The sequence below is a fragment of the Cajanus cajan genome, chromosome 8, assembly GCF_000230855.2.
Source record: "Cajanus cajan strain Asha chromosome 8, NIPB_CcT2T_4, whole genome shotgun sequence".
NCBI classification, from domain to species: Eukaryota; Viridiplantae; Streptophyta; class Magnoliopsida; order Fabales; family Fabaceae; genus Cajanus; species Cajanus cajan.
The window spans coordinates 12599265-12671353 of record NC_138524.1 but is presented as its reverse complement, the minus strand read 5'-3'; the positions used below and the strand labels follow the sequence as shown (position 1 = coordinate 12671353).

Here is a 72089-nt window from a genome sequence, read left to right as displayed (position 1 = left end):
ATTTGCTTGAGCAGCATCCAGTGTCCTGGAAGCATAGTATATCACCCTAGGTGATCTGTCAACCCTCTGTGCTAGGACAGCCCCCAGTGCATAATTTGAAGCATCACACATCAGCTCAAAGGGAACTGTCCAGTCTGGTGCCTGAATGATAGGCGTGGTGGTCAAGGCTCTCTTGAGGCAATCAAACGCCTCCTTGCACCTGTCATCAAAATCAAATTCAATATCCTTCTGAAGTAAGCTGGACAGTAGAAGGGCTTTCTTGCTGAAGTCCTTAATGAAGCGCCTGTAGAAACCTGCATGGCCAAGAAAAGATCGAACCTCTCGCACGCAAGAGGGGTAAGGCAACTGTGAAATAACAGAGACTTTTGCAGGATCTACTTCTATGCCCTTACTAGAAATAATATGCCCTAAAACTATACCCTGTTCAACCATGAAATGACATTTCTCAAAATAAAGAACAAGGTTAGTCTCAATGCATCTATTCAGAACTCTATCCAAACTATCCAAACATGCATCAAAGGAGGATCCATAAACAGTAAAATCATCCATAAACACCTCTATGCAATTTTCAAGAAAGTCAGAAAAGATATTAAGCATGCACCGCTGGAATGTGCCAGGGGCATTGCATAGGCCAAAAGGCATCCTCCTATAGGCAAAACTACCAAAAGGGCAGGTGAATGTGGTTTTTTCCTGATCTTCAGGAGCAATATGAATCTGAAAATAACCAGAGAACCCATCAAGAAAGCAGTAATGAGATTTACCTGCCAGACGCTCAAGCATCTGATCAATGAAGGGTAGAGGAAAATGATCCTTCCTTATTGCTTGGTTGAGCCTCCGGTAGTCAATACAGACCCTCCAACTGTTTTGGACTCTGGTGGGTATGAGCTCATCCTTTTCATTCTTAACAACAGTGAGGCCTGTCTTCTTGAGGACCACCTGGACCGGACTCACCCACTGACTGTCTGAAATGGGATAGATGATCCCAGCTTGTAGAAGCTTGGTCACCTCTTTCTTCACAACTTCCAAAATGACAGGGTTGAGTCGCCTCTAGGGCTGTCTGACTGGTTTAGCTCCATCCTCTAAGAGTATCCTATGCATGCATATGGATGGGCTAATGCCAGGAATGTCTGCCAAGGTCCAACCAATTGCCTTCTTGTGCTTTCGAAGCACATGCAGCAACCTCTCTTCTTGATCAGCATCAAGGGATGTGGATATGATCACAAGGAATCTCTCATCATCCTCCAAGTAAGCATACTTGAGGTTTTCTGGAAGAGGCTTCAACTCTGGTATGGGTGTTGGCTGAACATCAGAAGGAACCAAAGAAGGGAGAACGGGTTCCGCAGCCTGTACCTCAACCTGCAAGTCAGATTCTTTTGTACTTCCTGCAACATGGTTAGTGCATTCTGACTGTATAAAATCAAGAGCAAGAGGTACAGCACCCAAAGTGTCAAATTCAAATTCAGATGGCTCATAATCAGTTTCACATTCAGATAGATATTCAGATTCAGACTCAGACTCAATGCATGGAAGATAGCTATACAAATCAGATGAAAATGGACGCTTCCTAGCATGAGAAGAATCTAAACCATGAATATGCTCATCAACTATATCATCAATCAATTCAGCACGAAAAACTGAATGAGCTTCAGAAGGAAATTTCATGGCATCCAAGATATTAAAATGAACAGCAATATCACCAAATTCCATAGACAAGGTGCCAGCATAAACATCAATCTTGGTCCGGGTTGTTTTCAAAAATGGTCTGCCTAGAATGATTGGGACAGAACCATGGGAGAATCCGTCCTCCATATCAAGCACATAAAAATCGGCAGAAAAAATTAGTTCACCAACCTGAACCAAGACATCCTCTATAAAACCTGTGGGGTGGGCAACACTCCTATTGGCCAACTGAATGACCACACTCGTAGGTTGCAAAGTGCTAAGAGACAAAGAATTAAAAATAGACAGAGGCATGACATTAATTGAAGCTCCTAAATCAAGCATGGCATTTTCAAATTTATTGTTACCAATAATGCAAGGTACACAAAATGTACCTGGGTCCTTACACTTTTCAGGAATATGTGGAACAGATTTACCTATGAGTGCTGAGACATTTCTGCCCATGCTGATTCGCTCATTGCCCTTCAGCTTCCTCTTGTGGGTGCACAACTCTTTCAGGAACTTAGCATATATGGGAATTTGCTTGATGGCATCCAGCAGAGGTATGTTCACCTCCACCTTCCTAAAAGTCTCCAAGATCTCCTTATCCACCTCTTCCATCTTTTTGCTTGAAATTGATTTTGGTGGAAATGGAAGAGGGATAGGAGGCTGATGTAGATCATCACTGTGTGCACTGGAAGAAGGTCCACCTGCATGAAAATTTTTGCTACTACCTGTAGGGCCTTCTTTCTCAAGTGTAGGCTCAGGTGAAGGTGTAGGTATAGCTAGGGGTGCTGGGACGTCAATTTGTTTGCCAGACCTCAAGGTGATGGCACTCACATTCTTCGAATTTTGCACAGTTTGTGAAGGTAGCTTGTCTGAATTTTGGGACTGTGCCTGATTTAGCTGAGTAGCCATCTGACCCATTTGATTTGTCAAACTCTGTATGGAAGCTCTAGTCTCTTGTTGGAACTGCATGTTTTGAAGAGTCATCTGCCTCACCAACTCCTCCAATGAAGGTTCAGAAGTAGAAGGTTGAGGAGCTGGTTGGGCTGCAGGAGCTTCGTGTTGTCTCTGTTGCTGCTGTTGGATATGAGGAGGTACATATCTGCTAGGACTAGCATTGTTTTGGAAGGGAGGGGATGGTTGTTGGAACTGTTGTTGCTGCTGCTGGTTAGACCATTTGAGATTAGGATGATTTCTCCAACCTGGATTGTACCTATTGCTGGAGAGGTCATAACTCTGCTGCTGTTGTTGCGCTGGTCTATTATTGTAGATATTTGCAGCATAGGCTTGTGGGGCATCAGGGCCTGTAGAAGAGTCTTGTAAGGAGGGACAAGCATCTGTTGGATGACTAATTGAAGTGCAGATGCCACATACTCTTGCTGGTGGTGGGGCTGATTTTTGATTTGCATCCAGTTGTGAAACCAAGGTGGTGAGAGCATCAATCTTACTCTCCAGCTTTTTGTGTTCAGTGGAATCTAGGGCTACCACATCATGCACACCCCTCACAACTATGGCATCACTCCTCATATTGAATTGTTGTGAGTTGGACGCCATTTTTTCAATCAGCCCTCTAGCAGAAGCAGGTGTCATATCTCCTAAAGATCCTCCACTAGCTGCATCAATCATGCTTCTATCCATCATGTTCAACCCCTCATAGAAATATTGCAATAATAACTGCTCAGAAATTTGATGGTGAGGGCAGCTAGCACACAGCCTCTTGAATCTTTCCCAGTATTCGTATAAGCCCTCCCCCATGAGTTGCCTAATTCCATATATGTCTTTCCAGATTGCAGTGGTCCTGGATGCAGGGAAGAAGTTTTCGAGGAATACTCTCTTCAAGTCATCCCAACTTGTTATTGAACCAGGAGCCAGATAGTACAACCAGTCCTTGGCAAGATCCTCCAATTCAGGTAGATGTGATCTTCAGGGACATTAGGTGGCCTCATGGTGGAACAAACTATGTGGAACTCCTTGAGATGCTTGTGTGGGTCCTCACCTGCACGACCATGAAACTTAGGCAACAAATGGATGAGTCCAGTTTTAAGCACAAAAGGAATATCTTCCTCAAGATATTGAATGCATAGACTCTCATATGTGAAATCAGGTGCAGCCATCTCCCTAAGTGTTCTCTCTCGAGGTCCATTATGTTCACCCATATTTTGTGGTTGACTTGAATCAAGTTCAGATGCAACACTTACACTAAGACTATCACTAACACTATCACTATGGCTATGACTAAAACTATCTAAAGATGGAATGATATGCTCTCTAATTAATCTATGGAATGTCCTATCAATCTCAGGATCAAATGGGTGCAAAAGATCAGGGTTGCTCCTAGTCATGCACTACATGAAACACATGCATGAATAGTAACCGTGAACAGTAAAAACAACCACAAAATTCATTAGAATTTTCATGCAAATTTGGAAACCATTAAAACTAATGCACCAACATCATCCTAAAAACATAAGACACTACCACAAAAAAGTTGAGAACAAAATTCAAAACCTAAGTATTTTAAAAAAATTAGAAAAGTTTGGAAAAATAGTGAAATAAAACTTCAAAAATAAAAAAGAAATAGTAAATGACGTTTTTTTGAAGAAGATCAGGGTTGCTCCTAGTCTACACAAAATGAAAAAAAAGTTTGCTTAATTCCGATAACCAGAGCCAAAGTTATGGCCCTTTGAAGTTTTGCTGAAAACAATTTTCAAAAATTTTGGTATCTCCAAATTTTGACCAAACTGGGTGCCCTAGCTATTTTTTACACAAAATATAGGTTGAAAGAAGTTACCACAAAAAAATTAGGCAAAAATAACAAGTTTAGCTATCAAAACCAAAAATCACAATTAATTGGAAAATTCTGGCACTATTCAGCACTATTCATGCGCCACATTTTTGCACCATATTTTGCTCTTCCACACCATTTTCCCACGTTTTTGGCACCTGAACAGAGAACTAGTAGACAGCCAAAACAGAGCAGGCCCAAACTGAAACAGAACACGCACCAAAAACGGACCAGAAAACGCACCAAAAACAGAGCAAAATGCACCAGAAAAAGCACCAGATTTTGAGCCACATGCACCACGAAATGCACCAGAATTGAAACTCAACACACATAACAATGATTCAGCACACCAAATGGAATCAATATAATTGGTCACAATGGCCTATCAAATGCAATAAAGATCAGCTAAACACATGACAGCAAACAAATGCATCAAAAACCAAATTTGAGTTACTGTTCCATTGGTTTACTGTTCATACAAAATTGAAACAAACATTGATACACTAACACTGATATACTGATACACTAAAACACACTACACCAAAAACACACATAACATAACAAAGACTCTAAAACACAAAACACACAACAGAACACAACAGAACACAACAAGACTAATAACACACAAACACACAACCTCTAACAGGAACCAATGGTCCCCGGCAATGGCACCAAATTTGATCGAAGCCGTATCCGGTCAAATAAATACAAGTAAATGTAGTACTAGGAAGTGACTCCTAGGTCGTCTCCCAAGGACCGTCTTTTACTGTTAAAGGCTTAAACACACAAAATGGGGGGTTTGGTTTAGAAATTCAGTTTGTAACACACTAAATGCAGATAACACAGTAAGTAAAATGGATTGGCTCCCTGTTCGGATTATAACTCTCTTATCCCTGGTTTCTCAAAATATTACTCTATTAACCACTTAATCCTTGTTCCATCCGAGTTAACCAACTAAGCGAAGATTAACTCAAGATTTCCCTACACAAATTAAGCAAACGTATACAACATCAACCTCCTCTTCACAGATTAAGCAACTGTGGCATTTATACAGAGGTTGACTGGAGAAGAACAAACAGAACAGAGATAAACACACATACCCAACCTCAAACAGAGATTACAATCCACAACAAGAAGCCAACCCAGTGGTTTTTAGCCTTCCATTAAATCAAAATGCAGCACAGAAACGAAAATGCAAGGAGAAGAACGAAAACGAAATTGCAAGGCAGAGAATGAGAATGAGAACGAAAGTAATCTGTATTCAAACGTAAATGGAGTCTCACATTACAACCAGTAAAACTTAAAGGAAGCAGAACAGGAAGCAAAACGTGAATAACAATGGAGTTTTTGAGCAGAGAAAGAAAAAAAACAAAATGTTTTTGCACCTCCAGAGACCAAAACGTAAAAACTGAAAGAAGAAGAAGCTAAAACGTCCAGAATAATGAAGGGGGCTACTGTTCACGTGGTCACATCAGACCCCTCCCCTAGTGGCTGCCAAGTCAGCCCTAGCTTAGACCTAAATGAACAAAACGAATTGGGCCCAATAAAATACAAGTCTGGCCCAAGAAACTACAATAAAATAAAATATAAAATGAAAATAAATGTTGAGGTGGAAAATGGTGCTGAGGTGTAAAATGACGTGGTAGCTCCACTTGAAGTCCTAAATTAATTCCAAGCCCAAATAATTATTAAACTGCCCTGAAAATGAAATTTGGAATAATTAGATGCAGAAAATTCAAATTAGCTAAAATATGAATTACCGGTCCAATTACAGCCCAAATAGAAAACAATGCAGAATATAAGCAATTAGGCACAAATCAAAGATTAAAATAAGTACAGAAAGGTAAGAAAGTAGGGGAAAATATTGACTCATCAGTAATGAATTGTTGTAAAGTCATTGGAAATGGGGTAGACGCTAAGTTTTGGTTGTACAAATGGGTGGGTCATGGAATTCTAGCACATAGGTTTAGTCGATTATATCAAATAACAGTTAATAAAAATGCTTTTATTGCTGAAATGTTTGTATGCGAAGGGGGTGTAGCTGAATGGAAGTGGAGCTGGAGAAGAAGATTATTGGTCTAGGAGCAGCAACTTCTAAATACTCTTGTTAATGTTATCAACTGTATGAAATTCATTGTTTCTGATGAAGATACATGGTCTTGAATTGCTGCACCAGAAGGGGTGTATATAGTTAGCTTGGCATATAAGATCTTAAGGAATGACAGAATATTTGTATCTAATGTCATATTTCGGTGGATATGGACCAACATTGCTCCAATAAAAGTTTCAGCTTTCGCTTGGAGGGTTATTTTGAACATAATTCCAACTAAATATAATTTGTTTAGAAGAAGTGTTTTGCAAGCATCACAGTTGGAATGTGGTTTGTGTAGGAATGTTGCAACTCGAAAATTTATGATCTTGCAACCTATGGATTAAACATCTGTTTGAAAATCTCATCAATTAAGGAATGCCCGGACACCAGACTAATCCTTAATTAATGATTTTTAAAAATAGGTTCATGGAGTTTCCACCAATGTTTTACTCAAAACATTGGGAAAAGAAAAGGTTTTTAAAGATCCAATAATGGTCTTAATAACCAGAATTGGGTTCGAGGGTCGATTACGTGTAGGGAAGGTATTAAGCACCCCTACAACGCCCTTAATCGATACCCTTATGATGAAGTTAGCATAGTAAGAATTAATAATTTAAATATTTAATTCCCTTTATGAATTGCTATTTACGTGCTTGAAATTTAAATTACACGGTTAATCCTAAAACGTCTACATGATTGCTCTTATTATAACAATATTTGAAATAAGAGAACAGAAAAAAGAAGAGAGAATTGACTGAAATACCTCTTAAACGAGCTCTATTGAATCTTCAAATATGGAGATCTTTAGGTGCTTTGTGACAACCTTTCACACTATAGTATGCCTCACAAATCTCAAGAAATATAATAGGAGAGAGAGAGAGAGAATTTTCGAGCTCAAAGGAGTCTTATACAAAATTTCCCCACCATGAGAACTATGCCTCAATCTGCTATTTATAGACATCAGAAGTTGCCACAATGGCCCGTTCCAGATTTGGAATGGCCCGTTCTGGATCTGTACGTTATGTGTTAATTTCTCATCTTAGAATGACCCGTTCTGAAACCAGAACGGTCCGTTCTACAATTAAGTTTTAACTCAACTGCCATGTTGGAACAACCCATTCCAAACTAGGGTTTTAGGCCTTTTTAGTGGATTGGAACGACCCGTTCCAGTTTTAGAACGGCCCGTTCCAGTTTTAGAACAAGTCATTCTAGCTTGAGAACAGCCTGTTCCAGTTTGGGAACGGGTCGTTCCATTTTGGGAACAACCCGTTTTGGGCTACTAAGTCACCCTTTGTTAGGGTTTATGCTTTTTGATGTCATATCCTATTGTTTCCATGCTTTGGGAGCTCCTTTCCTTGATAATAGACGTCCATTTCATTGCTTTTGTGGGTCCGAACAAAATTGGGTGTCTACAAGGAATAAGGGAGAAACTACTTCTCACTTATTCTTTGAGTGTGAGGTTTCTTTTCAGCTCTACATGACGTGCTTTAATTGGTTAGGATTAAATTTTGTTATGAATAATTGTTGTGTTCAAAACTTGGAACAATTTTATGGGCTTCGTTATTGTTATGCAAAGTACCATAATTGTTGGATTCTTATCTGGTTATATGTTATCTTGACAATCTAGTTAGCTAGAAACGATCTCATATTCAACTTTAAAATAATTCTTATTTTTGAAATTCTAAATCTGGTGCAATTATGTTCATGGAGATAGTTAAGGGCCAGATTCCCCCCTTTTAATTATGTTTCTTTCCTTGGTCCAATTCTCCTGGTGCTTGTCTATCTTAATATTGTACATTGGTTGTTAGCTTTCTGTCTCACTAGTTTGGTGTTACTCATTTGTGAGGATTGCTATTTATCATCCCATTTTATTAGTACTATAGTGTTTGAGATATGGGAAGCTTGTTGGGTATAGGATAATTAAGCCACCTATTTTGGAAGTTTTGGTTTTTGGTTGACGTAGAATGTGTTAAGTTAGACGAAGCGCATTCGCAATTCCCACCAATGTTTTGAATATGAAAAATATAATACATATTGTTATTACTAACATGTGTATTAGTGTTTCAGTCGGATAACGAAAAGTCCAAACAGTAGAATATGTTCAAGCATAATCTGGCTTGACAAAATATCAGACAATAGAAAGGTCAGCATCAAGACTAAGGTTGATTCAAGCAAAAATCAAGATGCAAAGTCTATCAGCAGAAGCCTGAGGCATCAGACGCAAAATTAGCCAAGACATCGACATGAAGTGACCATTAGAAAGAACCAATGTAAACAAGAAGACGAAGTTATCTGATGGAGGCCCATGGGCCAAGGGTCCAACTACTAGGGCTATGGCCAAGAGGATACATGAGGAATGGGCCAGTGCTAAAGAAAAACCCACAGTACTTTTTAGTTGGGCCACAACCCAAGTAGAGTAGGTTTTTGTTGTATTTTGGGCCTTGTATTTTGGGCCAAGTAGAATAGGTTTTTTGTTCTTGTAATTTTCAGCCATTCTAGGTTTAGGATAGTTAATCACATGTGCAAGACCATTTACATGTCATTTAGTATGCATTTAGGATACATTTGAGCCATGTGGACCGGCCTAGTGGGAGGCGCACATGGCATGCTTCAAATGCCATCCAAATACACACCAAATGACATGCTAATGACAAGCACATGGCCGGACTCCAAACTTTGAATTTGAAATTCAAATTTTGGCGCCTAAGGTCAATTTAAACCATGTCATTGTTTAAATTAACCCTAGGTTAAGTCTAGCTTGTCACACACACTATCTAGGTCTATATATTTGATTTTGGCTGGATCATGTAATACTTTTGGCATTTATGAGAAAAATTCTTCTTAGAATTCCTATTCTCTCCACCGAAAGTCACCTTAGGAGAAAACCTTTCTCCTAGTCTCCTTGAGCCTTTCTCTTTGTAGATTTAGGAATCCTTTTCTACTAGAGACTCTTGGTTCATTCTCGGCTAACATTGCTTTTTCAAGTTGCATCCATTCCTTGCATTCATCTCAAGGAACCGTGGAGGAGTTAGCATTCAAGTTCATGGAGTATTCCTCATGAAGGCTCCATCAAGTGGTATCTAGAGCATGGTTCATAAAGAAATAAGTTTCTAATCTTTTGGTGATTGTTTTCTTTTCTTTGATCCGTTCATTTTTGTTTGATTTGTCCTGATTGAAGTTTCTTCACTAGATCTAATTTCTTTCATTCAAATTTGATAGATCTAGTTTTGGTTTGCTTCTATGATTCATAATTTTCATGTTCTTATTGCTACCCTATGAATCATACTTCTAAATGTGCTTTAGGATTCAGCTTGTGTGCTTTTTAATATTTTGAGTCTTGTTTCATTTTTCGGTCATATGCAAGAGTCTTGAGTCTTTTTGAATTTTTGAATCTTTTTCAATATGTCCAGGGTCATGTTTAGTCATTTGAATGTCTAATCTTCTTAACTATGCTTGTTTGACCAAATTTTTATTTGATCTTGCATAAACAAATTGGAATTGATCGAATCCTACTTGTGTTTTGGTGCTTTTAATTTTGTACACAATTTGAGTTCATGAATTACTATTAGTTCATTAGTAATTCTCTTAGAATTAGGCTTCCATTGTGTCAACTTGTCTTTTTCTTTTCTTTTGAAAGTTCGTATTGAATTCTTGAAAAGTGTTTGATATTAGTTGCTAGAAATTTGATTTGAAATTTGAATTCAAAATTTGAAAAGAAACCGTGGCACATGGAGTGAATTGTGCACATGAGAAAAGCATGACCTATTTGCATGACATTTAAAAGCAATTTACATTACATTTGCTTTTCAAAATTCAAAATGAAAACCGGATTGGTGCCTAGGTTATTTGTGTGACCGAGATCTATACATTGAATTTCAAAGAAGAAAAGGCATCTCCTAAAACAATACAAAAGAGAACAAAAGAAATACAAGAAGAATATACAAAGATATAAAAAATATATATATACAACAAAAGTCAAAAGCCAAAAAGGAGATTAGATTTTTTTGGTTACATTCGGTCAAGTGTGGATTGGTGTTGAAGTTTTTGAATTCTTGATTCACTTGTATACTTGATTGATTCCTTTTTGATTTGTCATTCCAATTCTAGCACCATTCTTTGGATTATTCTTTCTTGTGCTAGCCAAATTTCTTCCTTGTCAATTTAACATCTCTACTCTATTCCTTGTCTCTTAATTGTCTTGGCTGTCTACTTGAGATTAAATTCTAAATGTTGTCCTAGGTATGAAATAACAAGTTTTTTTAGAAGCTAAATCTACAAGGGTCATCAAAAGAGAGCTAAGGAAGACTTGAAGAAGGGTGGAAACTTTGGTGAATTTTGGCTAAACACTTAAACACAACAAGATTTTCTTCCCAAACACTTTCGGATTGCTACTTCCACAACTAGAAGTTGTAGAGCAACTTGACCAAATCTGGTCCAGCAAGATAAATTTTAAAAGAAATTTTTTAAAAAAAAAATAGAAACGAATTTAGAGACGGAAACTTTCATTACAAACCTTTTTATTGCTAAATCCATCACTAAAGTCATTTCTAATTTGGTGGCTAAATTTTCTTGTCTTCTCAAGCCACTTTTAAATTCAAATTCTGCACTTATACTTGTTATTTGATTGTAATTGGAGAATTGGAGTGTCTTGGAAGTGTCTTAGGTACACAACCATCTCTCCATAGGACTTGTAGCTTGCGCTAGTACTTGGTAAAAGTGGTCCTTGAAGGTCTTTGGTACCTCTCAAGCTTTCACCTTAGGGATTCGTTTAGATAGCCTTTAAATTTGTCATTTAAATTGCAATTGATTTCATGAACGTCTAGATAGTTCACTAGCACAAAAGAACACAAAAATTTCTTTTCAATAAAATTATTTTTGGTAAAGATTAACTATAAGGGGGATTAGTAATTTTTACTTGAAGAAGCTTGGTTATTAAGTGGCTTTTAGTAGCTCACGTCCCTCCAAAGTTCAATTTGTATACTTGGTCCTCCAAGTACTTAATCTAAACCTTTCAAAATTTCTTTCCAAAAATCTTTTATAAGAGAAAAACTTTTGCCTATAATGGAAGAATTTTCTCCTCATCAAAGTGATAGTGATGCAAGTGATTACAAAGATCTTTCAAAAGTAGCACAAAGATCTCAAACTATGGAATTATATATGATGAGGGCAGGGATTAGAGAAGAAGAAAATATTACCATTGCTAGGTTTTTGAGTGGTCCTAATTTGGAAATAAGAGATAAAGTTGAGCTTTTACCATATAGAGATTTAAATGATTTAGTTCAACTTTGCATCAAGGTTGAACAACAAGTTTTGAGAAAAAGTTTCAAAAAGGAAAGCTCATTTTCATCTTCTTATTACAAGAAAGATCACAAGAGGGAGGGTAAAACCTTTGAAAAGAATAATTTTTGATTCCTCCAAAAACCTAGACAAGGGTAAAGAAAAAGAAAAAGAAAAGGGAAAATACACCTCACACACTAGCACTAAGTCTAGTGAAATAAAGTGTTTTAAATGTCTTGGGAGAGGCCACATTGCTTCTTAATGCCCTAATAAGAAGGTTATGATTTTAAGGGGCCAAGACATTTATAGTTGTCAAGATGAAACTACTACTTTTTCATCTTCAAGTGAGGATGAAGAGGAAACAAGTGAGGAAGAAAAATGTGAGGTCACTTACCCTTATAATGGGGAACTTCTTATGGTAAGAAGGCTCCTTAATAACCAACCTAGTGATACACATTCACAAAGAGAGAACATCTTTCATACAAGATGTAATATTTCAAACAAAGTTTGTTCTCTCATTGTGGATAGTGGCTCTTGGTGCAACTGTTGTAGCACTAGGATGGTTGAAAAGTTGGGATTAACTACCACACCCCATCCAAAACCTTATCAACTTCATTGGCTTAATGATGATGGGATTATGGTGGTTAATCAACAAGTAGAAGTAGAGTTTTCTATTGGGAACTATAAAGATAAGGTTAAATGTGATGTAGTTCCCATGGAAGCTTGTCATATTTTGTTGGGAAGGCCATGACAATTTGATAAACAAACACATCATGAAGGCTTTACTAACAAAATAACTTTCACTCATAAGGGTAAAAAGTTTGTACTTCATCCTCTTTCACCATCACAAGTGGTTGAGGACCAAGTACAAATGAAGGCAAAATGTGACCAAGAAAGAGAAGAAAAAAAAGTAAAAAAAAAAAACTCCTAAAAAATAGGAAATAAGAGGATTCTAAAGAGACTAGTGTTCCCTCTCTAGAGATAGTTCAACAAGGAGAGCATCTTGATTCTAAAACTTTATCAAAAACATCTCTTTTGATTGAACCATCTTCATATGTCCTCATGTGTAAAGGAACACTCACGTGCACTGCCATAAATAATGTAGAAACTTTTCTACCTCTTGAAATTCAAAATCTTTTAGTTGAATTTGATGATGTATTCCCTAGTGATGGACCCATTGGTCTTCCAGCTTTTAGGGGTATAGAACATCAAATAGATTTTGTCTCAGGATCTATTCTTCCCAATAGACCAGCTTATAGGAAAAATCCACAAGAAACTAAAGAGATAGAGAAGCAAGTACAACATTTGTTAGAGAAAGGCTGGGTTCAAAAGAGTCTCAGTCCTTGTGCTATGCCTGTTTTATTGGTGCCAAAAAAAGATGGAAAATGGCAGATGTGTTGTGACTGTAGAGCCATCAACAACATCACTATTAAATATAGGCACCCAATTCCTAGGCTTGATGACCTGATGAATTACATGGATCATCCATATTTTCAAAAATAGATCTTAAAAGTGGGTATCACCAAATTCGTATCAAAGAAGGTGATGAGTGGAAAATTGCTTTTAAGACTAAATTTGGACTATATGAATGGTTAGTAATGCCTTTTAGGCTTACTAATGCACCAAGTACATTCATGAGGTTGATGAATCAAGTTCTTAGGGATTGATTGCATTGGTAGATTTGTAGTTGTCTATTTTGATAATATTTTAATCTATAGCAAGAGTCTAAGTGACCATGTGGATCACTTAAGACAAGTGTTGATTATGCTTAGAGAAAATCACTTGTTTGCCAATGTAGACAAGTGTACTTTTTGTGTGGATAATGTTATATTCTTAGGGTTTGTGGTTAGCAAGTAAGGGGTCCATGTAGACCCCGAGAAAATCAAAGTCATTCAAGAATGGCCTATTCCTACTAATGTAAGTGAAGTTAGGAGCTTCCATGGTTTGACAAGCTTTTATAGACATTTTGTTCCCAACTTCTCTACATTAGTTTCACCACTCAATGAGTTAGTAAAGAAGGATATGGTCTTTCTATGGCAAGAAAAACATAATTTAGCCTTTCAAGAACTTAAGCAAAAACTCACTCAAGCACATGTTCTAGCTCTTCCTGATTTTAATAAAACTTTTGAGCTAGAATGTGATGCTTCAGGAATTGGCATAGGAGCTATGTTGTTACAAGGTAGCCACCCCATAGCATATTTCAGTGAGAAACTTCATGGGGCTGCCTTGAACTATCCAACCTATGACAAGGAACTTTATGCTTTGGTTCGAGCCCTTCAAACTTGGGAACATTATCTTGTGACCAAGGAATTTGTCAGTCATAGAGATCATGAATCACTTAAGTATTTGATGGGTCAAGGTAAATTAAATAAAAGGCATGCGAAATGGGTTGAGTATTTAAAATAATTTCCTTATGTCATCAAATATAAAAAGGGCTCTACAAATGTCGTGGCTGATGCTTTATCACGAAGACATGTTTTATTGAACATCCTAGGTTCTCAAATACTAGGATTTGATGACATCAAGGAATTGTATGAGAAAGATCCTGATTTTGCTAACTTTTATCTCTTATGTATTCAAAAACCTTACCAAGGTTACTATATTTCTAAGGGGTTTCTTTTTAAAGAAAACAAACTTTGCATACCCCAAGGATCTATTAGAAAACTCTTGGTAAAAGAGAGTCATGAGGGTGGACTCATGGGACATTTTGGAATTGAGAAAACTCTTTTACTTCTAAAAGACAAATTCTTTTGGCCTCATATGAAAAGAGATGTCCAAAGGTTTTGTTCTAGATGTATAGCTTGTCTTCAAGCTAAGTCTACAACTAAACCTCATGGATTATACACCCCATTGCCAATATCCAATGCTCCTTGGGTTGATATTTTCATGGATTTTATCCTTGAATTCCTAGAACCCAAAGAGGAAAGGATTCCATATTTGTGGTAGTGGATCGTTTTAGTAAAATGACACACTTTATTCCATGCCACAAAGTGGATTATGCAAGTAACATTGCTAAATTATTCTTCCAAGAGGTAGTAAGTCTACATGGGATATCCAAAACTATAGTATCTGATCGAGATGTTAAGTTCCTTAGCCATTTTTGGAAAACTCTTTGGTCTAGGCTAGGAACTAAACTCCTGTTTTCTACTACATGTCACCCACAAACTGATGGGCAAACTGAAGTAGTTAATAGGTCTCTTGGAACTATGTTAAGGGCGATCCTCAAAGGTAATAAAAAGTCATGGGATGACTACCTACCTCATGTGGAGTTTGCATACAATAGAGTGGTTCATAAAACCACTAAAATGTCTCCTTTTGAGATTGTATATGGTTTCAATCCTCTCACCCCCTTGGATTTGCTACCTCTTCCTGATGTTGCTTCTTTTATTCACAAAGAAGGAACATCTTGAGCTGATTTTGTTAAGAAGTTGCATGAGAGGGTTCAAGATCATATTCAATCCCAAATAGAAAAATATACGAAATATAGTAATAAGGATCGAAAGGAGGTTGTCTTCAATGAAGGAGATTGGTTTTGGCTACACCTTAGGAAGGATAGATTTCCTTCCAAAAGAAAGTCCAAACTTAGTCCTAGAGGAGATGGACCCTTTCAAGTTCTTAAGAAAATCAATAATAATGCCTATGTCTTAGACCTTCCTTCTGAGTATGGAGTCAGCTCTAGTTTCAATATTTCTGATTTATCTCTTTTTACAGGGGCTGCTGATCAAGAAGAGGACTCTTTGGATTTGAGGTCAAATCCTCTTCAAGAGGGAGGGGATGATGGAGGCCCATGGGCCAAGGGCCCAACTACTAGGGCTATGGCCAAAAGAATACATGAGGAATGGGCCAGTGCTAAAGAAAAGCCCATAGTACTCTTTAGTTGGGCTATAACCCAAGTAGAGTAGGTTTTTGTTGTATTTTGGGCCAAGTAGAATAGGTTTTTTGTTCTTGTAATTTTCAGCCATTCTAGGTTTAGGATAGTTAATCACATGTGCAAGATCATTTACATGTCATTTAGTATGCATTTAGGATACATTTGAGCCATGTGGACCGGCCTAGTGGGAGGCGCACATGGCATGCTTCAAATGCCATCCAAATACACACCAAATGACATGCTAATGACAAGTACATGGCTGGACTCCAAAATTTGAATTTGAAATTCAAATTTTGGCGCCTAAGGTCAATTTAAACCATGCCATGGTTTAAATTAATCCTAGGTTAAGTCTAGCTTGTCACACACACTACCTAGGTCTATATATTTGATTTTGGCCGGATCATGTAATACCTTTGGCATTTATGAGAAAAATTCTTCTTAGAATTCCTATTCTCTCCACCGAAAGTCACCTTAGGAGAAAACCTTTCTCCTAGTCTCCTTGAGCCTTTCTCTTTGTAGATTTAGGAATCCTTTTCTACTAGAGACTCTTGGTTCATTCTCGGCTAACATTGCTTCTCCAAGTTGCATCCATTCCTTGCATTCATCTCAAGGAACCGTGGAGGAGTTAGCATTCAAGTTCATGGAGTATTCCTCATGAAGGCTCCATCATTATCACTTCCATACTCATACAAAAAGGGTAGTCAGATCAGACGTAGTATCTTGTAACCAAACGATGTCAAGAATATTGAAGCACGTCTGAAGTTCACTAATCACATTGAAAGGAATTATACAAGAAACACAAGAGGACATCAATGTGAATAAAAAAATGGGCAAGCATGCATTCACAAGTCAAAACTGAATGCGTTAGAGAAAAGACACCTACTTTTCAGAAAAAGACAGCACTGCAGCAGCTAAACTGATGAGGAAAAGTACAAATATACCTAGATCATGATTGAAGTCAGAAATTGAATAAATCAACTACACAGAGAGGCTCCACGAATACAAGCAAACATTTAATACAAACTAGACGTAGCTCAGATTGAGTGAACCCTTTTGTGATTAGTGATTAGTGGTTGAGAATACTTGTAATCCTTTGTGATTAGTGGAACCCTTTTGCGGAAGGAAACTGGACGTAGCTCAGATTGAGTGAACCAGTATAACTGTTTGTGCATTTTCCTTATTTTTCAACATTACTTACTTTACTCTTCTTCTACTTCGTTTACCACCAAATCATTAGACGAAAACACACTTGACCTTTTTGAAACTATTTTTATCGGACGATAGATTCCTTTAAGACGGAAAACGAATTTACTTAACCTTTTACGTTGAAAATCAGTTTTACTAAACAAGAAAATTCACTAGACAGAAAAGTTTGCTTAAGTTCTATTTTAACCAAAAATTATCCTTGTGAAATAACAAAAAAAAAAATTTCTTCGAATACGAACACACACATTCAACCTCCCTTCTGTGTATAATTCCGCTAACTTCAGAATGTATTAACTTTCTTTGTTTTTTTTTTTTAAATATTTTATGTATATGGGTTAGAGCATCCTTTATACTCTTGTTAATTCTATTTTGCTTATAAAAAAACACAATAATAAGAAGCAACACCTAAAATAATTGCTTAATCTTTTAATAAAAAAAATTAGTTAAAAATAATCACATAAAAATAAGAATTGAAAATAATAATTTTAATTTTAAAAAAATAAAAAAAATTCTTTACCAAAAATAAAATCAAAACTAATTAATTTTAGAGATATAAAAAAACAAATTAAAGTCGTTTTTTAAATATAATGTCAAAATAACCGCTTAAATTTTGTTTTTGTAGGACTAGAGATTGTTTACCCCCATGACATACATTTTTTTGTTGTGACACGTGGTATTGGAGGCATAACTTGTCAAAACATAGAGATAAATGAAGTCATGGACACGGCCAAAAGGGTGCTCTTTGGTTGTTTGGATTGCATAATGTAAATAAATAAATGTAATTATAATATTATTGGATATTTTGCAATTTTATGGTATGTCATTATTATAATAAAAGAAAATAATTATTACTTGCTTTAGTATTTCACATCCGAAACTAATAAGTGCATGATTAATTTTATGCTCGAATCTACTTTTATTTCTGTAATTTCGCAATGTTTAATATTGATCAACATCTTTTTATTATAAATTTTCTTCTCATATTTTTTTTTTAAAGTTAAACAACATCGATTCACCCATTAACATATTATTCAAATTTAAAATAGAAAATATTAATATATCTATGAATGATACTATTATACAATTAATTAGACACGTAGGAAAATAATAGTATTGAAAATCTAAAAATTGTTTTAATGAAAGATAAATTTTAATTGAAAATCAAAAGAAATGTATATGTAGAAAAAATCATGTTGATATTTACATGGAGGTCAACATGGTTATGTAATGCAATCTTATTCATGAGTATATTAATATTTGTCATTTAATTCTCAATGATATGTTAATAAGAGAACCAACATTAATTTCAAAAAGTAGAAGGGCCAAAATTATAAAACAGAAAAAATTGGAAGATCAAAATTACACAATCGTAAAATTATAAGGACAAAAAGTAGATTCAAGCCTTAATTTTATAAACAAATTCACCCTCTCCCAATTGTAGGTATAAGATAAAGGAAAAAAAATGTAATTTAAAAAAATAGTTAATATTATTTTAAACTTTCTAAAATAATATCGATGTGTAACTATTAGGAGACGTTTGATATACGAAATATTTTTACTTTTTTAGGAATCTTAAATCGTAAATCTTGATTTCCCAAGTTTGGTAGCTATTCTTTTAAAAAGATCCCTAAGAATGTAGTTTTTGATAACCATTTCTATCTTACTTTCCCACAAAAATATTCTCATGAAGAGGTGAGAATCTAACTTTTAGATATTAAGGGAAAAGTTTTATACATATAAAAAGATCCTAGTATCATTTTTAAAAATAATGTGTATATATATATATATATATATATATGTATATTCTTTCTCTCTCTCTTTCCCTCTATTTTTCTTTCTCCCTCTTTTTCTTGCTCACTCTCACTCGCCTTGTGTTTTCCTCTCTCTCTCCCCTTCTATCTCCCTTTCTCACTTTCTCTCACTCCCCTTCTCTTTTCCCCTCTCTATCTCTCTTATTTATTTCTCTTTCTCCCTCCCTCGTTCTCCCCCAGTCCTCTCCCTCTCATATCTATATTTTTCTCTATCTTTTCTATATCTCTTTATTTTTTGATTTTGTCAATTTTAATAATATTTTTGAAATCTATTTTGTTTCAACATTTAAATGATATTTGTTAACACTTTTTATATATTTATTTTTTTTAATTATAATGTAGAATTTTTCTTTTTTGTTGTTAAATTATGTATTTAAATAATTTTAATAGGTTTTCAATTTTTTAAAATAATTTAATGTTATATTTGTAATAAGATTTGAGTAAATAAATATATTTAATGAATTTTTTTTAATAAAAGATATTTTTGTAAAAAAAGTTATATAAATCTTTTATAATTCTATTTTAACTTTATTCAATAAAATAACACATTTAACATAAAAAATCAATTTTTAATTATTTTTTGAAAATTGGGGTATTACATTTTACTTATATTTTCTCTCTCATTTTTACAACCATAGTTTAGTTTGTAAGTTTCTCAACTACTTTTATTTCTTGTTGTGCATTCCATGAACTACTTTTATTTCTTGTTGTGCATTCCATGATCCTCTAATAGAGAGACAAATACTAATTCTGTGAAGTACTCAAAGTTATTTAAAAGATTGACCATTCAACAAAACTCCTTTGTATATACACATCCAAAACTTGAACCCTTAACTATATACTTAAATAATATGGTTATTTAACAACCATCTCACACCAAATCGATTCCATCTAATACATTTACATAGAAGATTTTTTTTCTACTAAAACTATTATTTATAGGAAAATCTTCATCGAAGAAGTTCACATTAACATTTTATAAACATTCTCACTCAAATAAAATTATTTGATATACATAATGAATCAATTTATTTAAAATATAAAAAAAAACATTTCTTAAGAAAGCCCTTTTCAAAAAAAAAACCAATTATTTAAAAAAACATATAATAATTATTTATTTAAAAATTAGAAAATTATTTTTTAATAAAATAATATAAACTAACTCATTAAAAAAAGAAAATTATTTTTATTAAAAAATATTTTTCAAGATTTTTATACATAAGATTAATACAATATTTCTCTGGAAAAAAACACTTATAAAAACGAATACCACCCTACAATAATAGAATAGATTAGGGATGACAAAAATACCTGCACTCGCGGATATCTGCGAGTAAAATCTACTATAGATAATAAATGGATAGGCTAATTGGGTACCCGCGGATAATGGGGACGGATAATTTTTTACCCGTTTATAAAGGAGGCGGGGGCGAGTATGATGATATCTATACTCGCGGGTACCCGTTTAATAATATTTCTTAAATATCCTAATTATCCTTATATCACATAACCCTAAAATTACACTCACTCATCTTATTTTCTTACAAAAGTGAGGTTGATGAAGTTACCAACATGTGTTAAACATGTTATAGAATTATGTTGGATGTAATTTGATTAATTTTCTAACTTTGATTACACCAATAAGATTTATGTATTTTAAGTTATTTACTTTCGTTTAGAATTATGAGATTGAAGTATTGTAACTTTGTGATAAAACTTTAACTTATTTGTGAGATTGATGTATTTTAAGTTATTAATTATCTTGCATTTTTATTATTATTTCAAAATTAACGTTAAATACGAGTTTAAAATTAACACTTAATTTTTATTTTTAATATTTCAATAATATTAAATATAAACTTAAAATTATTTTTAATATACTTTTTTTAATTTCTTAAAAAATTTATAAATATTCGTGGGTATTTAAGAAATTTAAGAATACCCGCTTAATAAATACCCGCACGAATATAAAACAAGTATGAAATCAATTTTTATCCAACAAATTGAGAATGAGTTTATTATTACCCGCCCCATGGACCCATCCCTATAATAGACGGAGAGGCAACCAAAACAAACTAGTCGAAGACGTGTATAGCGGAGCCCACACTCAGGTCAGTTCTTGACCATAGCCCATAGGGATATTCCTTCACATATCCCACTTTTCTTTTCTCACTCACTCCGTGCTTAAATCTATACAAAACTACATTTTATTTTCATTTTTAAATTTCCGATAATATATAACATATATACAAAGATGCAAGCTTGATATAGTGTATACATTTACTTAAATGATTTTTTTTTTAATTTTTTAAATAAAAAATAATATTAAAAATTAATTATTTTTAATATTCAAAATTTGAATTCAAAATTTAAAAATTTAAAATCAATCAATTAATTCAATAAATATTGATAATTTTTAAAATATTTTTATTAAATAAAATTCAAAAAATAAAAATAAAAAATTTAATAATATATATATATTAATAAAAATGATTGATATATATAATTATTTTTGTTTTTATTTTTTAGCAATTATTGTACTTTTCAGATGTAATTTTTTTATTAATATTTTATCTAAATAATTATTTATAATTTTTTTAATAATTTTTTAATATTATGCCTATCTATAATGAAGAGAGATTTGTTTATATCAGAAAAAAGTCTACTTAGACTTATTTCGTTCAATAACTCATATTTTACATTAAATTTCAACAGGTAATCATAAAATTATTTTATATATTAATTTAAATTTATAAAACGAAATATCAAATAATTTTTAAATTTTTTAAAAATTTACAAATTTGATCTATGCATTTTTTTTTTGATAAGCAAAAGAGATTTATATTAAAGGGAGTACAAGGGGTACTCCAACCCGTTACAAGAGACACAGATACAAAATTAGCCTAAAATCTAGAATAGTAACTATAAGAAATACAAACCTGGGTTATTATACCAAGTTCAGTAACTAAAAGAGCAAACAGAGATAGAACAATTTATCCACTTCCATGAACGCAATTTAATATTATCCAACACTTCCTTGGCATCTATAGTACCTTGCTGAAAGATAATAACATTTCGATGAAGCCATAGTGACCAAATGATAGAAACCCAGACTACTTGCAATAATTGAGAATGTTTTTCATATATGCCAAGATTCGTCCAATATAAATAATGAGAAAATATAGAATTGGGGAACACCACCGTAACCTCCAACCACTTAGCAACAGCTAACCAAGTATTAAAAGCCATCGGACACATTAGAAAGAGATGAAGAGGATTTTCTACAAACAGAGAGCAAAAAGAACAGAGATTATTTTCCAACTCCACACCACGTACTTGTAATAATGATTTGTACGGGAACGCATTCAATAGCACTTGCCAACAAAAGACCAGACACTTGATCGGAGCCTTACATTTCCAAAGACTTTTTATAACTAGTTGAAAATCTGAAGAGTTTCTGAGTTCTCCACTTACCGATCTTTGTAGCCAAAGGTACGCACTTTTCACCGAGAATACACCGTCCTTGTCATAAATCCATCTCCAATAATCTTGCCTTGACGAGATAACCTGCAAGCCTTGAAGCATATCCAACAAGATATTCACACTCCTACCTTCATGGACAAAAGGTTCTCTTCTCCACTTAACCTGCCACACCCATGTAGATCCCTCCCAAGTTCCATTATCTGCCACCACTGACAATGGGTCTAAGGCAAAGGAGTACAACCGAGGAAATACTTCCAGCAAGCGCAAACCACCTATCCACTTATCCTCCCAAAATCGGGTCATAGTACCATCACCAATACAGCGTTCAATCTTTTCGTCCAACCAACAATTCCCTTGATGTAGCACCCACACTATATCCTTCCACCACCAAGATGCCCTCCTATCCACATTTGAGCAATTTGAAAAAGACTCAATACGACCATACCTATGATGGAGAACTTTAGCCCACAACATACCCGGAGATTGCATGCACCTCCACACCCATTTCCCTAGGAGTGCCCAATTGAACAATCTGACATATTTTATTCCTAGTCCACCCTCCACCTTTGACTTACACACTGTTTCCCATTTAACCCAAGGAATCTTTGAGTCATCCTTGACACCTCTCCACAAGAAATCACGTTGGATAGCCACAATTTCCTTAATAACCAAGTTTGGAGCTTTAAAAAATGAGAGAAAATGAATGGGAATAGCATTCAAAACCGAATTAATTAAGGTCACTCTCCCTCCAATGGATAAATGCTTATACTTCCAAGAGGATAGACGCTTTCGAAAGCTATCAAGCATTGGCTTCCAAGTATACAACTTCCTAGGATTAGCACCAAGAGGTAAGCCCAAATGCTTAAAAGGTAGTTGACCCACTTTGCAATGTAAGAAAGCAGCCGCCAAATTAGTAAAATCTGCCCCAGAATGAATACCGACCACGCAGCTCTTATGGAAATTAATTTTCATGCCTGAAATTAACTCGAAACCACACAAGATGGCCTTTAAGCACCACAAATTCTGCATAGTAGCTTCTCCAATAATCAGAGTATCATCTGCAAACTGTAAAAGAGAAATCGGCGAACCTTCACCGCCTATGTGTAAACCCTTAAACAGATTCATGTCTAAAGCCCTACTCATCAATAATCTGAGGCCTTCCACAACAATTAAGAACAAAGATGGTGCCAACGGATCCCCCTGCTTTAATCCTCTACCCAAAGATACTTCTACTGTAGGACTCCCATTCACAAGGGTTGATAGGCTTCCCCCACATACACAAGCTTCCATCCATCGGACCCATCTCTCGTGAAAACCACACCCTTGGATCATGAACAACAGATAGTCCCATTCCACAGAGTCATATGCCTTCTCATAGTCAATCTTCATAACAAAAATTTGCTTCTTATATTTCTGAGCGTAGTCAATAGCCTCAGAAGCAACTAAAAAACTATCCAACAAGTGTCTACTAGGAATAAAAGCAGACTGATTCTCTGAGATGATTGATGGAAGAATACCACGCAATCTATTCACCAATACCTTAGAGATAATTTTATACAAGCACCCCAGCAGGGAGATAGGACGAAAGTCTGTCAAACCTTGAGGACAAGAAACCTTAGGGACCAGAGCCACAAAATAAGACAGATGAGCCTTTGGAATCTTCAAGTTAGTATGAAACTCAGCAAGCAAGTCCATCACATCCACCTTCATAAGAGGCCAAAATCTCTTTAAAAAAGCAAAATTGAACCCATCAGGCCATGGACTTTTGTCACCGTCACTCTCCCTAATTAAACAACATACCTCCTCCTCTAGAATAAAAACATTCCTCCTTATCTATAATTATTAAAAATATAAAATGTCTTAATTTTTCTAATAATAATAATAAAATAATCGTTAGAATTCCCTCTCACAAGATGAGACACGACGCTGTATTGTATCTTCTGGGGTCTTGTGTTGGGTTGTGGTAGGGGGTGGAGTGAATTATCTAGGGCTATGGAGTTCATCCAGAGGCGCGTGGAGCCGTGGATCAGGGACCAGGGGGCGAAGCTGTTGGGCCTGAAGGCGTCGTGGGGCCCACTCCAGTGGCGCATGAAGTGGCCCTGGGCTTCCCAGCGCGAGCACAAGAAGCGGATCCAGGAGGAGTACCTCCGCCTCAGGACCCTCTGCCTCGCCCTTAAGGCCGACTCCGTCTCCGATTTGCAGGACCTTCTCTGTTGCATGGTCCTCTCCGAGTGCGTCTACAAGGTATATGATGCTATTCTCTCATCTTTGAATTAACAGATGCTTGTAACAACTTACTCATTAAAGTTTTCATGGAAACTATGCTTGCTTCAATAGTTAGTTAAAATCAACTTGTTACTCACTTTTTTTTGTCACTTTCCTATATCGTAGAGACCTGCTGCTGAGATGATTCGAGCTGTAAATAAATTTAAGGCTGATTTTGGTGGACAAGTTGTTGCTTTGGAGCGGGTGCAACCTTCATCAGATCATGTTCCTCATAGGTTTTCATTCATTCTTTATACAATTTAGTTATTCCACTGATCTTATATTAATTGCGTAAGTGCTCATATGCCATTAAATATTTTGATATTGGGAGGCTTTTATTCTTTATTAACATTCTCATTGATGCTATAATATGCTTGAATTGTATTTTTGGGGTAAAAGAAGAGGCTATTTGGATCTTTGGATATAAATTGGTTGTATACTTTATTTTTAATAATTTTTTTTGAATGAAGTTGTTTTAGTTTGCTCTTTTTGGTGTTTTTCACAATCTAACATTTGAATTCCTTGACAGCACAAATTGCCCAGAAGAAATATTTAAATAATTGCAATTACCTTATTGGTTACCAGTTAGTTAGGTTGTTCAATTTTCTCTCAAAATCAAGGTTATCAATAAGGTTATATGGCAGCGGCAAGGACCTTTAAGTGCCATATTGCCATGGCAGATGCCATGACGTTCTATGGCGAACATCATGGCGGACAAAAATAAAATAATATATATATATATATATATATATATATAATATGATGCAAAAACAGAAAAATAACAACCACATATTAAAACCAACAATATAAAAATCTAAAATTCATGGCATTCATAATCTAGTGATAGTCATCATAAAGAAACATAAATTCCTAACTAACAAAAGGATTAAATGGCAACGGCGATGGCAGGAGGAGGCGTGCGGAGGGAGAATCTATCACGCGCAGAGGAAGAACCAGGATGAAGAAAGTCTCGTCGGAGGTAGCGGTGGCGCGCTCGGAGGTGACGGTGGCGCGCGCGGAGGTGACGGTGGCTCGCAAGTGGTTAGGGTGGCGTGTGCGGAGGTTAGGGTGGCACGACAATGGTGCACGCGGAGGGGGAGAAGAAAGTCACGTCGTACATGATGGTGGCGGCCGCGTCAGAGGCGATGGTGGCGGCCGCGTCAGAGGCGATGGTGGCAGGCGGAGGCGACGGTGGCAGGGGGTCTTGTCGGAGCAGCCGCAGGTTGCACGGAAGAGAGGCTATTATGTATTAGGGTTTCTGCAACCCTATTTTATGTGTTGGGTGCCCAACCCGGGAAAGAAACCCGGGCCCAAACTGAAAAAGAAAAAAAAAATGGCCCAAATCAGAATAAACAAAAAAAAAGGCCCAAAACAGCGCCATGTCCGCCATTCACGCCATGGACCGCCATGCCTAAACCGCCATAACGGCCGTAACGGCCGCCATCTTCAAAATGGCGGATCCCCGTCATACACAGCCTAAACGGCCATAACGGATCGCGGCCGCCGTCGCCATACTGTTATGGCGCCGCCATAACGGCTATTTAACAACACTGACTCAAAATTGAATTGTGCATTGAAGTATTTTGTTTATGTTTCTTCTTTTTAGACTGTAAAAGATTATGTAGTATAGGGTTAAAATTTTATGGACTGTTTTGCTTAGGGTTCTTTTCTTTTATCATACTTATGCAGTGGATGAAATAGAGGAGGGGTTTGGCGTTTATTTATAACTTAAAGATATTTGCTCATGATTAAGAGAGAAAGCAAACAAGAATACTTTCAAATTTCAATGTAGCAGGAATTTAATGTTGCATCGGATGAATGAACATACTAGACCACAAGATAGGATTAGGAATAGATGCATTAGAGAAAAAGTTGGGGCATCACCTATTATAGGAAAAGACTTGATTGTTGTTGCTGTTAGTGTCATAAATATCTGATTATGTTGTCACAGGTATTTGTTAGCTGAGGCAGGAGACACTTTATTTGCTTCCTTTATAGGAACAAAACAATACAAGTGAGTTTTTCATATGAATCTTTGTGTCAGCCTTTAAAATCTTTACAACTTAAACAATCTTTACCTTTTTATTTTTCTGAAAGGGATGTAATTGCTGATGCAAACATACTTCAAGGTGCCATCTTTCATGATGATGCTGTTGAGGAATCTGACAAACATGCATCGACTGAATCTGACAAGGATGAAAACCCAAAAGGAAAAGACTATATGTGGAATCCTCTACAATCAAGGTCTAAACAACGGAAATACAAACCTGCAGCTCATAGGGTAAATAAGTGTGTTGTCCAATGTAATATTTTTTTCAGTTAAACTAATTTGTAGTCTGTTGTACATTTTGGAAATCTTTAAATAGGTGTCATAGTTTAAAAGTTATAATTGAGACCCAATTCTTAAAGCTTTTGAATGGGTTCCTTGGATCCAGTCTAATTATTATTGAAAAAATTACACTAAAACCCCTTATGGTGTGTTTGGATGAGGAATTTTATAAATTTAAGGAATTTTAAATTCTTGGTATTTGAATTACTTTGATTTCAATTTCTATCATTCTTAAAATATTTTGTTTGGATAAGTTAATTCAAATTTCTTAAATTTTAAATTGTTATGTTGGATATGATAATTTGATTCTATCATGGTAAAATTGATTTTAAAAATATATTTATATGTTGAGATTTTTAAATTAAATTTTATAAAAATAAATATTAGCTAATTTTTAAATATTTAATAAATTTAAAAATTAATATTAGATAATAGTTAATAATTTTAAAAATATTTTTGAATATTCAATAATTAAAAACATGAAGAGATAAGAGATCAGATAAAATATATAAGTGAAATAAGAAAAAAATATAAGGAATTTCGAATTCTACTTTTTTCGGAGAATTTGAAATTATACTATTTTAAGGAATTTCACAAATGCTTGAATTTAAAATTCTTTATAAATTTTCTATCCAAACAAGGTATTTCAGCTCTAAGAATTTTAAATTCTTCAAACAAATGAATTGCTCCATTTAAATTTTCCATCTAAACATACTATTAAGTTTCATGAAATTACCTTGATACTCCCTACTTTTTCTAGCCTTACAATAACCTCTCAATTGTTTAGAAAATATTACACTAGCATCCCTTCTACATTACTTTAACCCCTCTTAATTATTTGAAAAACATTATATTGTGACCTATAGGGAGGCTAGTGTAAACCTTAAAAAAGCATGGGGTTTTAGTGCACTTTTGTAGAACATTAGTGGGTGCCAGTGTAATTTACTCATTATTGTTTTTAAATCTATAGGGATCCAATAACAAAACTGTAGGGACTTAATTTGAAAATATTCAGAATGTAAAGGAACCTATACGTTAATTTAGCCATTTTGTCAAATTCTTATAGATTGTTGCTTCTTTATATGGTAAATTTGTGATAGTTTAAATTCCATGGATATCTTTTTTATTTATTTATTTTTTATTTTTTCTTTTGAATTTTTCAACCGTTAAACTATTTATATTCTTGTTATCGCAATCAAGAATACAATTGAAACCTTAGTTCCGATATTCTGTTATAGATCAATATTATTTGTGTAAATATTATGCCTTGTGATTCCTATAATTTCCTTCAAAATTCATATTACTTCTCAGGGTTTCATGGCTCGTGCTAAAGGAATACCTGCTTTAGAATTATATAGGCTGGCTCAAAAGAAGAAATGCAAGCTTGTTCTATGTGGTCATTCACTTGGCGGAGCAGTGAGTGTGATTTATCCATTTGGATTTTAAAACATTGCTTCAGATGTGTTTGAACATTTACATATACTAAGTTCCTCATATTCTACATAGGTAGCTGCATTAGCTACTCTTGCCATTTTGAGAGTAATTGCTGCTTCATCTTCATCAAAGGAAAATGAAAATGTCTCTATCAAATGTATTACATTTTCTCAACCTCCTGTTGGAAATGCTGCTTTGAAGGAGTAGGTTTTTGATGTCCTTTTTTTCTCAGATTCTAAATTGGTTAACTTCTGATCTTTTTCAAACCTGCAAAACTAGGATATTTATTAGTTATTTTCCTTTTTTTGCTTTTCTTTTCAGCTATGTTAATAGAAAAGGTTGGCAGCATTATTTCAAGAGTTACTGCATTCCGGAGGATTTGGTTCCACGAATTTTATCTCCTGCCTATTTTCACCATTATAATTCTCAGACCAAGTCAGGGCCTTCTGAAAATGAAACTAACAGCTCATTATTGAGAAAACACGAGCAAGGGATAGGGAAGCCAAAGGACAAGGATGCAGAGCAGTTGGTCTTGGGGGTAGGTCCTGTGCAGAGATCATTCTGGAGACTCTCTAGACTAGTTCCTTTGGAAGGTCTACGAAGACAACTTAGTAAACACAGAGAAAGATGGACCAGTTTTGTTGAAACAAATTCATTGCCTGATTCTCTTGCTAATACTTTGATTGAGGAGGAAGTAGCTGCACCACAGTCACTTGAAATACAAGAGGGTTCTGATGGCATTTCACTCAAGCCTTTCCCTGAAACTGATAAACATTCATTAGAGGTTCAAACTAATGGGAAAACAGATGCAAAGAACAGTGCAATGACTGGAGAGGAAATAAAGTGGCGCCGAGTGCCTTATTTACCTTCATATGTGCCATTTGGACAGGTAGATATTATGGACTGATGATTTGTTTTAGTTTTCTTTTATTGTCACCATAGATTCTATAGTTTTGTGCTTTGTTACTGTTCTTGTTGTATTTCTATTACATTTTATTGTTATTGTTATTGTTCTTGCATGCAAAAGGTTTATTGACTTGTCCTATAATATGATAGAGATTAGAATGAAATGAGATTTATGGAATCCTTAATTGCCATTGGTTCAGTCCTTGGCTTTCCTCGTGTCTAAAAGGCTTTACTCAATTTTTTGCTTCCTTTTTGACACCCATAAAAAGACCCACCTCTGTCGCTATGATTCTCGCTCTCAAGAACTTAATTTTTGCTTCTGTTTTCTGTTTCTGTTGAGAATGTTGTTGGGTTTCTCTAGAGGTGTCAAAATTGGCTTCAGTCCATCGGCTCACCTGGCCGGGCTTCTTGTTTTTAATCCCAAAAAAGACGGCCAAGCGTTCTAGGCCAGTCCAGTAAAAAATCTTCTCCCTTTAAATTACATATAAATTATTAAGAAAATAAAGTGACTCAATTTGGCTTGGCTCGACAGGTCAACAAGCTGGGTTGGGCAACAAAAACATGGCTACACAAAAGGTGGGCTAGGCTGCCCATTTTGACAGCTCTAGTTTCTCCTAATTTTTGCAGCTTTCTTGCATTTGTTTCCTTGCCCATCTGAACTCTCCCCTATCTTCATCTTTTGTTATGTTTTCTTGCCTTCTTTAAGGAAAAAGCTAATGAGTAAGGAATTGGATTATATAATCAATATCGACCAGGATTTATATTTTATGTATTTGACAATGTAAAATCATTTTTTAATGTATAGGATCAATAGAAAACGAGTAAAATGATCCCATGTCTTTTATTTTTCCTCAATTAGTGATTTATTGTACAAGTTTTTCAATTTTTCAATTTTTTATATGCTCTTTATGCTATGTTTCTTTTAATTAATTTTGAACTCATCAAAATTTGTTTTATGTAAGACAGCTTTATTTATTGGGAAATTCCTCTGTAGAGTCTCTATCAGGTGCAGAGTACTCGAAGTTGACATCGGTATGAGCTTTTCTTCATTGCTTATCAATATTTGACATAGTTCCACTGTCCTGTTTTAGGTTCAGGATTTATTTTCCAACTTTATCTTAATGAATACAGTAGTGTAAGTTCTCTCATTTTGTTTGCTTTCTTTTGGCAAAGACATTTTCAGGTCAGTTCAGTGATTACTGAATTGAGGGAAAGATTTCAATCACATTCAATGAAATCATATCGATCTCGATTTCAGAGGTAATCATCTTTCTTATCATGTTATATTAATAGAAGTTGTGCTTATATAGTTTAAAAATGACATAAATGTTTTAAGTTCAAGCAAATATTGTTCTGTTTTGTTTTAGTCATTGCAAAATAATTTGTCAATTTTAGATCCATGACATTTTTGTAGTGTTATTTTGTAATGCATATCATTGGTTAATTTAGTGCTGACATGGTTAAGGTTAACAAAATGAAAAATATTAAAATAATTAAGGTAGCAAAGAATATTTTAAATTATGATATTAGATTATTTTAGGTGCATAATTTAATAAAGTCTTGTATTTATTATTTTGTATTAATAAGATAATTACATATAATTTATTTTGTATTATTTTGAAAATTTTTAATATATCATGAACAGTATTTTTATTTTTTAATTGTATTCTTACTTTTCAATTTATTTTAACATTGTACTTTTTTTTATTTTTTTATTTTATAATTTACTTGGATGCTTATGATGTACTTTTAATTAGGGGTGGGCAAAAAAAATTAAACTGGTGGTGAACTGTACTATAAAAAACTGAACTGTTTGTAAAAAAAACTGAACTGAACTGTTTAAAAAAAACTGAACTGAACTGAACTGTTGTAAAGTTGAACTGTACTGAACTAAAAAAACTGAACTGAATTATAAAAATTGAACTATTTTTATAAAAGAATAAAAATTAAATATGTTTAACATGTTATGTCTTAATAGATTAGCTCGATAGTCTAATAACCAAAATTTTAGAAAAAAAAGTGATTTGAAAAAAAATTATATCAATTTTGTTGAACTTGACGGATCAATTGAGCTATGTTGAACTACTTATTTTTAGGCTTAAAATTCACTGAGTTTGTTTGACTTAATTTTATATTTTTTTCCTTTGAAAAATTTAAATAAAATAGAAAATAAAGTAAAGTTGACAAATGTGTCCTATTTTGATAGATCAATGAGTCAAAATTGTTCAATTCAAAATATCATAACAGTTTAGTGCAGTTTAAATTGCAGTTCAGTTCAAGTTTTTATAGTATAGTTCAATTTTCAATGACACTAAAGAATAGTTCAGTTCAGTTCGTCTGAACTAATATTTAGTATAGTTCAGTTCATATGAACTACTTTTAAGTTCAGTATAGTTTTTATAAGTTCAGTTCAGTTCGTTTTGCCCACCCCTACTTTTAATGTTATTTTTACATTTCAAGTTATTAATTTTGACTAATTTTAATATAATTTATTTATTTTTAATATATATCTTTAAAAGTACAATGTTAAAATTATATTAGTGAATTGAAAGCTAAGAAAAATATTAAAACCTATAAGAATCAGTTTTAATAATATATTAAAAATATAAAATTAAATTATATGTAATTATTTTATGTATATAAAGCAATAAATACATTACTTAATTAAATTATGCACCTAAAAATAATCTAATTATCTTTAAAATATTCTTTGTTAACTTAATTTTCTTAATATTCTTCATTTATTTAGTTATGTCGACACTAAACTAGCTAGAGTTCATGATAGCAACTAAAAAAGAGTACTAAGTAAATGTCAGGGATCTAAAACTGTCAATTTTTTTTGCAAGGACTTAAACGAGACAAAGCTATATTTGCAGGAACTTGAAACATATTTAAGCCTTTAAAAATTATTGCACCCTAAATGACCAAATGCTTCCATTATCCCCAGATTATATCATGTCCAAATTAATTTGTCTTGTCTACTGGATATATTTTTGAGGATGTCCTCTTAGCTTCTTGAATTCCAATCTAGTGGGCTAATTATTGGTTGGTAAAGCTTTTGATAATGCTTTTCTACATCATTAATTGGTGTTTCAAATAGGAGTAATACTTTTTCTTTCTCCTTTTTGGTTGCAGAATCTATGACTTGTATATGAGTGATGATTCCTCATCTTTCTCAGGGATTGAGCAACAATTTCCACATCTGCAGCAATGGCTTGGTTTTGCAGCTGCTGGCACTGTGGAGCTTGGTCATATAGTTGAGTCTCCTGTTATTCGAACTGCAACGTCAATTGTTCCTTTGGGATGGAATGATGGACTAGGAGCAAAAAATGGAGAACCTCTGAAAGTTGATATTACTGGTTTTGGGTTGCATTTATGTACACTTGTTCATGCTCAAGTGAATGGTAACTGGTATTGTCATTACCCCGTAGAACATTTATTGGTTTACTTCTCTTTTGTTAACGTTTCTCAAGACTAATTGAATCTGTTCAGATTTGTGGGTTGGAAGATGGGGCAGGTCCAAGGCAGAGCAAAGAATTAGTAGTTATAATGGTCAGAAATATGAACTTTTAAAGCTCTAGAAAATATCAAGGTTTTTAGAAGTTCACTAAGATCTTTGAGAGAAACAAAGGAGTACATTAACTAGCATTCATTCATGGATTCCATACATAAGCAGGGTCTGTCATCCTGTAAAACAGCTATAATAATACTTCCACAAAGAGGATATTTCCCTATTTATTTTCTAAGTTTTTCTGATTTTAAATAAGCCCAGTACTTTAATAGTTTAATTGAAAAGAGTGAAGAAAATTTTCACTGGCCCACCACTCATCCCTACTTGCTTAAGGAGCTCTGCTTTAAGTTTCATACCTGAGGTTTACATGGTTTGGACCATAAGAGATGTCTCATATGTCTCTTGCTGCCACAGTAAGCTTGTTATATCATGTGAAGAAAGTTGGAGAGAATCATACATAATGGGATTAACTATATAATACAGTATCCTGGGCTGGGTCCATACACTCTCAAAGCTCAATCTCCTAATGCTAACTCTCAACACTTGACATTAACAATAACTTCTAACAGTATGTAATATTTCTTTTAAGTCATGGGGATTGGATTTCAGTGAGTGGGAGGATGTTCCACTCCCATACATCCTATTCCTCTCCTTGAACAAACTCTCCAGTCCATTGGTTCATGCACAACTTTTGTTACATATAAGTTATAACTATAACAGATTATGGATGCTTGAGTATAGGTGGTTTCCAAAGCCATCAATGAGCTAATTTTATTAGAATATTTTTGCTGACATCTGTCTTCTGTTAAACAATGCAGTTCCTGAACAAGCATGTGTATGGTGTTTAGGAATATTTTCCCATTGATCTGTAAAAGTGAATCTGATTTAATATTTATAATCTAGATTCCTCGATCACTGATGTAGGATGGAAGAATATTAATATCTTTGCATTGTAGTGCAACTTAGTTATTGAAATGTGTAAAACACCACCTCTTTCACACTAATTGTTTCTCAGTGCATATATTTGAGGTGTGTGACGTTTATTTAATGTTCATCAGGTGTTCAACTACAGTTGAATCGTTTCCTTCTCCACCAAACTATTCTTCAAATGAAGGAATCCAGCCTGAGTTACAGAAGTTGAGAATATTAGTTGGTGCTCCATTAAGAAGTCCACCAAAGCATCAAACTGTGTTAGACTCATTGGTGCCTGTTTTTACTTCTGTTGACTCTGAGACTGCAAGTATTTCAGCACCTGTTGACAAGGATAAATTCATTCGTCCAGAAAGTTTAAATAATTTTGTAATATTTTGCACCAGTGATTTTACCACTGTTTCCAAAGAAGTTCATGTGAGAACACGTAGAGTACGATTAGTTGGGCTAGAGGTAAAGACAATTTTTTCTTTGGGGGCAGTGTCTTCAACTCTTTTTATTGTTATTCTTCTAATAACCTACATGAGTTGGCTTATGTTCAGGGATCTGGTAAAACTACTCTTTTAAAGGCTGTCTTGAATAAGTGTAAACCGAATTCTGCCACCAATGAGAATGTGGTTCCAGAGGTTGATGTGCGAGAAGTTATTGCTGGTGGTTTGTGCTATTGTGACTCCACTGGAATAAATATGCAGGTTTTCCATTTCTGGCTATTTTCAGATTGTTATTATTCATAGAAAAAAATCCAACATGTTCTTCCTCTTTGAAGTATTGCCTGCTTTATGGGTCAAACAACCCAGTGTTAACCAGTTGAATGTCTGTTTCTTGCATTAGTTTCATTCAGAATTTGCTTTCTGACCTTATTTTATTGATTTATGATGTTTTGTCATATTGATCCAGTCTACTACTTTAATGGTATGACAATGGTCTGTCCCCTTTTTGCAGAAGCCATGGTGAGGAATTATATCACGAGTATTATATGTTTTAATGAATTATGATTAATATCTTAATCAACAGGTTATATGATAACAAAGCTTGCTATTATCAGTGTTTTTAATACCTAAATACTTGAGCTGGATATATATTCTTATTAGTTGAATTCTGTAGAAAAATATTCTTATAACCAGATGGCGTCAATTATTGTAGTTAAGCAAATTTTTCAGGTGCATATTTGCAATTGCAAAGAGCTTGACCTTGAGAATGTGTAGCTTTCTGTTCATAATGTGTTAGTTAAACAGTGCATTTTTTTTTTTAATTTATAAATTGTTTTTCAGGATTTGAATGTGGAAACCTCTCGCTTCAGGGATGAACTATGGCTTGGAATCCATGATCTAAGTCGGAAGACAGATTTGATTGTTTTTGTTCATAACTTATCCCATAGCATACCTCGATGTAGTAATTCAAATGATACTCAACAAAGGCCAGTCCTCTCAATTTTCCTGGATGAAGCTAAATCTCTTGGAATTCCTTGGGTTCTTGCAATCACAAACAAATTTGCAGTTAGTGCACACCATCAAAAGGCTGCAATTGTTGCTGCTTTGAAGGCATACCAAGCATCTCCTAGCTCAGCTGAAGTTATAAATTCTTGTCCATATGTTATGTCTGGATTTGTTGGGGCTTCTCTTTCTTTGGATGCAACCAATAAAGATTCTAATAGAAGGGTTGGTGCTGAAAAGCTTATTTTTGCTCCTATTAACTTCATTAGGAAGCCTTTCCTGAAAAAGGAAATTGTTCTTCCAGTTGAAGGAGTAAATTCTCTTTGTCAGCAAATCCACCATATACTCCGCAGTCACGAGGAGTCTTCCTTTCAGGTGGAAAAATCTTCAGTGTATAAAATCTCATGTTTCTTTTTTGAATAATTCCACTATTACATTTTGTGTTGCATGTATTTCACTCCCAAACTGTGATTATAGCTTTTAGAAATGCTAGTAAGTAGTAACATATTGTCTAACACAATCTCTCAAACACAATTAATTAAAATTGATTGAGAATCCCACTCAGCTATTTAACAAGTCCAACTTAGTTTTATAATTCCCAATAAACTTCAACCAATGATAATAGAGTATATTGAAAAGAGTGTGTTGGAGGATACGTTTCTAGCACTTCTGTTGTGGCTTTTGATCTAAAGGTTATCATCATAGAGCAGTGTGTTGCATGCTTTATATAGTCATTCATGAGCCTTCACCTAAATGTAGAGTAAACACCCATTTTGGTCCTTGAATTTGGAAGGCACTATCATATTAGTCCCTGAAACTAAGAAATTGCCAAATAAGTCCCTAGAGTATCAAATAAGTCCTTAAATTTAACTACCTACCATCATTTTGGAACCACAATATATATCAATATTATCACTTTAATCACACATATTTTGTAGTTTTGGACTAATATGGTTGTGAATTTGCACTTTTCAGGGACGTATTTAACAATTTGTTAGTTTCAGAGACTAATATGATAGCCCATTCCAAATTTAGGGACCAGTTTGGGCCTCTACTCTTACTCTTTTATAGGGCAGTTGGCCATCGACATGATTTAAAGTTAAAGCTTTGATGGCCAAGCAATCAAATTTTGATACTGTCTCCATTCTTCAAAATTAAGTTGAATTTTAGCAAAGGATATAGTATGAAAACATAAGCTTGATTTGTGATCTTTTAGCTAAACGCTTGAGCTTATAGGAGAGACAATCATTATAACTTGCAAATAATGCATGATTATGAAAGCTTTATAGACTAGGTAATAATTACTTTGGTAGGGTATTTGGGTCTTTATCTAGTTGTATTTCCATAGATGTATAAAGGCTAGGTATCTTGTATCTCAATTAGTCAATTATGTAGAGCATTTATGGAAGTTTCCATTTTATATGTTATTATATTCCTATAACTTCTGATATTTTACCTCTCATTCTAAGTATTACCTTGATGTGAATTATATTTTAATTCCTATACCTTGATGTGGATTATGATGATATTACCTACTCACTGTACAATGTTTATATTTTTATTTTGAAAGATATATACATATGCATAGATAAACATTACTATAGTACCTATTATTTAGGTGTGTAAGAGGTGTTAAATGATGGTTTCATTTCATCACTTATTATATTTGTTAAGAGAGAGAAACATAGACATTGAGTAATTAGTACATTGTGATTCTCAACACTCCCACTAAATAAGATATTATGTGCTTATAAACTATATAATGTGCTTATTATCAGATATTATGTAACAAATACATTGTGATTCTCAACACTCCCCCTTAAATAAGATATTATGTGCTAATAAACTATATATAATAATTAATACATTGTGATTCTCAGCAGTACCCCTCAAGCTGGGACATATGAATGATATGCACCTAACTTGTTACATATACAACTAACTTGTGGACCCTTCAAGGATTAAGTAAGAACATTTGTTAGCTGATGACAAAGATAGTTGTAGTTTCTCCAAACCTGACCTTTTCCCTGATAAAGTGGCAGTTGACTTCAATATGATTGGTTCTCTCACGAGACATTGAATTATATGCAATATGCAAGGCAGCTGTATTATCACATAGTAGTGTCATTTGTGTAGACTTTTCAACCTTTAGTTCTCTAAGCAACTGTTTCAGTCATATGTGTTCACTGGTTACTAAAGCCATGGCCTTGTATTCTGCCTTTGCACTAGATCTTGCCATGTCATTTTGCTTTTCATTTTTCCAAGATATCAGATTTCCTCCAACCAACACAATATCCAGAAGTTGATCACCTAGGACTAGGTGAACCTGCCCAATTAGCATCTGGGTAACCAACTGTCTGAGCATATCCTTTGTCTTCATAAATGAGGACTTTGCCTGGAGAGCTTTTGATGTATTTTAATATCCGATTCATAGCATGCCAATGATCCTGAGAAGGAGAGTTTAAGAACTGGCTTACTACACTTACTGTAAAGACAATCTCTAGACAAGTTACTATAAGATAATTTTGCTTTCCAACAAACCTTTTGTATTTACCAAGATCTAATAAGGGCCCCCTGATTAGGTAGTATTTTGACATTAGGATCTATGGGAGTATCTACCGGCTTGTTTCAAGGATGTCAAGAGGATATTTCCTCTGACTTAGAAAGTATCGGAGTTTATCAAGGTCTTTAGTCGGGAATTGCTAGGATAGGTACTGCTTAAGAAGAGTAATGCCCTTCAAATCACTATCAGTTATGAGATAAATACATCCTTGAGGTGAATGATAATAGAAAACAAAATGGTTGGCACCACTATGAATCATACCAAACTGTTAGTATGAAAGCGACCAAGTAGGCATAAGGAGATTGTTCAAATCCATATAGGGATCTTTGAATCTGACAAACCATTGTAGAGATTCTAGAGAACTCCCCTTGAGCAACAAATCCAAGTGGTTGCTCTATGTAAACTTATGGACCTTTGGATCTGACAAACCATTGTAGAGAACTCCCCTTGAGCAACAAATCCAAGTGGTTGCTCCATGTAAACTTATTCAAGATTGTTACGTAGGTAAGCATTTTTTATATCGTGTTGAAACAGAGACCAATGGCATAAAAGTTGAACTAAAGCCATTTTAGCCACCGCAGAGAAAGTCTTGCCTCATAATGATGCTCCATGATAATCAGCCACCAATAAGCTTCTTTTCCTTCAAGAACTGATACCCACAGGCCACAGCACCAAGATCGGAACTCTGACACCAGTTGATAGAAACTGGTTCAGATTTATTGAGAAAATGGAGAAATTCCCCTGGTTACAGTATGGTTGCAGAACTTGGAGGGTCTACACCTCCTATTGCCCGTCCAAACACTTGGGTATACCCTTTTGCCACCAGTTGAGCTTTGAAGTAATCTATTTTGCTGTCTGGACCAACTTTTAAATGAGTGTTCGACATAAATTGTTCAACATTAATGTTCAATACAATGAGCATCCAAAGAAATATTAATCCTTAACAAGTTATGTTGTATATTTTATTTTACAATTTATATTTGGTACCTTGATCTTCATTTAATGCTCCATTAAAAAATTGATTTCTATCCGAATTGATAACTTTAGACAACTGGCAGACATGAATATGAGAAAGTATACGATGAAATAGGAAGGCTTCAACGTATGGCGACATTACGCCATCTAGAAGTTTCGGCTTGGGGCCTATAGGGTTTTTCCTTTGCTAGGAGTATGTGCACATGTTTAACGCTGTACATTTCCAGTTCTCTTTAATACCACCTCTCTTGAGTTTTGTCCATATTTTTCACTACTTTCAATTTTATTTTATTTTTGTATAATAATGCACAGTTAATGCTTTCATCACAGGAATTTGCAGCAGATAGGCTTATGATGGAATTGGCACGAGAACAAGCAATGTCAATTGAGGCAAGTAGAGATGCTCGAGCTAAGGCAAATTCATTGAATTCTGCTGCTGTGGGGGCATCCGTTGGTGCTGGTCTTGGTCTTGTCCTGGCAATTGTGATGGGGGCAGCATCTGCCCTGAGGAAGCCCTAAGTACCAAATTTTCCTTATAATTGACCCGGTGCTTGCTCAACAGAAAGTTTGGTTGTGTCTGCCCGGTGTTCAAATAATTTTTGTTATTAGGATTTCATTTTTTTTCCTCGGTACTAGGATAGAAGAAACTCGTATGAAAGTAAATTTTTATTTGCTTGTCACTATAGCGACATATTTTCACTCATTTATTTATTTAATTATTTTAAATTCTCGAGTTTTGAGTTTGTTCTATTGTGAGGCTTGTATGGTAAAAAATGCAAGTCAAATGAAAATATACCCATTTATTGTATAGCACTAAATAGGGAAATATTTTATAATTCAAGGGAAACAATATCTCTTAATCATGCATATTAAATGTATTATTCCTACTTCAATAAATCTTATTTGTGAGACAATGAATTCAGCTTTATCATGTCTATTTTTCTCTTTTAACACGGTGTGGTATCAAGAGTCAAATAGGGACATTTGTGGGGATAACAACGGGGTGAGTAGTAGTTTCCGTCACTTAATTTATTTAGTGTAGGTATCCATGATATTTTTATATATCTGCTAGTAGTTATGCGTATTTGTAGATATTTAAAAAATGTAAAATTTAAATAAAAAGGGAAGAAATAAAATAAAATTTAAATTAAATAATTTTAAAAATATATTTATATTAAAAAGTAATTTTGTAACATATATTATACTAAAATAAATAATTATCACAAATATATTAAGTGTAAAATTAAATTAAATTAAGTTTCTTTGTATATAATTAAGAGTATTTTTAATATTTTAAAATTTCAGGTAACCTACAGGCGTAGGTATCATATTATCTGTTTCCATATCATTATTAAGTAGGTATAAATTTAATTATCCACTTAAAATATATAGTAAATTTTATCTACGAATATTTGCGGGTATGAATGTTTTTGTTACTTAAGGATTTATTGTCTATGGTGAAGTTTTTTTACGCCCATTGTGTTCCTCTTAGTTCATTTGTCTTATTGTATTTTTTCAATTGTTAGAATGTCTTCACTTCATTTGTTTACGATCATGTCATTCCTTAATTCAATTAGTCTATATTAAAAGAACTATTTCTTTTTTAACTTTTCAATTATTTGGTTTGAATTATTTCACATGGGCTTTTGACATGTCACTATGAATTGGTGGTCAATGATAAAAAAATCACTTTATATCATATTTTGTGAAAATTATTGATTGTTTAAAGTGGCAAAAGATCGATGTTGAATTATGCATACCATTAAGTCAATCCTCCTAATGGAAGAACTTGGGCCAAAGACTCGATTACTAGAGTCATGGCTAGGAACATACATGAGGGATTTGGCTAGCTTGGAGGATAGTGGGCTTTCTAGGCCCAAACTACTCTTCATGTGGGCCAATATAGTTTATGATTATTTCATTGTATTCCTTTTGCCTTGTATTTTAGTCGACCATAGGCATTACATAATCAATATTGGTCTCATTTTCTATCCTTTTATTTTAGGAATTATTGTATAGTTTATTTTTGACCTTATATTTTAGGTCAAGTAGTGTAGGACATTTTTAGGGTAGAGAGAACCTTATGTGCATTAGAATGTAATTTAGGTTAGCATTTCATTTGAATTTAAAGCATGCATGAATGGTCAAGCTTAGGTGCCATTCACATGCCTCAAATCTAAATGAAATGCCACTTAAATCACATTCCAAATGAACACAAGGTCCATGTGATACGTGTGTGATGTGAGTGTGACCGGCCAAGGCACTCAAATTTGAATTTCGGGCAAACTAGGGTTAAAGTGACTATACTATGGTTCACTTTCAACCCTAGTTAGCCTAGCTTCTCCCACAAGCTTTTCCACGCCTATATACCTATCCCACTTGTTGCTGACTACTTTTTGATGATATATAATTTTCACTTCAGAAAATTTCTCTCAAAGAGTCATGAGTACTTAGGGAAATTCTCCCTCCTTAAGCACCTTCACAAAGGAATCCTTCCTTTGTGCTTTGGAGCTTCTTTCTCCTTCACTTGGGAGACATTTTAGCCATGGTTCATCACCTTCTTCACGAGTTTTGGAGTCACATTCAACCATTGGAACCTCAAAGGAAGATGTGTGGACATTGGAGGAAGTAATGAGAAGAACATCCATCACTTTTTCTAGCTTCACTACAAGAAAAATGTAAATTTCTGACAGAAAATTTCTGACGGATATGGATCCGTCGGAATTTCCAACAAAAATAAATCCGTCAGAAAATTTCGACGGAAAAATAAATCCGTCGGAAATTTCCGACGGAAATATTAATCCGTCATAAATTTCTTATTTTTAATTTCTTATTTTAATTTCTTATTTTAAATTTATTATTTTTAATTTCTTATATATATTTGTAATATTAAAAATTTTATATATCTTTTAAAGGTATAAATATATATTATAATTATTTATTACAAGTTTTTTATATCTACGATTAGTATTAAAGAAGAAAATAAATTAGGTCACACTATTTTATTATAATTTAGTTGGTTTGAACCTAACTTTCTTTAAAAATATATATTTTAAGTATGACTTATTTATTTATTATAGACATTTTTTAAATGTTTAGGTAGAACTACAATCATAAAGACTTATTTTATAATAATTTAACACTATTAAAAATATAAAAATAAATATGTTAGATTTTATAAAAATAAAGTTTAATTTATTTATGATATAAATATGTTTTTAATATCTAATATATATTTTTAGATGATAATTTATTTTAAAATATATCTTATAATAACAATTCTAAATGGAACATAAATCTTCTGATTTTTCTTATTTTGATTTTTTTAATCAATGTATAGAATTTTACTATTTTGATTTTTTCAATCAACGTATACAATAAATAAACAACACAAAAGATAAACATGCATGCTACAAATTTTATTTTATCAAAAAATTATTTATTTTAATATATTGCATTATATATGTGAATATTAAGACATATATATATATATATATATATATATATTATAATTAAACTTTTTTAAAAAATTAATTCATTATTAAGAAAATTTTTTTATCACATGAGAATTAATTTCCTTCAAAAATTTGACAGATATCAAATAAAGAAACATTTTTTCTGAATCTATATATTTATTTTATTAGAATATAATTTTTATTTTTTAAAATATATTATTTTTTTAGATAAAAAATTATGTATATGTCAAATAGTAGTGGGGGCAAGTGCCCCACTATTCCAAACGTGCATCCGTCCCTGTACATATATGTGTGTATATATATATAATATAGGGGTTATAATTATACCGGTATAATTTTTACTAAGTATTATGCCGCTCAAAAACTTTATATTAAATGTGAATTTTGTAAATCCAACCGTTAAATTGAAAGTTCATATCACTTTATACGTGTATATCAAATTTTGTTAAAAATGAACAACAACTGGAAGGTAATCAAAGTGTTCATATTTTAGTGTATTTTGAAATGAATATATTACATCAATTTTGTTTTATAAAAATGAAGTATCAAATCATCTTGGATTAATATAAAGTTTTGTATATATAATCTATAAGAGATATGAACTTTCAATCTAACAGTTAGATTTACCAAATTCACATTTAATATAAAGTTATGGAGGGGGGTTATAATTACAATGGTGTAAATTTTACTAAGTGTTACACCGCTCAATAACTTTATATTAAATGTGAATTTTGTAAATTCAACCGTTAAATTGAAAATCTTTTACTCTTAAATCATATATACAAAATGTTATATTAATCGAAGATGATTTCTTATAAAATAAAATTAAATCTGTCGAAAAATTTATATTTTCGATGAGAAAATTTTTGTAGGAAAAACTATATTATTGATAGAATATTTCAGACAAATTTATATTTGTCGAAAATGTAAGAACTGGTTTTAAATTTGATATGAAAATATTATGATATAATTAGATAAGATTTCAAGTTAGTATTTTATTAATGGTTGATAATTAAAAAATAAAACAAGGATAAATACATTTTTTGAATTTTATATGTTTGATTTAAGATAACTTACAAAATAACTCTCGGTAAAGTTATTCCACTCAATAACTCATGGTGTGCGTTGAATTTCATCGATCCAATTAATTGTTAAATTAAAAGTTATTAAATTTTACTAATAATTAATATAAAAAAATTAATTAGTTTTGGAATAAATTATTTGCTAATTAATAACAATATAATTGAAACATTAATTATTTTAAATTATTTAACTAAAATCTTATTGACAATTTACTATATGATCTTAATATTTTTGTATAACTAATATCTAGTTTTAAATTTGATATGAGAATATTATTTATAATTAGATAAGATTTTAAGTTAGTATTTTATTAATAGTTGATAATTAGAAAGAAAAAAAACAAAGATAAATACATTTTTTGAATTTTATATGTTTGATTTAAGGTAAATAAATATATTAAATTAATTAATAATTTATTTAAAATATTAAAATTTAATTTATAAGTACATAATAAATAAATATTTATAATTTTGTAAATTATATTATCATTATAAATTATAAAATTAAATAATTTAAATTACAATTTTAAATAGAAATAAGTAGATGTTAATTATAAAAGTAAGTACATATAAATAAAGAATAATTAAATATATTATTATTATTATTATTATTATTATTATTCGTAATATAAAATTATTATATATTATTATTATAATACAAATATGAGATAGTATATTTGAGGATGACTTAAATGAATTATTTTGTACAAGTTATACTGACAACATACATATACATTTCGGTAGCTTACTCATCAGAACTTCACAGTTAAGCGTGCTTGACCTGGAGTAATACATGGATGGGTGACCTTCTGGGAAGTTTCCCAGAAACTGCACAAGTAAAGATAAAACACGCTAAACAGTGAAATATTATGAAATAGAACCCTTGAGAGGCCAAATATGAGGGTTGTTACATTAATAAATTATTAAAATTAAAAAAAAATTATAATTTATGACGGAAAATTCCATCGGAAATTTTTGATGGAAATTTTTGACGAATGTTTCCGACGGATATTTCCGTCAGAAATTTTCGACGGAATTTTCTGACGGAAAATTCTGTCAAAAATTTTCGTCGAAAAAAATTATTTCTGACGATTTTTTTTTTTCCGACGCCACTTTTTCCGACGGATTGAAATCCATCAAAAATCCGTTGGAAAAAGAAAAATCCGTCAGAAACTTACCTGTTTCCGTCGGAAATTTCCGTCAAAAATTTCTGTCGAAAATCAGCATTTTTCTTGTAGTGCTTGTTCCATCACCTCCATCAAGCCTATTTTTTGTTCCCATGTTATGTGTGAACTGGTGAGGAGTGAGGTACGTGTTCTATAAACTAATGACATCAAATGCCTGACGATTTTGATCTTACCATAAAAGTTTGATGGTTTGATGTTGACATATCTTGGTAGAGTTCATGTTACTCTTTATGATTTGACTGGACTTTTACTCCCATTATCACTATTTCGATAGAAGTCAAAAGAAAAAAAAGAAAAAGAAAAAAAGAATAGAAGCACCTTGTTTTTTTCGGTTTATGGCTTGCCCTAATAGTATTCTATTGCACATTATTGGATTTTGGGATCATTCATGGTCTCCCATGTGACAATAACATCATTACCTTTCTCCAAATCCCCTCAAAGGTGAATTTTGAAGCCTTTAACCAGACTCTTAGTGATACTTCTACTCTTGTATCTTGTAGTAGTAACATGAGTCGCTCATAGACCTAGATATGAGCACTGCCATTGTCTTGAACATACCATTATTTTTAGAAATTACATTTTAAGACACCACATCTTGCCAATGTGGCTTGAACACCACCCGTAGTTTATCCATATGAGTTAGCCGAGTAGCCCTAGGCTACACTAGCAATCTAAGGATTTATCCTAGTGTTATACAAATCTCTAGAACAACAATGCTATTGCTTTGGTTGCACATAGTGATAATTCTTTTGCTTGCCTCTCTCAGATCTAGTCCCTTGAACCTTGAGTTCTTGACTTTGGTGCATTTAACATATCTTGTAATCATTCTTTATTCTATTCTCTTTGTACATCCAAACTTTGCCAAGTATCACTACAAGTAATGGTTCCCACAACCAATCTCAAGGGTTTGACATTACTCACCCACTTCCTTCTCTATTAGTAGAAGTTGTTCCTTATGTGCCTAAGTCCATTTGATATTTTTTCTACCAATCATCATACTAAATCTCATAATTTTTAAATCATTTTTAAAAAATATATATTCTCACAGAATTGGAGTTCAAATTTACAATTGACATTGTAGACATCCAATTTTGTCCGGGGTACCCAAACCAAGGACAAAGGTCAACTAGAGCGAGACAAACAACCCTTGAGGGGCCCAACAAGTTGGGTATTAGTTTTTTTACGATAAAATCTCTCGTTACAGAACAAATTTTGACAATTCAGCCGTTGAGATTAAAGATCAATGTATTGAGAAGATATCATCAAAATTCCAACATGATCTAACGGTTAAAGATTTCTCTAGAAGCCTTGCACTGCAACTGAAAAAAAGCAGGTACGACCCCTAACGGTTCAATAAAGCACCTAAACGGGCCAAGATGGATTTGGAAGGCCCAGAAAACTCAAAAAAACTTATCCGAGGCACGGAACGGCCAATTCCGAAACCAAGACGACCCGTTTCCCTTTCTAGAAAATTTGACGTTGGGCAGCGTTTTTGTTATGATAATATCTCTCTCTAAATACCTAATTTTCATGATCTGACCATTGAAGTTAAGGATCAATGTATTAAGAAGATACCATCAAAGTTTTAACATGATCCAACGGTTAATGATTTCTCAAGAGGCCTTGTCGCAACCAAAAAATTTCCGATCTTGCGACCTATGGTTTGGACATCCTTTTAAAGATCTCATCAATTAAGGAATGCCCGGACGCCAGACTAATCCTTAATCAATGATTTTTGAAAATAGGTTCTTAGGAGTCGCCACCAATGTTTTACTCAAAACATTGGAAAAAGAAAAGGTTTTTTAAAGTCCAATAATGGCCTTAATAACCAAAATTGGGTTCGGGGGTCGGTTACGTATAGGGAAGGTATTAAGCACCCCTACAACGCCCTTAATCGGTACCCTATGACGAAGTTAACATTATAAACAACAATAATATAAATATTAAATCCCCTTTTATTGATAATTATTTACATGCTTAAAATTTAAATTAAACAATTGACTCTGAAATATCTATATGATTGCATTTATTATAACAATATTTATAAAAAATAAGAGACAAAAGAGGGAGAAGAAGATTGATTGAAATACCTCGTATCAAGCTTTGTTAAATCTTTCGATATGGAGATTCTAGGTGCTTTGTGGCAACCTTTCACACTACAATGCCTCACAAAATCTCAAGAAATACAAGAGAGAGAAAGAGAGAGAAAAAGAGAGAAATTTCGAGCTCTAAAGAGTCTGGACGAAATTTTTGGAGCCTCTTGAGAACTGTGCCCAAAATTTCTATTTATAGGTATCAGATGTGGGCTGGAACGGTCCGTTCCGAATCCGAACGTTATGTGTAAATTTTCAACCCTAGAACGGCCCGTTCTGAAATGAGAACGGCCCGTTCCAAACCTAGCTTTTTAGGCATTTTGATTGGTTTGGAACGGCCTATTCTGGTCTGGAACGACCCGTTTCAACATACAAATTTTATCCCTTTTAGGAGCCTCGGAACGGCCCGTTCCGGACTTGGGAACGACCCGTTCTGGGCCACTAAAAATAGTTGATTTGGGCTTTTGGGCCCTCTGATATCCATCTTGTTGTTTGTATGCCCTCGGACAAAATTGGGTATCTACAGCTGCCCCTCTTTACTTGTCCTTTGGAATAGCTGTGTTTCTTTTCCAAAGGCAAGTAAAGACGTAGACATTTCGTCCATGTCTTCTTCTCCTCTCTGTGTTGATGCTTCTACGTTGCTTCCCTTGGATAGGTGTATTTGGTTGTATCATTACCCTTTAGAGCAACTGAGTGTTGGGTTGCATACTCTATGGGGTAACACGGGTGACAAACTATACACTGATCTTCAGTCTTCGAGTAGATGCTCCATTGTTTTTCTTATGATAGTGTGTCCCTTTATTTATAGCTTGTTTAAGAGGGAGTATTTTTGTAGCCTCTCCAGGCTGGACTGATATTTTAAGGCTTCAGTTGGCCTCTTCTAAAGGTAGGTAATCCTTTTTGTTGTTGTAGTATTTTCATAGCCTCTCCAGGCCGTAGTATTTTCGTAGCCTCTCTAGGCCCTAGTATTTTCGTAGCCTCTCCAGGCCCTAGTATTTTCGTAGCCTCTTCAGGCCGTAGTATTTTCGTAGCCTCTCCAGGCCATAGTATTTCCGTAGCCTCTTCAGACCATAGTATTTTCGTAGCCTCTCCAGGCCTTAGTATTTTTGTAGCCTCTCTAGGCCGTAGTATTTTCATAGCCTCTCTAGGCCGTAGTATTTTCATAGCCTCTCTAGACCGTCTGCTGGTGATGATGATGTGATTGCCCCTTGACGAGGATTGTTAGTAGGTGGTGCCCTTATGCTGGCGGGCAAATGAGTAGATGGTTGACAGGGATTCTGGTGTTGCCCCTGCCATATGAGTATTGTGATGCCTCTCCAGGCGTAATGCTGAGTCCTTTCGATGACTGATTGTTTGATTGTTGATGGATGGTTGTGGAATGAAAGACTGCCCCTAGGTGGATGGGCAGGAGATGTTTGTTGTGCCCCTGTGTTGGTGGGCAGAGATAGATGGATGACAAGGATTCTAGTGTTGCCCCTGCCATGTGAGTATTGTGATGCCTCTCCAGGCCCCTCTTATGGTAAGTTTCTTTTTTTGAATTTCATTTTTATTTAGCTTCGGCTTTTTCATATTTGAAGCTTGCCTTTTTTTGCTATTTTCTTAAATGCTTCGGCTTTTTCAACATGTATGAAGCTTGCCTTTTTCTGCTACTTTCTTAAATGCTTTGGCTTTTTCAACATGTACGAAGCTTGCCTTTTTCTCATGTTGTTGCTTTTGCTCTTTATTGTCATCATTGGTGGAGGGCTTCATTCCCATGATGTTATTTTCTCAATCTTTATTGATGAGTATTATTTTGGAAGCCACTCCAGGCTTTGGTTAGGAAGTCATTCCTAGTCTTGGCATTTTTCTTGGATCATCCTTCATTCAGTTGAGGAGTAGGGCGCGATGGCCTCTTCATGCTTACAGACTTGCTTGTTTGGTCGATTCTATTCTATTCCACTGTTGATATGTCTTTGCTTAGTGGGCACATAGAATCAGTTGAGGTTGTTGTTTGCCACTGCTGGGCTCATGGTTGGCTATTTAGCTTGTGCTTCGTCCTGATGACTCCTTCTGACCCCTAGCAAGTAGAATGCATGGATGCATGGATGCAATGAAAATGCAAGACAAGAATGATTCTTTTATTCATTCCATTTTTTTTTGTGTAAAGCCCTTCCATATGCCCTTACCTCATATGCATGCGATGCAGTTTATGCTCATGTGTTTAGTCCTAAACATGCAATTCAATTTTTTTTTTTAATGTCGGGAAATTAACCTATGCGCGTTAAGGTTAATGTTTTCAATTCCTTTCTATCCATGCCGTTTGTGATTATTGTCGGGATATGTTCTTTTGAACTCAAGGTTTCAGTGGCTCCTTGATTATCTAGTCGATGTATAGTCAAGCGTCTTCAAACTTCTTTTGGGGACGTCTCGGGCTTCCCTTTGCGAGTATTCACTGTGCATTTTCCGTGTATCTTTTTGATACCATTTTAATGCCATAAGGGTCAAGAGAAAAGAAGAAATGGGATGTTTGTATTTTTTTTCAGAAGGGTTGTTAGAATGAGTGTTTTTTTTTCTCAAAATGGTTCTTTAGAAGAATGGTTGGCCAAGGTAGGCTTTGGTGTTTAGGGTTATTAAACAAAACGTATTTACTACAAGGAAGTTATCGTTGTGTATTAATCTTTTTGGAAAGTGGAGTGATGACTTGGGCTTGTGCTCTGATTGAATGATCCCTCCTGAGTCGTCTTTCGGTTTTCAGCTCGGGATGCTGCTTTAATGTCCTAACTTTTGCCTAGGTTACTTTGGATGTATTTCCTAGCAGACATTTTTCTTTTGATCCTTAATTTTGCCTAGGTTGCCCTTTTCGATTGTGAGCCCCTAGCGAATCTTGCCCTAATTTTGCGTAGCCCCCCCTTAGTGGGTTTCTACCAGGCTTTCATTTTTGCAACATTTGTATGGGACGCCTTATTTTATTAAACCCAATCATGTTTGGATTCCTGATTGTTCCTTTGTTATCATTTCCATGCTATTATTGAGTAACATCTTTGTCGTAAATACATATTATTTATTAAGGGTTAATGAATGAGGCCTAGAGTGAATATTTCAAAGGGAGAGGAGAAATGAAAGAATGTTATGGCATTTAAAACAGTACTTCCAATTTACACGTGCCCCTTTAGCAAAGCTCGAAGGCCCAGGCATGCCCCGAATTCGTGATTTGTACACAAAGAGATTAACCGAGGTTGCCCCCTAGAGAGGCATGGTTGACGATTGGTTGAACTACGTTAGGAACGCATTCCCACTTGCTTGAATGTGGGTGTTTCGACTTTGGAGTGAAACCTTTATGAATTCTTGCTTTCTAAAGAGAATACTCAAGCCGCCTTTCGATTTTCAACTTGCGCATGAATTGCTTTTTTTACATATATATGTATATCCCTAACTTTTGCATAGGATGTATCCTATCGGGATTTTGATTCTTTTACCCTAATTTTTGCCTAGGAAGCCCTTTACGGGTTTTCGTCCTAGCGGGTTTTTGTCATGCAATGCCTTTATTCTTCGATTGGGTTTTGTTGTAATTCCCTAGAAGCAAGGATTCATTCATTCTTGTTCATTCCTCCTATCCCAACAGTTGTCGTTTCTGCATGGGGAACTCTCGGTGTTTGAATCATCAATTTGGGCATGTTATGCCCCCAACACAATTACTGGTTTTTAAGTGCTTCCAATTTGATGTATCGAGTTTGCACTTGATTACTAGTGATCTCATTATTTGATTAACACGCACAAGTTAGGTTTTCCTTTTTATTCTTATTTATTATTTACAAGGAAGGCATATTATCTATATGAAGTGCAAAATAGAACGCAAAGGTGATTGAGAAATTCAACAAATATCATTCTCATTGATTTGTTTGTTTAGAGAACATTCTTTGTACAAATCTTTCGGTGCACTTTGACGATGTTGTAACAGGCTACGGAAGCTAGTGCTTGAATGATATCCCTATAGACATGCTTGCTCGTTCGTTGATTTGCAATTATTTCTTGTTTCTTCTCAGATTCTCTTCTTGCTATTCCCATCAGAAGTAACCGTCAATAGGATCTTCGGGTTTACCACTATTTTGGTGATTGCCAAAATTTTCATCTTTATTGACGAGGTTGATGAGTCAGAGAAGAAAGATGCAATTTGGAGTGATTTGATAACGAATTGGTGTAAAGGAGCTTATCATCATTTTTTTTAAATCCCTAGGTTCATGATTTCTCGTTCATCAGCGGAGTTTTCTTCAGCTTCCCAAACTGTGTTCTTTTGAAGCAAATTCTTGTTCATTTTTTTTTGCGTGCCTCCTTTTCGAAATTTCAAATAATCTCCTATTTGAGTTGAGGAATGACATCTTTCTAAATTGGAAGAAGTCTAAGAAGATGTAGACTTTGCTTACTGTTGAAAGGATGACGAGAGTCCGAAGTCTAGTAGGCCTCCTTAGTATAAGGGCACACGATTCTTGTACTTTAGAATGTTCTCCTTTCTCAAAAATCTTTACATACTATGTGCCTTCCATTTTCTAATAAATGTATATGCTAAACTAAAAGATGCATGACATTTGTTTTCTGCCTAAATTTTATCATTTTTTTTACTAAAAGGGAATGATGCATGATTTTTACTATATATTTATTTTTTTGTTTTTTTTATAAAAAAAACTATCCTATATGATGCTTTAGAGTTAGGGTATACAGAAGGGAGTTAAAATTTTTATCATATATTTTTTTATTAATATCTATTTGTTTGTAATTCTTATCCATTTGAAATAAATAAACACAAACAAATGCAACACACATATGCTCAAACAACTGTACACCCGCGAACAGTCACGTTTAAATCCTTGGTCTGTGGTCCCTGCAAGAAAAGTGCATTGTATAGGACAGTTCTAATCTCACTGGTCTTAAGGCCCCCAAGGTGCCCCCATTATAGGGACCCAGTATCTCTGTCGCCGTCACCTGGCAAACTCTAAGGTCTGTCGCAGTATTTCAAACTAAAGTAACCGGTTATCACCTTGAGTGTGATTTTCGACAAGGCTCGCAGGCTCCAAGGCCAAACTTGGGCCTGTCGTACGTCAACCACTCCCTATGTTTATTACCCTCATGCCCCGGGTGTAGGGGGAACTGTTGTGTGCAAAGGTTTGTGTACAATTTTTACTCAAACAAGTGCAGAATTTAAACAAGCAAATAGATATTAAAGTCACACAAATAAAACAAACAAAATAAAGGGGACAAATATTTAAATTATTTTTTTTTTATTAACTTCATCAATTAAATGGGTCTGACCCTCTTTAAACTTCCTCAGTGGAGTCGCCATCTGTCGCAACCCGAAAATTTTTAATCTTGCGACCTATGGTTTAGACATCCTTTTAAAGATCTCATCAATTAAGGAATGCCTGGATGCCAGACTAATCCTTAATCAATGATTTTGAAAATAGGTTCTTAGGAGTCGCCACCAATGTTTTACTCAAAACATTGGAAAAAGAAAAGGTTTTTTAAAGTCCAATAATGGCCTTAATAACAAAAATTGGGTTCGGGGGTCGGTTACGTATAGGGAAGGTATTAAGCACCCTTACAACGCCCTTAATCGGTACCCTATGACGAAGTTAACATTATAAACAACAATAATATAAATATTAAATCCCCTTGTATTGATAATTATTTACATGCTTAAAATTTAAATTAAATAATTGACTCTGAAATATCTACATGATTGCGTTTATTATAACAATATTTATCAAAAATAAGAGACAAAAGAGGGAGAAGAAGATTGATTGAAATACCTCATATCAAGCTTTGTTAAATCTTTCAATATAGAGATTCTAGGTGCTTTGTGGCAACCTTTCACACTACAATGCCTCACAAAATCTCAAGAAATACAAGAGAGAGAAAGAGAGAGAAAAAGAGAGAAATTTTAAGCTCTAAAGAGTCTGGACAAAATTTTTGGAGCCTCTTGAGAACTGTGCCCGAGATTTCTATTTATAGGCATTAGATGTGGGCCGAAACGGCCCGTTCTGGATTCGGAAAGGCCCGTTCCGGATCTGAATGTTATGTGTAAATTTTCAACCCTAGAACGACCTGTTCTGAAATCAGAACGACCCGTTCTGGAAATCAAAACGGCTCGTTCTAAAATGAGAACAGCCCGTTCCAAACCAAGCTTTTTAGACATTTTGATTGGTTTGGAATGGCCCGTTCTAGTCTGGAACGGCCCGTTCCAACATACAAATTTTAGCCCTTTTAGGAGCCTCAGAACGACCCGTTCCAATTCAAGAACGGCCCGTTCCGGGCCACTAAAAATAGTTTATTTGGGCTTTTGGGCCCTCTGATGTCCATCTTGTTGTTTGTATGCCCCCGGACGAAATTGGGTGTCTACAGGCCTCGCATTGCAACTGGAAAATATGAATCCAATACCAGACAATGTTTTTGTTATGATAGTATCTCTCACAATAGACCTAATTTCAACGACCCAACCCTTGAAATTAAAGATCAATATATTGTGAGGATACCATAAAAAAACCAGCACGGTCCAATGGTTATCGAGTTCTCTAGAGGTCTTGCATGGTGCCTAGGAAAATATTGTATTTTTATAAAATTTAGTCCCACATCGGATAACTCTTTTATGCTTCTGTCTCCTAGTTGGCTATATAAGAAACCCTCTGGCCAAGGGATTGAGACACGGAAAAAGCTGAATAGCTTCGCCCCTCTCTATATAAACCTTTGAGTGATAGTGAGTTTTTTGTATAGCAAATGGCTGCCAAAACGTGTCTCGCACACATTTGGGAAGATCCCCTTATAGAAGGCTTCCTTTAGAGGTTCTAAATTCTTCTCTTTTATTTATTATTTTAATTTATTTATTGTTTTATTTATTATTTCATTTATTATTTTATTTCTTTATTTATCATTTTATTTATTTTATAATTCTTATATGCTAAATAATATTAAATAATAAAAGGGGATAAGATATTTAAAATATTATTTATTATTATGCTAATTTCATCATAAGGTACCAACTTAGGGCGTTGTAGGGGTGTCTAATACGTTCCCTACAAGTAATCGACCCCTGAACCCAATTTTGGCTATGAAGACCTTTATTTAATTTTAAAGTCTTTTCTTTTTCCAATGTTTTGAGTAAAACATTGGTGACGACTCTATGAAATCATTTTTTAAAACCATTATTTGAGGATTAGTCTAGCATCCGGACATTCTTTAATTAATGAGATTTTTCAAAAGGGTAGTCCAAACCATTGGTTGTAAGATTGAAATTTTTTGGGTTACGACAGATGGCAACTCGACTGGGGACGCTTAAACAGGGTCAGACCCAAATAAATGATGAAGTTAGCATAATAAGAATAATAGTTGAAATACCTTTTCCCCTTTACTTTGTTCGTTTTACTTATTTGGCTTTTATATTTGTTTGTCTATTTAAATTTCGCACCTGTTTGAAATAACAACGGTACACAAACCCTTGTACACAACAGTTCCCTCTATACCTGAGGGCATGAGAGCGTAAACATAGGGAGTGGTTGACGTATGATCGGTCCAAGAATGACCTTAGAGCCTGCAAGCCTTGTTGGAAATCACACTCAAGGTGATAACCGATTACTCTAGCCCAAAATACTACGACAGAACTTAGAGTTTGCCAGGTGACAGCGACAGAGGTACTGGGTCCCTATAATGGGGGCACCTTGAGAGCCTGTAAAGACAAGTGAGATTAGAACCATCCTATACAAGACACTTTTCTTAATAGGGACTACAAACAAAGGATTTGGACGTGACTATTCGTAGGTTATGTTGTATGAGCATATGTTTGTTGCATTTGTTTATTCAAACTGTTCACTTATTTTTTTTATATAATTACCCTAAGGTAAAGAAAAACAAGAAAAAATAAAAATGCATTATCATGAGGGAAAACATTGTGTGAAAATAAAATATGTGAGAAGCATGCATCTCATCATTAAAAAAAGGGGACCATCATACATTTTCTAAAATAAAAAAATCAAAATAAAAAAGAGTAAAAAGAGGGACATGCATACCATGTATATTTTTAGGATCACCAAGGGAATTTCTATCAAAGACAAGAAATCAGTATGATCTTTATCACATTATAAAATATTATGAAAAGGAACATCAATAACTCATCTCTCGGCAATGATGAGTCGTCAAGTCTTTGTTAGGAATCCCCTTCATGCATTATCATTTAAATAGCTTAATAGGAAATTACCGTTGTCCTTCGAAGGTGGATTTTCAACACTCCGTACTCACGAGAGCTCAAAAGATAAAAGCCATGGAAGCCCTAGAAGAAAGAAACCGTGTGCTCAACAAGGAACTTAAACAACTCAAGGAACAAATGACTAAAATGTTCGAGGCCAGGAACAAGATGCAACATGATGACCATAGTGCTAGTAACGTAGGAGAAACTTCTAAGGACCATCTTAATGCCTTGGAGGAAAGGTTGAGAACTGTACAAGATATCGAGTTTCTCACTAAGTTCAAAATTTTGGATTTTCAAAAGTACACTAGGGTCAGCTATCCGAAAAGCCATCTAACGATGTACTGTTGAAAGATGGCTGACCATATCAACAACGAGAAGCTCCTGATACATTGTTTTCAAGAGAGCTTGCCTAACTCGGCCCTCAATTGGTATATGCAGCTAGAGGGAGGAAAATTTTAGACATGGAAAGAGCTTGTCGACGCTTTCCTCAGGCGATATAAGTACAACATTGACCTGATTCCTAATAGGTCAGATCTGTAGAGCCTGAGCAAGAAAAGTGATGAGCCTTTCAAAGCTTACGTGCAAAGATGGAGGGAGCTGGCCACACAAGTGGAACCCTCGTTGTCTGATAAGGAAATAGTTACGATGTTTATCAACTCCTTGAATGGACCCTATTATGATAAGATGATAGGGAACACCTCAACCCTTTTCCCTAATATAGTCATTATTGGTGAAAGGGTTGATCAAGGTCTAAAGAGCAAGAAGATAGGGAAGGCTCTGACGAGCTATGAACCTAAGAAAATCTATTAAAAGAAGAAGGAAGAAGGGGTCAATTCCATTATCTTTTCTCCCAAGATCTAAGTTGCACCACAGGCAAAGCCTAGAGATGACAAGGTAGTAGACAAAATCCCCACCACATATGCAGAGCTGCTACCCCAACTCCTAGAGGCTTCGATGTTTGTCCAACTTCCTCCAACGCAGAAGATGGACCTTCCTTACCCACTGTGGTACAAACCCGAGAAAAGGTGTGACTACCACTCTGACTCTCCGGGACACTCTATGGAGCAATGCAAGGCCCTACAATTCTCCGTGCAAGGACTTATAGATGCTGGGTTGTTGACATTTGACACCAACACACTTAGCATCGACAAGCACCAGTTGCATAAGCATGATGAGAAGTGACCTTGGAGTACGATGTTGAAATGCCAATAGAGCAAGGACTCCATTAGGATTTGTTTTCTTTCTACCCACGACTTCCACCCAAAGTCGTGGGTTCCTACAATAAAAGGGCTTGTAAAGTTTTCTTTAACCAATCATAAACACGTCATTCTTGCAAAAATCCTCTGTTCTTATTCTTTTCTCGCTCTTCTCATATATTAAAACACTAAAATCCAAAAATAGAACCCACAAAAAAAGGCAAACATGACTAATGAGAAGGAAATTAAGAAAAATCCGAATGTCCATAATGTATCACTCGAACTCAAGATGGATCTCTCCTCAGATATGCTAAAATTACTATACCAGAAGGTCGAGTAATCCAACCATGAGAGGAAAACCAAAATTAGTCAGGGGCAATGGGAGCATAAGAAAGAAGTCCTCATTGACACCATAATAAAAAAAAATCGTAAGCCAACTGGATAATCTCCTCAAGGAATATGTCAATGCTTTTGCTTGGTCTTATCATGATATGACCAAATTAGACCCCGAAATCGTTGAACATAAACTACCCATGAAAAAGAGGCTCATCTTGTAAAATAGAAACTTCAAAGGGCCAAACCCGAATGCTGCCTCAAAATAGAAGAGGTGAAAAAATAGTTAGACGTAGGGTTCTTGGTTGTCTCCCATTATCTTGAATGGCCAATAAACACAGTGTTGGTAATTAAGAAAAACAGGAAGTATGAATCTGTGTAGACTATCGAGACTTAAGTCGAGCTATTCCTAGGGATGACTTCCCGCTATTACTCATTTATATGCTCATGGATAATGCCGTCACGCACACCATCTTCCTGTTTATGGAAAGAAATTCGGGATACAACCAAATCAGAATTGTCGTCAAAGATCATGAGAAAGCTTCTTTCACAATACCATATGGTGTGAAGACTTGCCAAAAAGATAACTGAGATTCATCAAAGGCATGTTGGTTCAAAAAAAAATCAATTAATTCCGTTAGGATACGTCCTAAGCAAAATTAGGGATAATACCAAAAGGCAAGCGATGAATCAATGACATTCTAGGTAATACCAAAAGTCATGTGTAGGCATACCATGAAGTTCCTACTAATCCATTTAATCGGTGTCGTAACCTGAAAAATTCTGATCTTACGACCAATGGTTTTGACTACCTTTTTCTTGAAAAATCTCATTAATTAAGGAATGCCTGGACTCCAGACTAACCCTCAAATAATGGTTTTGAAAAATGAATTCATGGAGTCATCACCAATGGTTTACTCAAAACATTGGAAAAAGATGATTTATTTTACTTGTATTTCCCATTTTACCTTGCATTTTGGGGTACCTTAGACATAGGATTTATTTTTACTTGTATTTCCCATTTTACTCTTGTATTTTGGGATGCCTTAGGTTATAGGATTTTATTTTGTAACTAGGGTATTTTATTAGGGTTAGGAGACTAGACCTAAACGTGTTTATTGGAGTTATTTTTGGACTTAGAAAGGCTTAGGCCCCATAGGAAGGCACCTAGGTTGCATGGTCTTATTATACACCTAGTTGTAACTTAACTAAGCCAAAGATTCCATCCTTGGCCACCACGTAGGCGTCACATTAGGATTAATTTAGGGTGCATTTGGAGTGCATTTTTCTTGCATTGCTCAACCATGCACTCACAAATGCAACCCTAATTCCTTTTCCCTTCTATATATACCCTAGGCCACCCACCTTGTAAATACTTTGGATTATATGTACTTGAGTGAGCATTTTGCCTCAAAAGCTTTCCTTAATCACCTAGGTCTTCACGGCCCACACCCTCCTCTCAACCTAGAGTGAGTTTAGGCTTTCCTTGAGTGGCCTTCATCAACACTTGGTGAAAAGAAAGCCACCAAAACACCATCCACCTCCCTTTCTTTCTTATTCACAACCTTCATCATCTTCACACTCAACCTTTGATGGAACTAGGTTGAAGATGATTGTTGATCTTCAATAGCTCCATGCTTGGACCGTGATGCTTCTTGAGGTTTACTCCTTAGGAACTCTGAAATCTCCTTTGAAGAAGCTTCAATGGAGTGGAAGACCTTGAAGGAGGTTCGGTTCTCCTTAGCTTGTGGTAGAAGCTTAAGGAACCAAGTTCAAAGTAGAAGAACTTTGAGAGAAAACCTAGAGTGGAAGTTCTCTCGGTTTTGAGACTCTTGAGTGGGAGAGAAAAATCAGAATTCTTATTCTCCAAATGTTCAAAAGTGAGTACAAGTGTAGGAAAATCAAATATATAGGGAATAGTAGCTTGTAGGAGAAGTTATCCCTAACCATGGTTCATTAAGAACCATGGTAGGATTAACTTAAACTCCTACGGTTTAGCTAGCTTCTAGGAGAAGCTAAACCTTGACCATGGTTCTTTTAGGAACCAAGGTAAGGTTAAGCTAACCTTGCTTGAGTTTAGAAGCTTGCAAGACAAGCTTCAAACTCAAGTAAGAATGCTTGAAAAATTCGGCCAAGGAGAAGGAAGCAAGCTAGGCGGCCCATGGTTCAAATTGCTCCTTGATTTAATTTGAAATTCTTTGATTTGGTTTAGTTAGGTTCATCATATGATGATGAAACCTAGCTAAATCAAATCTATGAAAAATTAGGAGCAAAATGAGTCCAATATGTAAAATTTTGCCTAGGCCCAACTCTGGCCCAATTTCTAAGCACACTCCCTAACTTTGCTAAATGTCACCCCCTTTTTCCTACTGAAAAATAAAGAATGAATGTGTCAACTAGGGAGGTTAAATGGAGTTAAACTCTCCAAGTAACCTACCTCAAAATCAATATACAAACACTAGAAAAAGCTAGTAAAGTGTCTCACAAATACAAAGGCAAAATAACCTATACACAAGACTATGTATAAACTGTACAATATAAACAAGTAGAACTAAGGCCTTCTCTTCATAATAGAGCATTCCAAGTGAAGATTATCTTGGGCCTGACAAGCCCATTAGTCTTCTCTAGATCCAGCTCTTCCTGTATCCTCCTAGCCATAGCTCTGGTCACTGGGCCCTTGGCCCATGGTCTATCATCCCCTCCTTCTTGAGAAGGATTTGTCCTCAAATCTGTAGGTTCATCTTCTTCAGCATAGCCTGTAAAAGGAATAAGATCACTCACATTAAAAGTGTTACTCACTCCATAATCACTGGGAAGATCTAACCTATAAGCATTATCATTTATTCTTTGGAGGACTTGGAAAGGACCATCTCCTCTTAGGTTGAGTTTAGACTTCCTTTGAGAAGGAAATCTTTCCTTTCTCAAATGAAGCCAAACCCAATCCCCTTCCTCAAAAATGAGGGCTTTCTTTCCCTTGCTTCTATCTAAAGCAGTTCTCTCATTTTGTTGTTGTATTTGAGTTTTAACCTTCTCATGCAATTTCTTAACAAATTCAGCCCTCGATACCCCTTCTTTATGAAAATAATGAGAAGAATCTGGTAGGGGTATTAGGTCTAAAGGAGTAAGAGGGTTAAAACCATATACAACTTCAAAAGGTGAGATTTTGGTAGTCTTATGGACTACCCTATTATAAGCAAATTCAATGTGGGGCAAGTACTCATCCCAAGACTTATGGTTACCTTTAAGAACTGCCCTTAACATTGTAGATAGGGATCTATTAACTACTTCTGTTTGCCCATCAGTTTGTGGGTGACAAGTAGTAGAGAAAAGTAATTTAGTTCCTAGCCTACTCCAAAGAGTTTTCCAGAAATGGCTAAGGAACTTAGTATCCCTATCTGAAACAATGGTCTTGGGTAGACCATGAAGTCTAACCACTTCCTTGAAGAAGAGTCTTGCTATATTGCTTGCATCATCTATTTTGTGGCAAGGTATAAAGTGGGCCATTTTACTAAATCTGTCCACTACCACAAAAATAGAATCCATGCCTCTCTGGGTCTTGGGCAAGCCCAAAATAAAATCCATACTGATATCAACCCATGGAGAGTTAGCAACAGGCAAGGGTGTATAGATGCCATGAGGCATTACTTTAGACTTTGCTTGTAAACAAGCTATACATCTAGAGCAAAACCTCTCAACATCCCTTCTCATATGGGGCCAAAAGAATTTTTCTTTTAGAAAACTTAGAGTCTTTTCAACTCCAAAGTGCCCCATGAGACCACCCTCATGACTTTCTTGAACAAGGAGTTTTCTTATAGATCCTTGGGGTATACAAATTCTTCCCTCTTTATATAAGTACCCCTCAGAAATATAGAAACCTCCTTGAGGCTTTGCTAAGCATTGGGTATAATTTTCTTTGAATTCGAGATCATTAGTATACAATTCCTTAATGTGATTAAATCCCAAGATTTGAGATCCAAGGGAGATTAACAAAGTGTGTCTCCTAGAAAGGGCATCAGCCACAACATTATTTTTCCCTTTCTTGTATTTAATCACATATGGAAATTGTTCTAAGAACTCTACCCACTTAGCATGCCTTTTGTTTAGCTTGCCTTGGCCCCTCAAATATTTAAGTGACTCATGGTCACTATGAATGACAAACTCTTTGGGAATAAGGTAATGTTCCCAAGTTTGAAGGGCCCTAACCAAGGCATAGAGCTCTTTGTCATAGGTAGGATAGTTAAGGGAGGCACCTTTGAGTTTTTCACTGAAATATGCAATAGGGTGCCCACCCTGTAACAAAACCGCCCCTATACCAACTCCAGAGGCATCACATTCTAACTCAAAAGTTTTTGAAAAATCAGGTAGAGCTAGAAGTGGTGCATGGGTAAGCTTATGCTTCAAGGTTATGAAGGCATTTTCTTGTTTCTCTCCCCATATAAATTCCACATTCTTCTTGACTAAGTCATTTAATGGGGAGGCTAGTGTGGAGAAATTAGGAACAAACCTCCTATAGAAGCTTGCCAAACCATGGAAGCTCCTAATATCTCCAACACTTTTAGGAGTGGGCCATTCTTGGATGGCCTTGATTTTCTCGGGGTCCACATGAACCCCTTTTTTACTAATTATAAACCCTAGAAAAACTACACTATCTACACAAAAGGTACATTTTTCTAAATTTCCAAAAAGTTGATTTTTCCTAAGAATATCAAAAACTTGCCTTAAGTGTCCTATATGATCACTTAGACTCCTACTGTATATGAGAATATCATCAAAATAAACTACTACAAATCTACCTATACAATCCCTAAGGACATGATTCATGAGACGCATGAATGTACTAGGAGCATTGGTAAGCCCAAAAGGCATCACTAACCACTCATATAATCCAAACTTGGTCTTGAAAGCGGTTTTCCATTCATCTCCTTCTTTGATTCTAATTTGATTGTATCCGCTTTTAAGATCAACTTTAGAAAATATGATGGCTCCATGAAGCTCATCTAACATGTCATCAAGCCTAGGGATGGGGTGTCTATATTTCACAGTGATGTTGTTGATGGCTCTACTATCACAACACATTCTCCACTTGCCATCTTTTTTTGGAACCAACAACACTGGAACAGCACAAGGACTTAAGCTCTTTCGAACCCAGCCCTTCTCCAACAAATCTTGGACCTGAGACTCAATTTCTTTAGTTTCTTGGGGGTTGGTCCTATAGGCAGGCCTATTAGGTAGGCTAGCTCCAGGCACCAAATCAATTTGATGTTCTATTCCTCTAGAAGGAGGAAGGCCCAGTGGACCCTCGGGAGGAAATAAATCATCAAATTCCTTTAAAAGTGTTTTTACCCCCTTAGGTAAAGTCTCATGTCCACTAGATGTGGCAGTGCAAGAAAGAGTTCCTTTACAGAGAAGGAAATAAGAGGGTTGTTGAATCAAGAGGGTTTGTTTGGAAATTTTATTCTCTTGATTAACGACCTCTAGGGAGGGAACTCCTTTCTCCCTAGATTCCTCTTTATCCTTAAGTTTCACAAACTTTTTTTTTCCTCTCTTTTCTTCTTTTTTTTTAAATCTCTTTTCACTATCTCTTTTGAGTTTCATTTGTGCTTGATCCTCAGCCACCTGTTGAGGAGAAAGAGGATGAAGCACAAACTTTCTTTCCTTATGAGTAAAGGTAATCTCGTTAGTAAGGCCATTGTGCATGGTTTTCTTATCAAATTGCCATGGCCTTCCTAATAAGATGTGACAAGCTTCCATTGGTACTACATCACATAGCACCTCATCTTCATAGTTTCCAATGGAAATTTTGACCTTTACTTGTTGGTCAACTGCTAAATCACCATCCTCATTAATCCAATGGAGTTGATAAGGTTTAGGATGGGAATTAGTAGTTAAACCCAACTTCTCAACCAGCCTAGTGCTACAACAATTGCACCATGAGCCACTATCAACAATGAGAGAACATGCACTGTTTGAAACTTTGCATCTAGTATGAAATATGTTCTCTCTTTGTGATAGAGTATCACTAGGTTGGTTGTTGAGGAGTCTCCTAATCATTAAGAGCTCCCCTTCATAAGGAAAAGTAGACTCTACACCTTTCTCTTGATCACTTGCTTCTTCCTCACTATTACTAGAGGAAGTAGTAGCCTCATCTTGGCTACTATAAATGTCATGCCCCCTCATGATCATTACCTTCTTTGTGGGGCATTGGGAGGCAATGTGGCCTCTCCCTAAACATTTAAAGCACTTAATATCACTAGTCCTAGAACTAGTGTGTGTAGTGTCCTTTCCCTTTCCCTTATCTTTTTCTGTGGCTAGATTTTTGGAGGGTTCAAAAGATTTCTTCTTTTCAAAAGTTTTTCCCTCCTTCTTGGAATCTTTCTTTAGAAATGAAGAGTTGGAGCTATTTTTGTAAGATTTCCTCATTCTTTGTTGTTCTACCCTTACACAAAGTTGGACCAAGTCATTTAGGTCCCTGTAGGGTAGTAGCTCCACTTGGTCTCTTATTTCTAAATTAAGACCACTCAAAAATCTAGCTACAGTAGTAGCTTCCTCTTCCCTAATACAAGCCCTCATCATTAATAGCTCCATTTGTTGCCTGTACTGTTCTACAGACATGTCTCTTTGTTGGAGCCTTTGGAGCTTATTCATAAGCTCCCTCCCATAGTAGGTGGGAATGTGCCTCCTCCTCATTGCACTTTTAAGATCATTCCAATATTGAATTGGAGGATCATTGTGGAGGCGTCTCTCTCTCTCTAGGGCTGTCCACCAATACATGGCATGCCCTTGGAAGCTAAGGGCAGCCAAAGGTACTTTCCTCTCTTCACTTACCCTATGGCAAGCAAAGAGTTGCTCAACCTTCATTTCCCAATCTAAATAAGACTCCACATCATCTTTGCCAAAGAATTGTGGGAGGTCAACCTTGACTTCCCTTGGCCTAGTAGTCCTCCTAGGAGTATGTTGGTAGTGATCCCCTTGATTCATGCTTTCATTAGGGGATGTGTATTGGGAATGTGAGCTCCTACTCTTTTTCTTATGTTTCTTCATATCTTCTTTCAATTTTTCCTCCTCTTGTCTTAAAATTCTCAACTCTTCCTCAAGATAAGCAAGTTGTCCTTCTCTTTCAATTCTTTCCTTCTCTCTTTGAATGGACTCTTGCTTTTTCCATAGTTTAAGTGATTTGAGCTCTTTAGTAATGTAAGAAAGACTTTTTGGAGAGCCATCACTTTCACTATGGGAGGAATCTTGAGACATTTTAATTCAAGAGATATTTTTCACACAAAAATAGTTTTTATGAAAATAAGGTTTTGGAGTGCTTTAGACTTGGCACTTAGAGATCTAAGAGTACAAATTGAACTTTGGAGGGAGGTGAGCTACTAAAGAGCCACTTAATAACCAAGCCTCTTCAAGTAAAAATCTCTAAACCCCCTTGTACTTTTGTCTTGCACAAAACAATTTTCACAAAGAACTTTTCTTAAAGGAAAAATAACAAGCAAGTGCCTATGTGTACAATTTATAAGATGCTTGAAAACATAAAGAGCATGAAAACATAAATTGCTTGAAAACTTAAATGACTGAAAACATAAATTGCTTAAAACATAAATTGCTTGAAAACTTAAAGACAAGAAAACATAAACTAGACGTTGAAAGCAAGTAAACCTAAGTGAGAGCTTGAAAGGTACCAAAGACCTTCAAGGACCACTCTCACAAGTACTACACGTGATTACTATAAAAGTTCTTAAGGAGAGATGGAGATACACCAAAGGCACTCCAAGACACTCCTTAATAAAGGCCTTGTACAAAAATTTAGAAAACAAAAATTACAAGGTAAATGAAATTCAAATTTGCTTCAAATGAAATGTAAATTTACACTCCAAATGAAATGTAAATTTACTCTCAAATGAATTTAGTGGCTGCACCTAATTTCAAGGAAAACAAATTAGCCACTAATTTAGAACAAATTTAGAGACGGATTTTGTAATGAAAAACTAGGTTTTAGAAACCAAAATTTCCGTCACTAAATTTAGTTCTAAATTTTCACAAAAATTTTCACAATTGGTTTAGTTTCTTGTTGCTCCAAATCAGCCACCAACTGCAGCCTCACAAGGTGTTTCACTCCTCTCTTTAGAAGCAACTTTGATGTTAGTCACTTCTAGGTGTTTCCAAGAGCCTAGCCACCAAGAGAGAACAAACTCCCTAAGCAACCACCAAAGCCTTCAAGTGGATGTCCTTTGCATTGGCCTCCTACACCTTTCAAGAAGCACTCAACCACCTTCAAGACTGAATATTAGTGCTAAAACTGAAAATGAACAATTTAGAATGGCTACACCAAGTGGTAGAAGAAAATGAGACAAGACTAGAAAGAGTTCCACAAATTGACAAGCAAAAATTAAGGCAAATTTGGAAGCTAGTACACACAAGAGTAACCTAGGAAAGGCACTAGAATGGATTACAAAATTAAAAGCTAAGATTATGAACAAAAACAGGACACAATATGTGGCTGGACCAACACAAAAATGTCACACAAAATAGATCAAAACCGAGAGCAATATTTTCTCAAATTTTCACTCCTTTGGCTTTTCTTTTGCTATTTTCTTTCTTTTTCTTTTGCAAATTATTTTTCACTTATTTTTCTTTGTATATTCAGGAGTTTCAATGCCTTTTAAGCACTTATATGTCTCGGTTTCAATATAGAAAAACTGCAGCAAAATTATGACACAAAACAAGAGGTGTTCACAAATATGTTTTCACTAGTGCTTCACTATTTTGTAGTATTTTTTTAGGTCAAATTTTTAAGCACTTTGTTTCTTTGTTTTTCTCAAGCAATTAGGACACTCACACCTCTGTTTTGGTTCTGTTTTAAGGTCCAAAAAATTTCAATAAGTTTCAGCCACAACACAAGACACAAGGAAACCTAATAGGAGAGTGTTTATGAACTTTTTTTTGACAAAACTTTTAATATGACATAAAGGAAACCTAACTCTAGGAAATTTGCTAGAACTAATAGCAAATTAGGAACTCAAACATGTAAATCAAAAGCTCATATAGTAAGGTACAGATTTATCAAGAAAATATTCAATAATTTTCGGACACAAAAACACAAAGCAAAAAAAATTAGGTCAAACAAGCTAGTCTAGGAATCAATGACATTCAAAGGACTACACATGACTCTAGACAAAACATATGATTCAAAAACAAAATATACACTAAACATTATCAATGTCCAATCATGGACTCATGTTATAGGAATGGAGAAGACTCAAACAAAAATTAAAAGCACAAGTACATGAACCTAGGCGCACAACACAAATTGATTCAAGAATAAGAAACAAGCAAAACTATGAATCAATTACTTCATATGTGACATAAGGATCCATCAACATGTTTATTAAAACTAGATCCATGCAGCAACACAAATTTGAGACATAGAAAAGGAAGATACATGACGGATTCAATTAGAAGAAGTTTGGAAACAAAACCTCAAGAGCACTAGGCTCTAGATACCAAAAATGATGGAACTAGGTTGAAGATAATTGTTGATCTTCAATAGCTCCATGCTTGGACCGTGATGCTTCTTGAGGTTTACTCCTTAGGAACTCTGAAATCTCCTTTGAAGAAGCTTCAATGGAGTGGAAGACCTTGAAGGAGGTTCGGTTCTCCTTAGCTTGTGGTAGAAGCTTAAGGAACCAAGTTCAAAGTAGAAGAACTTTGAGAGAAAACCTAGAGTGGAAGTTCTCTCGGTTTTGAGACTCTTGAGTGGGAGAGAAAAATCAGAATTCTTATTCTCCAAATGTTCAAAAGTGAGTACAAGTGTAGGAAAATCAAATATATAGGGAATAGTAGCTTGTAGGAGAAGTTATCCCTAACCATGGTTCATTAAGAACCATGGTAGGATTAACTTAAACACCTACGGTTTAGCTAGCTTCTAGGAGAAGCTAAACCTTGACCATGGTTCTTTTAGGAACCAAGGTAAGGTTAAGCTAACCTTGCTTGAGTTTAGAAGCTTGCAAGACAAGCTTCAAACTCAAGTAAGAATGCTTGAAAAATTCGGCCAAGGAGAAGGAAGCAAGCTAGGCGGCCCATGGTTCAAATTGCTCCTTGATTTAATTTGAAATTCTTTGATTTGGTTTAGTTAGGTTCATCATATGATGATGAAACCTAGCTAAATCAAATCTATGAAAAATTAGGAGCAAAATGAGTCCAATATGTAAAATTTTGCCTAGGCCCAACTCTGGCCCAATTTCTAAGCACACTCCCTAACTTTGCTAAATGTCACCCCCTTTTTCCTACTGAAAAATAAAGAATGAATGTGTCAACTAGGGAGGTTAAATGGAGTTAAACACTCCAAGTAACCTACCTCAAAATCAATATACAAACACTAGAAAAAGCTAGTAAAGTGCCTCACAAATACAAAGGCAAAATAACCTATACACAAGACTATGTATAAACTGTACAATATAAACAAGTAGAACTAAGGCCTTCTCTTCATGATAGAGCATTCCAAGTGAAGATTATCTTGGGCCTGACAAGCCCATTAGTCTTCTCTAGATCCAGCTCTTCCTGTATCCTCCTAGCCATAGCTCTGGCACTGGGCCCTTGGCCCATGGTCTATCAACCTTTTTTTCCTTCACCCTTGGAGAAACATCCAGCCCCTTGTCTTCCTTTTATTTTGTGGAGAAGAGGAACCTTCCTCCTTGGAAGCTATTGATTACAACATGGAGAGAAGGAGTCCATCAAGTGTCACCACTCTTAAGGACTTTAGTGCTTAATGCTATTATCACCATGCTAGGTGTGATAGTAGTTTCGTGCCATTTGTAGAAATTTCAAACATCGCCTCCTCATGTTTTTTTTTTTCATTTTTCATCAATCTAATTAGTCATTTTGATAATTAAAATCTAATTATAATATTTTGCATCATTAATTACTCAATTAAAAACCATATTATTGAACCTTTACTTCTGCTCTATATAATTAGGGTTCTCACACTACCTTAAGGGTTCTAAAGGAATTTCAATTGACATCAAGTGTGACACACTCTACCCCATATGCCATAACATAAATAATCTAAAACTCTATAATCTCGATATAATAAATGAAAGCAAAATCCATACAAGTAGAGAGGATCACATTGTATCTTAAACAAATAACATAATGCAACTGAAAGAATTACAAGGAAACTAAAAATTGATGTTTTTCAAATGAAGCAACAGAAACAATGTCCTAAACTAGTCTTAACTACGCCTCAATGTCACATATTCTATTATAGCAAAATCCAACACTAAAGCTTAAGTCTCATCACAAACATCTTCAGCCTCATGCTAATGATCGCCTACATAATGACCAAAGGAAAACAACACAAAAGAAAAAGAGTGAGAAATATTTCACTCTAGCTCATGGTGTAGGAATGCACACCAAATAGAAAAACATAAACAAGCATACATATGTACATAATAATTAATTAACACATAACATTTCAATGCACATGTAATGGACACGAATTATATAGAATCATGCATATGGTGCCAGTAAAAACATCACATTATGTATTGTCACTAGCAACACACATAGAGTAGTTTGGGAGTACATTTCATGTGACACCCTTTACTCACTCTCACTAGGATAACATACTATCAGGGTTTGGTCGGGATAGCTAAGCCACACAAGATATATCCCATGCACACGAGGGTAGGACTAAGACTTCCAAATCGAGCTATCCCTGAGCTTTTACACAAGGGTACCTTCCCTAGTGGTGTATTACAAATTTTTATGTGAATGATGCATGTCAAACATACTCGATGCATATTCCTCATATCACATTATATATCTCATGTACATTCTCAAATAGATCACCTAGTCATTAGTAAAAAGGTAGTATCAAGATCATGAGGGTAAAACATCCAACTAACAGTTGTTGAATGAATGTTACCTCATTGAGTGAGTTGAACTCCTTAGAGCCTCTCGTTGTGCGACTAATATCTAGCTGAGCCACCAACATCTAGTTGAACGAGCTGAGCCTCCTAAGGCTTCTTGTTGAGTGACCAACATCTAGTTAAGCAAGCTGAGCCCTCTGGGCTTCTCGCGAAACGACCCAAAACATTTCACTAAGCGAGAACACAATCTTTCTCCTTGGAAATCACGTCTTCTCACTGATAACAAGTTATCCACGTCCAATTATACACATAACACATATATAACTAGTAAAAGTGTTCTATACATGCAATTATTATTCTAAATCACTCAATTTACACATATGGATAAGGATGGCAATGCGTAGGTTTTGGGTAGGGTCCTATAGTACCTACCCTATACCCATGTTTAAAAACAATACCCATATCCATCCCATAGTCATGCGGGTAGAAATTTTAATCCTCATCCTTATATCTACTGGGTACCTGTGTACCCCTACCCACACCCACAACCTGCGTTTTACTTATGTATAAAGTAAATAAATCAATAAAGAGATAACATTTCACACAAGCAAACATAATATTAATTTGTCAGGTCTTTAACATTACAAAAATCTAGTAACAATGCTTATACATAAAAATTTTAGAACATCCAATTCTTGTAAGTAAACTTTTAAAAAATTAACATAATAAAAATTATAATTAAACTTCCAGCATCAGGATCATGTGTTAACAATATTTTTCAAGACCTGTTAAAAAAATTTTATAAAAATTAGTTCGATTAAAATTATATATTAAATCATATACTATAAATTTCAAAAGACAAATATGTAGACATTTGACCCCATCATCGGAATCAACTTCTCCATATTTTTTCAAATGTTTGTCTTCCAAATCTATATATTGTTTTAGTCCAATAAGACCAATAGAAACTACATGACAAGAAAATGAATTGTTAGACAATTTAAATGAATAATTAAAATCAACAATAAAAAATAAAACAAGTTTTATTAAATAAATAAAGTTTAATTATTTATTACCTTGTTTATGTTTCAACCAACTTTGTGCACATATAAGTGCCTTTAAAGTAAATTCATGGAGCCTAGAACGATGAAGACTCAAAAATCTACCTCATATGCTAAATGCATATTTTGAAGCTACGATTAAAATTGGGATTGTTGAAACATCCTTAGTAATTTTTTTGCAAAATTGGATACTTGATCCCATTTGTTTTCCACCATCCAAGAATACTAAAAGTAGCACTCCTTGGCAAAACTTTTTCTTTTAAGTAGAGCTCTATTTCAGAATTTGTTAGTGTTTCAATTGCATCATTCACAAATGAGTCATAATCACTAAGAAAATTGTTAATATTTAGATTATCCAAGTTTGACTCATTGACATTTACTTGTGAAGTTAAAATTTTCACTATTCTCTTAGCTTTAGTCTGATACTTTTCAAATAACGAGTAACATAATTTCTTGATATTATTAATTCCAATTAAAGATGGACTACCACAAAGTTTGGGAAAACACTACAAGAAAGTAGTTTTTTTGCGGCGATTTTTTAGTAAGAGCGACGGCGGTTTTGACTGCCACAAATTTAGATTGTGACAGTTTACGAACCACCGCAATCTTGTGCGTCAAGACTACATTTCGCAGCAGTTTTTTAAACAGCCACACAAACAGCCACAACACATTTTATAATTGCGGCGGTTATAAAACTGTCGCTATTTTGGAAACTGAAACTACTTAGAAATTAGCGGCGGTTTTAAACCGCCTCAAATGTAAACATAAATTTTTGTATAAAAATTTTGCACTAGTTTGCAACCGTCGTAATTTAGTTCACGTTTAATTGCATGATTTTATAATTACATTTTTCAACCTATTTGTTTAAATTCTCATCTCAAACATATGTGATAAAGATAAATTAATACAAATAATGCAAATAAAAATTTCGTTCATTAACTAAAGATATTAAATCGAAATTTAATACATAATAGATTTGCATCTCAAACATAAAAATGGTCTTTAAGTTTACGAAACTTAGGTACATAAAAACAACGAAAATATAAAGATGGTCCTAAAAGCTCCCAACAAACTAAAAATGAAGCAAATCTCTAAATATTCCCTCATGATGATCCTCCATTGTCTTCAGGAACATGGCTAGACTTAGAAGAACGTCTCAAATTTGCTGGAGATTCCAATTCAGCTGCCTGAAATTAAAATAATCACAAATTAGATTTGAACTTTTACTTGGACAATAAAATTTACAATTTTTTAAAGGCTTCATTTTATACCTGATTTCCTTTAACAATTTGCATAAGGAAAGCTAATTCTTCAAAACATCAACTTCACCAACTCGTGCCTTAAGCGCTTCAACTTCAGATCGCAATTGTGCTATCGTGGCCGCATCTGATGAAGATCCAGACCTCGTAGAGGAAGAATATGATCCAATGATTTGAGTCGGAGTAACCCCAAGTCCCATGCCTCAGACATATCCGGGATGCTCCTTTCCAAATACTTTCAAGAATGCCTCATTCTCAGAAGAAGACTCCTGAATTTCATTATGCAATTGTTCCTACATATAATGTTGAATACATAGATAAATAGTAAAAGATATTACTTATATAAGTGAATAGCAAATTGTAATTGAAAATTACAAATAATATATTGTACTCACATATTTTTGTGTAGCATTTTCGCTCACAAATGATCCATCCTTCTTTTTATGAGCAATAGGATACATATCTCCTCTATTATAATGTCGTCCATATTGCACTTCCTAACATTTTGCACCATACCAAAAGTAATTATACAAACAATTTTATTTTTAGTTTCTTTAAACAAAATATACTAAATGAACTTTACATACCAACTCATCCCTTTTTTCTTGCTAATGTCTTTGATCCTAGAGTATGAGGGATCAATAACTTTTCACGGTTTGCTGCATTTTTATCAGATATGTCCTACATTTAACAAAATTAAAAGTCAACATATGTAACCAAACTTATAACCAATGAAATATAAAAACATATTACCATTTGTTTACCAAACTTAAAAGTCAATCTCTGGTGGGTGCATCTGACAGTTTTCTTCCACAGAAATCTCCCAACTATAATTTTTTTGAAATAACCTACATCGAGTGTCCCTCACATACATGAGAATTGGCTAGCTAGCAAGAAACAATAGTTAAGTAGGGAGAAAAAGTTTTTCTAACTGTTGCTGGAAACTTTGAGCTTTTATATATCAACCAAAAACCAAGCTAAACTTTGTTGCTGGAAATCTCCCAATACCAGGTTTCCTAATTGTTTTTTTAGAACAATCTCCATCCACATGAAGCCAAAACAAGATAGATTTGTAGTGGGCAATGTCTTTGGCATCACATCAAACAAGAAAAAGTCATTGAAAGCCACAAATAAGTGCTAATATCTTTAGCTTTTAGATTTAAATACTTCCAAAACACCTTGAGATTATAGTGGTTGATTTTCACAATCAACAAGACACAATCCAATCAAAAAAATAATTTTTGTTCTACTTTGCTCTGTGATCTTTTTCTACAGCCATAAACAACAAATTTCTATGCATTCTGGACCAGCAACAGTACGAAACAAAATGTAGCTGGCCATTTTTTAGTCAATGATACTCCGTCTTATATGCATTTTTCAGCATATTTTATGGCTGTCACTATTAAGATCAGAGCCAGCCAAATCCATTCTAATTGCAAATTGAATTCCAAATATTCCACATATAAATACCTCAAAAGAAACTAATCAAGCTGCCCTATTTCTAAGAACTATGAAGTCTAACTCACCAAAAAACATGCAATTGTCCATTGAACAGTTGAGTAACAGAATAGATATTAATAAGAGACTCTGAAATGTAAGGTAATATTTCAACAACTGTTGTACACAAAATCAAATAATCAATCACTCTATAGGGCTCCTAATTTAGATTTGAAATGAAGTACTTTTTCTCAAAGTATCAATTTCATAAGAACCTTGTAACAAGGTTCTAAATAACTATATAGAGCAAACAAAAAAAATAATTGCCAAGACCGAACACATCATCTTCTAAATTA

At 34.7% G+C, this 72089-nt stretch overlaps 1 protein-coding gene and 1 long non-coding RNA gene across 7 annotated transcripts in view; one reads left to right on the top strand and one right to left on the bottom strand.

The window, feature by feature from the left end:
* The first annotated feature begins 24082 nt into the window (after positions 1-24082).
* On the top strand, positions 24083-39269 carry LOC145949317 (uncharacterized). Of its 3 annotated transcripts, XM_083062433.1 has the most exons (14): positions 24083-24434; positions 24582-24691; positions 26407-26469; positions 26553-26736; positions 28096-28200; positions 28291-28421; positions 28540-29107; positions 30091-30156; positions 30308-30384; positions 32260-32535; positions 33694-34018; positions 34108-34257; positions 34837-35373; positions 38867-39269. In XM_083062433.1, the coding sequence occupies exons 1-14, from the start codon at positions 24183-24185 to the stop codon at positions 39053-39055; spliced, it is 3033 nt and encodes a 1010-aa protein (XP_082918559.1). In that variant the 5' UTR covers positions 24083-24182; the 3' UTR covers positions 39056-39269. The 3 variants fall into 3 exon arrangements, with proteins under 3 accessions (XP_082918559.1, XP_082918561.1, XP_082918560.1); XM_083062435.1 differs by lacking the exon at positions 24083-24434 and having other exon boundaries at positions 25365-26469; positions 26585-26736; XM_083062434.1 differs by lacking the exon at positions 24083-24434 and having other exon boundaries at positions 25365-26469.
* Positions 39270-69951: 30682 nt separating this feature from the next.
* The window catches only part of LOC109799079 (uncharacterized), a 3612-nt gene continuing 1474 nt past the window's right edge, over positions 69952-72089 (bottom strand). The window contains exons 1-6 of one of the 4 annotated variants that reach the window (XR_014428704.1): positions 71229-72089; positions 71050-71144; positions 70884-70977; positions 70692-70793; positions 70309-70589; positions 69952-70224 (exon numbers count right to left, since the gene is read on the bottom strand). The exon at positions 71229-72089 is cut by the window's right edge and continues 1186 nt beyond it. This is a non-coding gene — a long non-coding RNA (uncharacterized LOC109799079). Of the gene's footprint in view, positions 70225-70308; positions 70590-70691; positions 70794-70883; positions 70978-71049 lie in introns of all 4 variants that reach the window. The other 3 variants (XR_002239833.3, XR_002239832.3, XR_003804180.2) reach the window with 3 other exon arrangements.

What these genes read in the sequence shown, in the direction of transcription:
- LOC145949317 (XM_083062433.1), top strand. Translation starts at nt 24,183, where the DNA reads ATGGAGTTCATCCAGAGGCGCGTGGAGCCGTGGATCAGGGACCAGGGG. An exon ending in CATATGTGCCATTTGGACAG is followed by an intron (nt 29,108 to 30,090) that starts GTAGATATTATG and finishes TATGTAAGACAG; the next exon opens with CTTTATTTATTGGGAAATTC. An exon ending in AGTACTCGAAGTTGACATCG is followed by an intron (nt 30,157 to 30,307) that starts GTATGAGCTTTT and finishes AGACATTTTCAG; the next exon opens with GTCAGTTCAGTGATTACTGA.